Genomic DNA, 61,367 nt, shown 5'->3' on the forward strand with positions numbered 1-61,367 from the left:
TAGTTTCATCATAGTCTGAAGTAAAGTGGGATGCAGTGAGAGTTCATTAACGGGAGAGAGTCACTTTTGTGTGGCTGTAGGCTGTGCTGGGACAACGTAGTGCTGGAGCTGGAGTAGTTCATAACTTTGATTTGACTGTGTAGTTTCTTTTAAACATATGCTGTTTTGTAGAGGTTTTTATATGCAGAATTTAAATTTCGTAGTTTCACAGAAACATCTCCAGCTTTTGGCTTTTTAGAAGAGTTAAATGTAGCTTTTGCATTGGCAAATTCTTCTGCAACTTTCTCAAGTTTTCTCATGTTTTGTTTGACTTGCATAGACTTCCTTGGGAGTGATTGCTTGTTTCTTAGGTAATGCTCACAGATTCCTGGAGAAAAGATGGAAATGCCGGTCGTAAGCCTCCTGAAGCTCTTCTTTCGAGTTAACCATTAGGGTCTCCTTTCTTCTCTGTATAGCTTTAGTTTTTGTGGCAGACAAAAGATAGCATTAGCCTCAAAGTAAAACCCCAGCCCTGTAACACCCCAGCCACAAGTACTGCTTTTCATAGGATTAGAAAAGGCAATGTTCAAGCTGTTTTAGGCCAAGTTGTTAGAGAACTCAGATATTGCTGCAGCTTCAAGACGTTTCTTAAAGTAAGAGCAACCATTGATAGCTATGATGGAGTCTAATTTGAGAATAATCTTGGTCCATTTCACATAATTTAAATAGGAAGTACTTCATTCTTCATTTGACAAAGCTGTGGAAAAAGAGAGGGTCTGACTTTTGTGCTCAATTTCTGTTAAATGAAAAAAGCCTTGCTTGAAAATGACCATCCATTACACGCAGTCTCAGAAATTTATTTAACATTTTTCTGTTAAGAGAGATTACCTGGGAGAGCTTACAATTTAAGTAAGTTACCTTAAACGTGTCTGTACTTATATTTTTAACATTACTTGGTTGGAGGTATTCCTTTATGACACTCCAAAAATAGGGTTTATTAAATTTCCTAAAAGTACTCCTTAATTATTCAACAGGTTCATGAACCACCCAGCTCCAGCAAACAGCCGCTACAAACCCACTTGCTATGAACATGCTGCTAACTGTTACACACACGCAGTAAGTATTTTTTTTTTCTTCTTCTTCTTTTTTAACCAGATGTTTTGGCAAATTCTTGTGGTTTTGGATGACTAAATGCTTACCTTTGCCCAATTGTATTCATATTTACAGCCTCTCTGGTTTTGTTATACAAGCTTCAGCTATTAAAAGCCCAGTAAATGTAACACTAATTAGATGGCTGGTGATCGCTAGTCCATGTTCTGAATCGCTAGAAGCGCCAGATGCTTCATAAGGTTCCTCTTTGCCAAAGTTACGTGTCTTTAACTAGATGGTTTTCCTTTGACCCAGTCAAAGGAGGACTACAGTAAAATGAACATGGGCCTATAATAGTTAGTCTTGCAAGGAAGACTTTTGCAGTATTGTGCTTACATAGTATTATGGGAATTGTATAATGGAAATATGAGAAATTTTTTTTCCATGTTAAAAGGGGAAGGTTTTATGTAAGACTGTGGGTGTTAGCTAGAAGAGCTATAATGGCTTAGTTCTCGTGCTTAATAATATATATGAATTGATTCTTTGAGAGAGCTGATATTTGGAGAGGGACACTAACAATGCTGATCATAAATGCTAAACAGCCCTGTTAAAAATCCTAGTTCTTTCCATAGTATGAGAACCCATGTATTTGAACATGTGATATATACACCAAATAATGAAAGCAGGCCTGTGGAGTTTTTTGTAATTGGGAAGTTTAATTTGCTGTCTTGCACTTTGAGAAAGGACTCTAAAAACAGTTTTTTAGACTGGCATTTGCCCTTTTATAAAGGCAGCTGGTGCTTCTCATTGATCTCTTGTTTAACTCCAAACATGTGAAGTATGTTTGACTTTGGCCTCATTCTTTTATTTATCTCCAGTGTGTCTGTTGAGCAAGCTGCAAATATGAATTCTCAAGGTACTGCATGGGACTCTAGTTCTAGAAAGAGATCTACTCTTCAAGAGCCTTCATGTGTATTTTATAAATAACCAACGTACAGCTCTGCGGTGCTGGCAAAACTGAATCACCTTGGTTTGCCTGTAAGAAAAGTAACTGAGGCTTATGTGTATTTTTAAGCCAGGGGTCTCATGTACAGCATTATATAAATATATGCTTATTTGTCCAGAGAAATGAAGCAACTTTCTGTTAGTTAGCACAAATACATAGTTTATCTCCTAATCCCTGTACAACTCCTGTTTACTCTGGCCAAAAGTTAGATTTCAAAACATCTGGCAGCAGTTTCTATACTCCTTAACTCTTCTAGCTTTCATCTAGTTGGAAAAAAAAAAAGGCACATCATAGGCCTGCCTGTTAGCTGTGGGTTATAGCCAAGATGTCATATCATTATTCTTTGGCACGCTACTGTTTATGGTGATGTTGTCTGTTTTGTCTATTTGCTTCTGACCATTCAAGCTATGTGCTGCAAATTACCGTGAGCTGTTAACAGCCTGGTGATATGTAATGTTAAGATATCCTTTGGAGGAAAATGTAGTGTAGTATAATAAAGGGATCATTACTCCTTAAAATTGTATGCAATAAATGATTTAAAATGTGAAGCCTTGAAATAGGAATCTAATCTGGGAAAGCACAGTGGATTACATGGAAAAAAGCTTTGTGGGGGGGCTTTTTCTCCTCCTTGTTACAGACTCTGTTTTACTATATGTTAAAAGGTTGACTGGATTGAGTCTTTGCTGCTAGATTACAGTATGAGTTTTCAATTAGACATTGATTTAATTTCAACAAAACAGTGTTTAGCAATCTGCTCTCCAGCTATTTTTCATAGCTCAAAAAGTAGTCGACTTGTATTTTATGAGCATGGCTCTACTCCTTGGATAGGTGTCTCTTCTGTTTTTTTGAATTAAAAATATGCAGCAGTCAGTTTAGGCAGCTGCTTCAAAAATACTAGTTAAGAAATTGGGATACAGAATCTCATATATAGCTTTGTCACATTACTTAGTATGTTATATGCAATTAGCTTTTAAGATAACTTCAAATTTCTAACTAGAAAGGCTATTTAAAATGTCTTGATTTTTAGCTTTAAAAGAAGCACTGAATCATCTTTAGACACTAGGAGACAGGAAGGGCAGCTAAGCAGATAAATGTAGAGACAGAAAAAACTGCTCTCTGTGTTTAGAGTAACAGGAAGGAAACAGCATGTGAGAGAAGCAGGAGTCATAACCATTTGAGTTGTAAGGTAAGCTGAATCGAAGTGGGGGGTTGGCTGCTTCATCTGAAGCTTCCTAATATGTGTAGGGCTTATCAACCAAAAGATATGCTCTGTTATGTTAAATTAAAACTTGCAATTTGCTTTATACTGCTCTAGATGTTTCTTCCTACTGCCTTAAAAGGAGGAACTATTCTTAAAATTAGTTATGGTCTGTATTTTCCAATGTTGATTCATGTAGTGCATGGAGAAAAGAGGAAAAAATGTAAATGTTCCCAGAGTGAGATTTGGACACTTACCAGGAGGTTCTTCCCTTTGGAGGATGGAAGGACGGGTCCTCAAAATTTCAGAAGTACTCTTACGGTGAAAATGGCTTCACTTTACCTGACCAATGTTAGCAGGTTCTCCATTCCTCTGTACAGTGCACAGCTTAAGTTGCTAGTAGACTTCCCACTCCATGATGCTTGTCTCCATTATCTGAGAAGAGAAAATTCACGAGTAGGGAGACCCTGAACTTGGCTTCAGGGCTATGCTTCTAGAGCTGGCAACCTGAGATGGGCACTCCATCATTCCCTCTAAATATCGCGTGTGATTCTGGCTGCTTTGTTGATCTTTCCACTGTCTTCCTGCTCCACAGGGGAAGTGTAGGGTTATCTTTATGCTGTTAGTATTTCCCCCTCAATGAATGGGAAGGGCAATACCATGTTTTGCTACAGTGGCTTGCACATCAAAGGTCATGTTACTGAGTAAATTTCCTGCATAACCTTGTGTGCAAACCAAATAACTTAATTTGGCCTGATTGTTATATACAAGAGCAAAACATTTAGTATATTTTTAAGCCTCTACGTGAGAGCTTGTCTAGAGAAATCTGGAAAGAATATAAGTAGAATACTGACTAAAGTACCACTATACTCAGCAACCCCAAATAATTAGAACAGAGATGTCAGAAGGCTACATCCTACATTGCTATAGGTTAGTAACCAGAGAATGCAATTTCACTGAATTATGTCTGGTCAGGTTTAGCGCTTACAGTTTCAGTGTCTTTCTTTGTGCCTTAGGGCTATTTTACAGCAGCAGCTATTTGTGATAGTGGTGGTTGTGATGGTCGGTTTCCCAAAATACATCACATGGAGGTTGTGCCTAAATCGCCTGCTAAATATACAAGCATATGGCCATAAAAATATGTATTTTAATCCTTTGTCTTCCTTTTTATTGCAAAGGGAAGTTGTAACTTCAGGCTCTCATTTTTTTCTGGCATCTCTCCAGAAAAATTAGTGAAATTGTTGCCTTATTCTCATGTTCTGTAAATCTCACTGCCAACTCCATTTCTTAATTAGCAAATATTAATGAAGGTGCTAAAATTAGTAAATTGGTGCATCATAGTTCTGGTTTTGCTCACAGCATATTAATATTGACAATATTCATTTGGAACGGTTGCACTTCATGATGAAATAAGCAAAGCTTTTTGTGACTTTTAGCTAATTTTATTACCAGGACTGTTGGCAACTTAGAAATGCTGTCATTCCTATAAAATGACACAGTGCTATCACACTCATTCTAGTAGTTCTAATTCTTTGACTACTTTATTGGTAAATACCTCTTCTTTTAAAGGACCCATTGCTTGCTTCTCCATTCTGAAGATTAAAATTCTGTTCTTGCACTCAGGATTTTTTTCCAAATGAACATGGGAAATCTGTCTTATTGACTAAAGTGTTGTCTTTCTTCCAGAAGATGGATGGTAGATATAATAAAGAGTGTGCACTGTATCATATGTTATCTGGTATAGCATTAATATCTGAAGAACTTTTATCCAGTTGGCTGGAACAGACTGTTTTTCTGGATTTTTGTTTTTAATCCAGCTATTTTGGTCAGAAGAGGAGTAATAAAACATCTCTTGTTTAGTCTAACTGCTCCCATGATGCGTATCAGGGCATGGAGGCAAAGTGTGCTTGTTTCCAAATAGAATACTAAGAAAAAACAATAAATCCTTCTCATATTAGTATTTGAGAGAAGTAGAATTTTTCTTTAGAGTCAGGACAAGGCAGAAAAGAGGGGAATTCAGCTCTTCTCTGAAGGTTTGAAGAAAGAGGTACTAAGACAATTGTTAATTTTAACCCTGTGACTTTATGTACAATAATTGCTGGAAAAAGTGATCGTCTGCAAGCTATGTGTTGGCCAATTTTAACSTGACACAATATAGCTTAACCGGTGAAATAATTATTTTAGTAGACTAGTAAAATTGAGATGTTTGTATAATAATGCAGGTTGTTCCATATAATATCTGACTTTAGTTTCTAAAGAAGTCGTCTTTCCTCTAAAATGGTCTCGATCAGAGCTCTAGGTGGGATCTCATAGCTTCTGAGAAGAGAAGCGCGTGCCCAGGCTGTTAGTAGGGAATTAATAGGGGTTTGCTATTGTATCTAGTTACTTGTGTCCGTGACACCTGTGAGTACCAAATCTCCCTGACACTTCTAGTTCTCTGTCAAATTTAGTTTAAAAACTGCGAATTGCACCAAAACTTGTGAAGGAAGCTGACAAATGTGAATACAGCATGATGCACAGCTTAAAGAAATCAGGCTAAAATATATTTCTAGAGTTTAGTATTTTCCTGTCTCCTGTGAAGACTGAATGAAACAGCTGCCACATCTGCTTGGTTCCCTGCTGTCTCAAGGGCTTCAGGCACCCTTTAGACTGTGTGCCCTATGTGGAAAACAGGAGCAACTGATCTCCTGAGGAGTGAAACGCTTTAACCTTTCTGGGATGTGGGGGCTGTCCAGGATAGGTATATGGAAATTTATGATTTGTGATAAATGAGGCCTGCCTGGAAGACTATTTCTGGCCTTAAAATGCATGAGTTCAACTTTCATAGTCTGGTTACAAAGCTCAGTTTTCTCCTCTGGTCTGGATGCTGCAGCTTTAGGGACACCATGCTTCTCATTTGTATTGTTCTACAACTTCTGTGTTAACTGTACTCTGCTTTGCAAAAAGGAAGAAGATGCAATAGCAGTGAAGCTACAGTTGATGTACTTAAAAATCCAGAAGAAAAAGCAGTGATTTTTTTTTTTAACAGTTTCTTTGGATTAACCAGCTGCTTTTCAGACTCATTCAGCAGACTCTGCATCTTTTAAGCTGTAACTGAGCAGATCCTCAATTTCTTCCCATCTCCAAACAGATAAAGGACAAGGATAGTGCAGCTTAGGCTAGAGCTTTGCACTCTCAGCTATCAAACGTGTAATGCAAAGCAGAATTAAACTTCTTTAAACATTACTGGTTCCTAGCTTTATTGTTAATAAGCGTGAGAGACTTAAGTTGTTCGTAGTTTAAACTATGAAGTTTATTTACAGTTCAAGTGAACTAATTAACATCTTAAAACATACAGGAGGGACTGGAAGGAAACTTGTATTGCAGAGTCCTATAACTTAGGAGTCTGACAAAGATATCTACATTTTCATAGTCAAAGGAAATGGGTAGGAATGTCTGAGCCAGCAGTTTCTTTTCTTTAAATACTTGTTGGATGTGGGTTTTTTCTGTCCCCTCCCCCCAACCCCAAGTTTCTGTTTCTGAAGAGACAGAGGGAGATGATGTAATTTATCCTGGGAAGGAGTGGTGTTTTAAATGCATTTCCAAGTAATTATATGAAACCTGCAGCCCCCTTCTTAGACACTTCACGTGAGCGTGCTAAGGAAGGTGTGAACAAAAGCTGCTTTGAGAGGCAGGTGGTGAGGAAAACAGACTGGGACACGTTACCTTAAAAGAACATCATCTTTGTGTATTAAGAATCTGTTCAAACTAGAAGTTTACAGCTAATTTATGATATCTAAAACTCAAATTCTGCAAAGCCTTTGCTAAATTCTTTTATCTTCTCCTTACCTGAATGCTTCTAAATGCTTTATTTTCTTCATTTGAGTTTGAAATTTCTTTTGTTCTGTTCCTTGCTCAGCCTTTATGCAAAAGAGATGGTTTAGATACAAGTCTAGAGTAAGATCAAAACCTTTTAAAAACATGAAGCAGAATGTGAAAATGAATAAATTAGTAAGACTTATTAAATCCTTTCGTTTGCGTGATGTGTTATGGCTAGGGAAGCTACTGACTTGTCCGAAGCCCTGTTGGGGGAGAAACTTATCACAAGCAGGTATAATCTAGATGTCTAAGATACTGTCAAAGTCTTGACACTTGTGTATCGACACACAGCTACACAAAAATTTTGCTCCAGTTAGGAGCGTGCCATCGGATGTCATATATATGGTTTTGTATGGCATACTGCCCTGCTGTTGCTGTACTGTGGGCGGTAGCTGTGTTGGCTGGGAGTGAAAACTTAACAATGGCCTTTTGTTTTCTTAGTTCCTCATTGTTCCTGCCATTGTGGGTAGTGCCCTTCTCCACCGGCTTTCTGATGATCGATGGGAAAAGATAACAGCATGGATGTATGGCATGGGACTCTGTGCACTCTTCATTGTTTCCACAGTATTTCACATAGTTTCTTGGAAAAAGAGTCACTTAAGGTATCACAACAGCTCTTGTTTATGATGTTTTGTTTTAAAGTTCTGTGATAATTTTCTGTTATGTTTCTCAAGTAGTTTAAAGAAGGTTGGACTGGTAGCTCGTACTGAATTGTTAAGAAAACATTGATTCTGTTGGAAGAAGTAGTGAGCCAAGCTTGAATACAAAGTTAGTGTCTGCTGTCTTCCAGGAAGAAAAAGAAGCTTTTCCATACGTCCTAGTGGCTCTTAAACAGATTCTCTACTTCTCATGCATTCTCATGACAGGTGTTTCAAATAGACTTTTGTTGGGCAGGAGGATGTGTCGGTGATTGTTTAGATGCACCAAAAAACAAACAAACAAAAGAATTGCTAAGGCATGGAAAGTGAAGGTAGTGTTGCACACATTTGTCTGCCTCTTTATGAAGAGGAGCGTCCAATGCTATCTGTTGTAAGAACACACATCACCTTAAGTAGTTATGTACCAAAACCTTTGTTTCAGTCTGAAACAATAGTTGCTTAACAGAACAGAGTAATGCAACAAAACCACAGAGTTCATCCTGGCACTAACTGTAGCTATTAACACATGTTGCAAGCTAATACAACTTTCATCTATACAAGAACTTCTGGATTAAGTGCATGGTGGATGTAATCCCAGTGTAGAAATGAGAACACTTGTCTGGGACTGTGGCATGCTGAAATACTTTGAGGAACACACAGACTTTGCCAAGACGCTTAATCTAATACACAGCTAGCAGCAGAAAGCTTTCTTGGGAGCTAGTCAGTAACAAAACTAAGATGTGTTCCCCCCCCCCCCCCCCCCCCCTCCAGCCCTATTATGACTCCTCTATAATTCAGGGTCATAAATTGGATTTAACCAGTAGTCACTGAATGGTGACAATTTCTGGATTAAGCAGAGTTGTGACAGCTTTCTGCCTCCTTGCTAGACAGCAGGATGTATGATGGAGTGGAGAAGGGGAGAGGAATGGGAGAGTGCTCATCTCCTACGTCTCTTGATTATGACCCTGTGAAGCTGAAGTCAGCTGGACATCTTCCAAGTGGTTCTGAGGGGTTGTGGAAATGACATTATTTTCCCTAAAAATTCCAAAGCATGTCAGGAAACAGATGCTGTTAAGAAATCTTTCCAAACTCAGTCTTGGTGACTTGTTCTCTCTCTTTCTAGGACCATGGAGCATTGTTTTCATATGTGTGACAGAATGATGATCTATGTCTTTATTGCCGCATCATATGCACCATGGTAAGAAATCCGTCTACCTATAGAGAGAAAGAAAATTGATCAGTTTAGATTAGAAAACTAATTAGTACAGTAGGATTTGTTTCATTTGCTGATATCAACTAGGAAGAATTCCTTGTATGTACTTTCTCATAAAAATCTTTGCAATGCTTCCAAACTTGAGCTTATTAAGTCATTTGTCATGGTCTTCCAGAAGTAAAGCTGGAAGTTACTACTTAGGCTATAGCAGAAATGTTTTTCTCAAAGCTGTCAACGCTTTTCCATCTGAAATATTTGATGCAGTAAGCCATATCTGTTTCTTGTCTATATTAACTATATCAGTTAATGATTAAGCCTGCATTGTTGTGTTTTGAGTCTTGTTCCCCCTCTTTCTTCTATTCTGGCTGTGAATTATGGAGATTACCCTTTAAATGAAGATACTGGTTTGTCATGCAGCTGTTGAGTATGAAAACTGTGTGGATGTCATCTTATATCTGACACTATCAAATATGAAAATACCATTTTTGTTAACCCCTTGCATGTAAATGTTACAAAACTTGAATTTCAGATGTCTGTTAATGCAGGTCTGCTCATGCCTAAGTTACAGCTTTCAATATTTATTTTTATCAAAAAGCCCCACTACTCCTGTGTCAGTATGTTCCATTCATTCATCACTTCTGTCTATTGAAATCTTTGTACTTCCAGGTTAAATCTACGTGAGCTTGGACCTCTGGCATCTCATATGCGTTGGTTTATCTGGCTAATGGCTGCTGGAGGAACCATTTATGTATTTCTCTACCATGAAAAGTAAGAACTGTTGTTTGCAGTTAACTATAAACTGAAATGGAAAGCTGGGAGCTCTTTTGGTTTTTGAATACTGCTTCACTAAAGAATCTAGCCATTCACACACTGATTTGAGAGCAGATCTAAATTACTGAGCGTACTTCCATTACTTATTTTCAGTGGGCAAGACCAACTGTTCTTTGTCTTGGAAATGAGCTACTGAGCTTCATGTCAAATAAGAAAGTATAAGTTGTCTTGATTGTTTTATTCTCACTACTGCTTACTGACTTAGATGCATTGATTTTCATTATTTAGAAAAAAAGATATTGTCTGCAACTAGTGTGTAGTGTGCTGAGATGAACACTAGCTTTATTTTGGTAATAAAACATTGGCTATCTGTCTATGTAGAAAGCTTTTTGGATAGTTTTAGTGGACACATACTAACATTAAAACACAAATGTTTTCTTTACTGTTGAAGGAAATGTTCATCCTCTTGTACATATACCTCCTTAAATGATTCAATTTGTTCCTTTTTAGGTATAAGATTGTTGAACTCTTTTTCTACTTAGCAATGGGATTTTCTCCTGCTCTGGTAGTGACATCCATGGTAAGGAATGCAACTAACATTATAAATATACAAGCTTTCCTTTTATAACTGGTTTTAAGTTCCAGTGCAGCTGTAGTTCTTCTGAACAGATCTTAATTTCAGTCCAACATGATTATAAATGCTCTCTGCAGAAGAACCAAATATTCAGTTATATTTTAAGTTTGTAGTTTAAATTCAATGAAATGCTACCTTTTTTGTTGAAATTGGGCCACAGAGTCTCAATAAAAGAAATTAGTTCCAGGCTTCATGAATACCCCCAAGTCTGAAAGAATGTTGGACACAACAATTTGTTTACTTCCTTTTTCTTAAAAATGAGGAAGATGTGAAGTACCTTAATCCATCAAAGCAATGTTTTTAGGTTTTACTATTTATGAAATTATTTAATGCCTGCTTACTACCTACAAGTTATGAAAGAAGGGTTTTATTTTGGAAAGTGGAATGGACATCTGTCAAAATATGTTGTCCTTCTTTCTTGGTATACTTAAGAGCTTGAAAATCTAATCAGTTTATTCTGTCTTCTGGTCTAAGAACAGAAAGTAAATTTATTCTTTCCCCTTTCAAAATGACTTATGTGAAACAAGCCTAGAAGATCTTTCATCTCTTACTACAGGCATTTTTTTTTCCTTTAAAATCAGTGAAGCAGGGCAAAGTTGAAATATGGAGTAGTTGAACTGTATCAAACTTATGTAGCTGATGAATTGTATCTGAGGTATTTCATTTCTCAGCAAATTGAGATATAGATATATTTTTTTAATTCCTTGGTGCATCTGAAGACAAGTAAAAATCTCCGTGTCTTGTGCACCTCAACTATGACTATTGTTTACCAAAAGTCACACATTTTAAATAACTTTGAATAACACTCTCTGCTGTAAATGTAAATCTGAATCATAAGGCATAACTTTACAAATCTGTCCGCTACAAAGGCCAAGATTTCCTTGAGTCTGCAATCTGTTCAGAGAGCTGTGAACCTGGGGTGTATAGATAATGCCAGTTACAGTACTTCAGTCATTTTCCACATGAATTCAGTGCTATACCAAAATGTTGCTTGATAATTCATTCAGTAGAGTTAGTCACATTCAACTCATGCTTATATGCAATAATGTGGTTTTCTTTTTCTCCATATTTGCCTGCTCTACTAACAAGCAAGAAGCAAAATGTCAAGCTTACCTTAACTTGAGTTATCCTACTGTTACTTCTATAGTGCTAACAACTGAAACACATATTTAGGTTACACTTTGGAATATATACTAAGTATACTGTTTTTGTCACTTGTCCATCTGAGTGGGTTAAACATACTATACTATCTAAGATGTTCTGAGTTGTGTCATCCAGTTCTTCTGGAAGAAAAATGCACTTTGTACTTTGTGCGTAAAATACTCTTTCCCTCCCTTATTAATTGACAGAGTAACACCGATGGACTTCAGGAGGTCGCCTGGGGAGGCTTGATATACTGTCTGGGTGTGGTGTTCTTCAAGAGTGATGGAATCATTCCCTTTGCCCATGCCATCTGGCACATATTTGTGGCCACAGCAGCTGCAGTTCATTACTATGCCATTTGGAAGTACCTTTACAGAAGTCCTGCAGACATTATTCGCCACTTATGATATTTGGGGGGGGAGGAAAAAATCTGCACTTGGCCTCTGTAGCAGTATTATTTGACTTAAGGAATTTGGGGAAATTGGAAAGTTGCACAGGAAAAAATGCACTGACTTTGATAGTTCTCTGAACATAATTACTGTGAACTGATGTTGTATGTGTCCTGGAATTGCCCTTCATATGGCAAGTGCTGTAAATAACCAAGATACTGTACGGCAGTACTAAGAGTCCATTCCATGTTAGTAGAACTGGCTACCTGATGTTTACAAATAAATTTTGTATTCTAGTTTAATTTTACAATTTTTAACTACACGAATTTTTTCTAAATTAGTGATTCAAATGGTGAAGTCAGTGCAATAACAAAAATGTAACTCAGTTGATTTGAAATTGGTTTCTATCACCTTTCCACTAGTCATTCACTAAACATGAATCACAGATGGATAATCTACTTTTACCACCCATTATCTTGGTATAATGCGACTTTTATAGAAACTTGTGTTTTTTGTAAACTTTAAAAATACATTTATTGAACTGAAAACACAACTGTCATCTATGCAGTTCCTCATATTGCAAAATCTTGCAAGAAATGGTTACATTCCGCATACTGTACTGACAAGCAAACATTGTACCTCTCCAAAGGTTGTACTACAGGTATAGTTGTAATAACCACTTTTACAAATTAAAATCTAAATGTGATTCTGACAGGTTTTAACATGAAAACATCTGTAATACTACTGCTCATCTATAGTACTACTTACATGGCACCTTAATTTGGCTATATCGATGATGGAAAGAAGTGCTTTAAAGAACTAGGTAACGCTAGTTTGTCTCTTCAAGATTCCCAGTTCTACTCTGTGCTGCCCAGTCAGGCAGCAGTTTGGATGATAGCACACTCATCAAGGCTTGGCAGTATTAATGAAGGTGGCCAGCTAATATCCCACTATCCACGTTAGAGAGTTGGTAATTTCCCAAAAATACGTATACGCATACCGGTGCTGTAATATTATGGCTTGGATTTTCAAAGGGATTTAAATGGGCCAACAGAACCAGTTTCCACCCACTTTCATTGAGGTCTTTTGATGGATGGTTTGTTCGGAAAGCAGGTACAGAGCAATCACTGACCACTTAAAATTCATGGTTAGTGGTTCTTCGCAAGCGTGACCTTCTAGGGAGGAAAGCGTGGAGAACTTGACACAGTGTCACTTGTCATTCTGGGACTTCGCACAGAGTAAAACTGGTTGTTAATTGTATTGCTGTCTTTCTGTACAGGAAAATAAAATGTGGTAGCAAGTCATGGTTGTAGAACATGTGCATTAAATGACCAGATGTGGAAGCCTCATTGTAATACTGTTTGTCCAATAATTGTATCCTGTCCCACTATATTATGAATGTCTTATATTAAGATTGACTTTATCCTTTTTCTAATTTACTCACTTTTTCATGTCAGTGTTTAAAAACAAAACGTGTTGCCTTTTTCAGATTTTGTTCTGGATATTGCCTGTCTTCAAACAATAGGTAGTAAGATAGGGATGTTTTTCAAGGTACTGTTTAATACTTCACCTAGATTTGCTGGTGGGTTGCATATTTTAGAATATATACATTTGTATATGAAATTTGCAAGAGGGGCAAACTTTAAAATCAAGGCACTGAAAAAGAGTTGCTGTACGGTGTTAGCAGGTGATTGGAAAAACAACACCGCTACAGCAGACTAGTTAACTGCCCGGAAAGAGTACAAATGAAACAGCTGGGCAGGTAATTCCTAGTACAACAGTCTCAAACATCTGGATGCCTCAGTTTTTTAACATTGTGTCTATTTTAATATTTTCACTTTTTGTGAGTTCATATACTTGGTTTAAATGCAGTACTGTTAAAACCACTAAAATACACATGAAAGTTTTCTGCAGTCAAAAGTGAAACTATTGCTTGAATATGTTTGTTTTAATTTTAAGTTAATTTTTCATGGCATTGCTTTTTGGAGTGTTTGAAATGGGTTTTTAAAAATATTTGAATTCGCCAAAAATATTTTGAATTACTGTATTCTAGTCAATATGATATTGAATGTACTAGACTAAACAATAAACATTTTGTGCAGTTTGGAAACTCGTGTGTTCCTGTAATCTTTCCGCAGTACTTAGTATTAAAAGTGTTGCAAATTTACGGCAAATATGCAGAAATATAAGGGCCTAGCAATGTTGCCGCTCCTAATGACGCTTATGCTTGCTCAAGTGACTCTTTAAACTAAAAATATTAGGAAAGCATTATGGTCCAAAATGGTATCATTTGTGGCAAGAGGTTTATCTATATAGAAGTTTTGGGCAATATAGAGACCTCAATTTTTGCCTATTTGTTGTTCTAGGTCAAATAACAAGTTTACTAACTTTATTACTGTAATCTGGCTTCAGAATGATTCAGTGAATGGTGACGGTCCGGTGGAGAGAGGGAGGAAGAAGAATCCAAAGATCCCTGCGTTTGTGAAACTGCAGAGAGGAGGAATCGATCTCAAAAGTTCCTGTGATGAGTTTTATGTTAGGGTGTTAATGCAGGTGTGTTGATCTTAAAAATCAAGAACTGACATGTTGCTTGTATAAGACACTTCATGATTTTGCAAAATGGTGATGTTAAAGCATTTCTGAAGGTTTTTTGTTTTGCTTTTTCTGGTGAAGCTGGCATTGCTTTATTTTGGTGTGTACTTGGGATTTTTATTTCCCCTCCCCCCCACCCCATAAAACACAAAAATACCTAATCTTACAGGTTGTACTTAATAGGAGTATATACATGCTTTTTATAGGAGCATATTTTTAGCTGAACTAAAAATGCATTTCTCTCTGGAAACTTGTTTTTAGTGTAGAGACAAATGCTATGTTGGTTCCTCCCCCCCCCCAAAAGCTAATTGCATCTCTCTAGGCCGGTTCTTGCCGAGAGTAACAACAGTGCTTTCTGCAGGAACAGAGATGAGATTTCTGTGTCCCTAAAGCGAGTGTTTTTATAAAGTACTTGCTTCTATTTTCTGTGCTCCTAGGTTTTAAAAGGGCAACAAGTGCAGTGATTCTAAATGAAGCAGTAAAGACATGCATCTGGCTTTGCAGACGGGCCCTTCCAGAAGATGTGTGGGATGTAACAGGTACTCTGAATGCTTTCAAACTTATCTCTGTTAGGTCATATTTCTTTTAACACAGTATTATGTGCACCTCTGAAATAATTAGCTTCTCAACCACAAAACTCACTGAAGAAGCTGATTGAGGCTTCCGGGATGGCTTGCCAAATGGTGAATCCCGACTAACGTGCATGGCGGATGTGGTGCTTTTGGTATCCTGAAACTGCTGTCTGTCTCACCAAGCCCGGATGGTGCTGTTGACTAGCTTTCTTAGCTGAGGAAAAATGCAAACTAGTGGGCTGTATCCATATATCGGCTGGAAGAAAGTTACAGAGCAGGAAGAGGTGAGTGATTTCCGATCAGCATGGGCAGGACCTGGCCGGCTCTGCCCCCAAGGAGAGCAGGTCGGTGGAGACCACTCGATGGCCTGCGGTGCCACCTGGGAGACGCTGCCTTTTCTCAGCAAAAGGTGCCGTTTTGGTGCGCCGGCTCTGGCTGGGGAGGGGAAAGCAGCGCGGCACACGGGCCGGGGGCTGCCGGCAGCTTCCAGGTGCTGCTCTGCCTGATGCGCTTGCAGGAGCTGTCTCTCGTGGTTCTCAGGTCTAAAGCCTTACAGCGATGCAATCTACTCTTGTTTTCACATGAGCTCTGAGAAAGTGAATTAAACCTGAGTTTTGTGGAGGTTCATTAGAAAAGACTTACTGTAGACGCTACACTGCTTTTCATAGTGTATTGGTTTCTCTTCAATGACACCAAAGAACAGACAAGAAAGTATTCCTTTTTCTTTCCGTTAACAAAAGCAGTCATAAAAGCATACTTCTTTTTCAACTGGCTTCCCCCAAATCATTCTTAATTACAATTTATCACAGTAATCAAAAGTATTATTACTTTTCAAGAACTGCGAGACAGTAAAATCCTTTAAAAGCAGACTTGAGTATCTAAAAATAGTTTTCACAACCTTCATTGTACCTATTGAATTAGGTTTTAGAGTGAGATACTCCAAAAACTCTTGGAAATAGTTGTTAATCATGGTTTTTCCAAAACTTTAAAAAGTTAAGCAAATTCCAAGTTGTTCGATGTTAGCAAAGAGACAAGAGGGTTCCCTTTAATGTGTTTTTACACAATTTTGTTCTAATTGTGTTCCTTTTTCACCTGGTTTGAAATGCTAAGCCTGTTTCCAGCAGGCAATGGCCTTGCTACGTATCACAGCCCTTCTCCACTGGCTGGAGCAACGCGCTGCTTCGTTCCAGGGCTATGATGGTGGCAGATCTGAAACTGCATTCGTGGTTTGTTGCATTATTTTCACAGACAGTAACTGAACTCTTCCATGCCGTTACTCGAACGGTGTAAGCCAGACAGGTGTAATAACGTTTCTAGTGCTTCTTGCTGGCATGTGTGTGTGGGAAAACKAATGTCTCAAAACAGAAGATATTAGTGTTTTTCATAGAGATCTTTCTCTCAGACTTCTCAAGGACGCGTCCCTGGCGTGGAGGCCCCTGCCTCTTGTTTGAAGCACTCTGGGAGTCACCTACACAATTCTTTATTTAGGGCTGGTGTATTTAGGCGCGTGATTTCTCTGGAGGCTAAGGCTGTCGTGTTCACATCATGTGCTTGACTGAGGCTTTTCTCCATGCTCGGCTATTAAAAGACTACAGGATGTTAGTCTCTGCTACTTAATTGCGTTCCCCAGCGAGCAATGCCATAAGATTAGAGCTAAAAATAGCTAATGAAAGAAAGTCCAGGCTGACAAGGCAGGCGCTTGCCCGCCCTGTGGCGCGGGCGCTTTCAGCCCGTGTCCCGCTCCTGTAGGGTTAAGCAGGTTGCTTAGCTTGGGGCATGGACGGCCCTTCTTCCATAGCTGGAGGCTGTTCACTCTCATGCTTTTAGTATTTAAAAATTTTTGCTTTGTGTTTTCATCTTTTGGCTGACTAAATTTACTAAACGTGCTCTGAAACACCATCTTTCTGAAAAGGAAAGCTACGTAAGGCATCCAAAATGTTCTCTGCCAGCTTCTGGGGAGCCTTGGGACACTTCTACCCAGGGATTAGCGCGGTGCGGGGAGGACTGTTGACTCCCAGTGGTGGCACAAGCAGGAGCGCAGCCGTTCAGCACAGGTAAGCTCAAGGAGAAGGGCCTTAAAGTACCTGTACCGCTTGCAATCTGAATCAGTGTAGTGTTTCAGTCTTACAGACCCATCCTCTAAGGAAAGCAGTGGTTTCTCTAAAAGAGCGTTTGCTGGCTTCCTCCTCAGGTGAGGTGTTGGCTGTCAGAGCTGACATCTCGTTACAAAACCGCGCGTCCTCCTGGACAGGCTGTTCTCATGCCAATTAGCCTCTTTCTTTTGTACGCCGTGAGCCTGACTGCAAACACTAAGGGTGGCGGACACTTGTTCCCTTGGTAGAACCAGGACGCTTGTTACTAAGGATAAAATGAGGAAATTGAAATCCTCTTGCAAAAGACCAGCAGCGAAACCAACACCGGGTTTACAACACAGGTTACATCATGGCCTCTAATGAGGTTAGTGTGCTCTCGGAGGGACGTGTTCAAGTGTCTTTGGTGCTTAGCAGCATGAGCCCTGCTGGCAGCGGATGTGTGCTCCCAGATCCTTTCGGTGCCTTGGAAAACCTCCCTTGGTTTGCACATACATGCAAAGCCGTTAGCAGGGACCTCCTGAGCTGGTGGCTTTAGTTTCAGCAGAAGCGTTCGTGCTTCCTAGTGCCTGGTGTTCAGACTCGGGAGCGCCGCGGAGGTTTGGGTGGGCAGGCAGTGACCTGCGAGGAGGTTACGGATGCCGACCTCCTTGCAGCGTCCTTGATGTTGGCTGCATTACCATGGTCCACCCGTGGTCCACCAAGCCTTGCCTCTGACAGGAGGCTCCAACCAGACCACAGGAGGTTTGGCTGGAGAGCTTAAGCTGTCATTCAATATGTTGAAACACGGAAAGCAAACCCACGGCACCTAGTGAGCTTAGGAAATCCGTGGTATGCTTGGCTTCAAACTCGGCATTGCTAGCACAGTGCCAGCTGTAATAGCTGGACATCGTTGCTTTGGGAGCTCAACCACTCTCAGACTAAAACCTGCACATTTGGAAAGCTAATACACATCTCCGTATATAAATGTGTTTGGCTGAAAGAAAATGGGCTTTGTCTTGGAGCTGATGGTGGTGCTGAGCAGCTCAATCAGCCTCTGTTAAATCACTGAAAATAAAGCTCGAAGGGACTCAGATAACTTCAGCCCATCCTCTGCCTGCAGGCAGGGCCGTCTCTGCTTGTCCTGCCGGCTGTGCTTGTCCAGCCTGTTCTAAAAAGCCTCCAGCCACGGAGATTTCACAATTCTCCCGGGCGGTTTATTTCAGTGTTTCGCTCTCCACCCTCTTAGGCTTTTTTCTGCTATCTAAACTAAATTTTCTTTGCTGTAACTTAAGCCCTTTACTCCTTGTCCTGTCTGCAGTGGGCACAAAGAACATCCTCCTTTTCTCCTTATCGTTGAATTGTATGTGTTTGAAGACCATCACTTCTTCCCTTGCTGTTTTTTCCCCTCTATCTAAGCAAACTCAGTTCCTTCAATCTTTCTTTGCAGGTCGTCTTTTCTAGACCTCACGTTACGTCTCCAACAGCCTTCCTCTTTCTGCTGCTCTTAAGAGAAACCACCAACCGGGGGTGCAAGGGGGGAAGCGTGCTGGGCTGGCCCTGGCCGTTACCAGCGGGTAGCGCTGGCCTCGCGGGTAACACGATGTCCCCGCTCCTTGGGGACACTGCTACTTGTGGGGGATTACGCTCCATTCACGTTGCGTGGGAAGAGAAAGCCCCTGTGGATCCAGACGGTCCGTAAGCAACGAGGAAGCCTGAACCCCGCTGTGGTCCTCAGACCTTGAGGTTTTGGCTTTTTTATTGCCAGGGGATAACCCCCAAAATCAGATGTTCGCATCTCACCAGTATGGTAACTATCTAATGCTGATTTTAGCTACTTAGATAAGTTATGTTTTAACTTTGTCCCCCCCCCCCAACAGGTGCACAGGGCAGCGGTCCTGGCCGTGCCGAGTTTGTCGAGGCACGTGCGCACACCGAAGCCGTAGCTGGGCGGTTGCAGTGCCGGAGTGCACGAGAGGCTGCGGCTGAGCCGAACTGCGGGTGCTCAGACGTGGGGCTCCCAGGGACATGGCTGGAGATGCAGAAGTCAGCAGATACTTGACCGCAAATTGTATCAGTCACTGGGAGGCTGAATCTTCATCAGTCGATCTTCTGATCTGGCAGACTGCGTTTTTCCTACGGGTATTTGTACTGTAAGTTTTGGGTTATTTCACCTGTCCTGTCGATGATCCCCACCTCGGCGAGGCCCCTGCGCCGTGCCGCCCCCTCCCCGCTGCGCCGCACAGCTATTGCATCCTACCACGTCCGCGGCAAAAAGCACTCAAGATCCCCCGACAGGAGGCTGCCGCAGGGGCTTGGCCGCTGGCTTCGATTTGTTTTCTCAAGGTGCCGTCTGTCACTCGTGGCGTCCCTTCGGCCAAGCTGCTGAAGTCCTGGCTGCCCGTGCCCGCTCCAGCAGCGCCCGGGCTCCTTCGCGCCGCCGATCTCCGCTTATCTCCGCCAGCGTTCGTGCGGTTTGGAAGCGGTTCAGGGCAAGTTATCTGACGTGCTTATTTGCTTTTTTTATTTCCAGTGACACTAGTTTGCCTTTTCCTTTGGCTTGGGCCCTTGAGCTCACGCCCCGAGCTGGGCTGACGCTTCAGGGCTTGAACTCTAGTCCAGCTGTGAACGGGGAGGCCCCTTCCTAAGGCACGTCCCTCCTCCCCCCTCCCCTAAAGGGGAAATGTGTGGGGGATGTGTGCATATATATATATATATATATATATATATATATAATATATATATATGGGGGGTGTGCATATATATGTGTGTGTGCACGTGTGTGTGTGTGTGTGTGTATATATATATATATATGCACACACACACATATTAAAAAGCGCGGGGACTGGCACTCAAAGCGTGTTGTTATCACTTTCTCGCGTGTTATTATCAATCACTTTCTCACGCGTTACGTCGCCGTCTGTCTGGGCTCTGCGGCCAGCTGGGCTGACGGCTGACGGGGACGCGGGGGCTGCCGAAGTCCCTCGTTCGGCCTCCATGCGACCAGCAAAGCCGCAAGGCAAGACGCAGCTAAGAAACGCTCTCTGTTGGTGCTCCTTTTCCCGGGGACGATGTTTCCGGCTGCGGCAGGGAAGTGGGGCGCAGGGGCCGCTCGGGGAGCCGTTACCTGCCGCCGCTTCCCCGAGTTTAGTTTGGGGAGGGAAAAGGCCGGCGGCGGCTCAGCCMCGCGGGAGCCGGGAGCAGCTCGCGCGTGACACCTTGTGTCGGCCGCGGCGGGACACAGCGGCTGCCGGAGCGGCCGCAGCACCGGCACAGGATTTAAGTCATCGACATTCATTTATTCCTGGTTACTCTGTGAATAAACCCTCGCGGCTCCGCAACCTGCCGCCTGCGTCCTGCACACACAGTCCCACATTTCTTACACACGTGTCTTGCGCATGTGAGCTATGATGATATGTAAAAAATGTGGATCCGCAGGGGAAAGCCCCAGGTCATGCTCAGGAAGGCAGAGCCTAGTTACGGCTTTCAAGCACCACTTTGAAAATGTTGTTTATCGGCCTGGCTCCCTGCAGCAAACAGGGCTGGCGCTCGAGCTGGTTGGTTGCTTCTTGCCCTAATAATTTTTCTAAGCAGCTGGAAAATCTTAATGCAGAGCTAAAAAAAGTCTCAAAGGTTACTGCATTCCTGCAACTTTCATGAAAGGAAGGAAAGAAAGGAAAGAAAAGGCAGGAAAGGCCTCATTAACAAATGCCGCAGCAAGGAAGAGCTGCACAAGGCGCTCGCGAGCCAGCAGGGCCGGCCGGCCGGCTGCACCCCGAGACAGAGGATTACCGTGGGCAGAGCTGTGTGGCCCCTGGCTGCGCTCGGTTAGTCTCCTTCAGGCATCGAAAGTGATGTTGAGGTGTGGTTGTGCTCGAGCCTAAGCAGCTGCATGCAGAAATGTGGTGCACCAGCAGAGCCATCTGTCCGTCCATCCCTGGCCGCACACTGAGCTGGGGAGCGAAGACAAGATACAAACGCGCCAGGACCCACGACCGCAATTGTTTCACGCTTCATCAGGGCAGAGATTTACTGCTCCGGGTTTTTTACGGCGGCAGCGGCCCCGTGCCAGCGCGTTCATCCTCGTAACAGCGAGGCTGGAGCTTGTGTCCCGCAGTCGGTTTGGGAGCCCTGCAAAACGTGGGCAGCGGCGGCCGGACGCAGCGGCGCCGCTTCCCCGGCCGCGGGATTGGGGTGGCGTCAAGGGGCGCTGGGGGCCGCTGGCCGGGCGCAGGGGGCGATGGAGGGGCCGCGGGTGCCCCGGCTCGGTTCGGCATGGCGCGGCGCAGCACGGCGCGCGGGCGGGCACCTGGCGTACACGGCGTGCGGCAGGTCTGCGCAACGGGCAGCCTCTGCACAGCTGCATGAAAGCTGTTCTGTATCGAGTGGCTCTCTAAGTGTATAAGGTGCATATGTGTGTGTATGGATTATATGTGTATATTGTATGCTTATATTTTATAGCTGTATAATATAGTTTATGTAGATATAAAAATGATCTCTATGTGAATATATACAAATTGTGTGTATAGATACATGCATAAATATATATGCACACACACATATGCACATACACACATATATGTACACACACACTATACATAGGTACAAGTACATAATCCATTGTATGAATATAAAATATAATAAGCATATAATATACACTGTATGTTCTTAAAATACTGCTAAATATGTAATATTTTAATATATAATTCTTTAGGTTTATATATATATGRACACTGTATATGTTAATGAATGTCTTTGTCATATATAAATTATTATATAAAATATAAAAGATTAAATGCATGTATTAATATAATTTATATACCAGATAATATATAACAACAATTGTACAGTACAATAAAAATTGCTGAATATACATCACATTTAAGAACATATAACAAATACTCTGTCAGTGTACTGTGTATTTATAATGACTTTACCTTTTGTTGCATAAAATACGTATACATTATATAATTTTTAATCTATATAAGTATGCCTTAAATTTCACACATGCACACACACACGCGCGCACACACACACACACACACACACACACACACACGTATGTACCTATAGATTTATATGCATAATATATACATATATATAGAATATGTTTAAACACACATATAAAGTATGTATTTGTATATATGGGTATGTTGTATGCTTATTTTATATCTGTATAATATAGGTTATGTAAATATATAAAATGTGTATGTGTATATAAACTGTGTGCACATATGTATGTACACACTGATATACATCTATGCACACTGTACATATAGATGCATATACATTGTATTATATAAATATAAAATCTAATAAGCATGTAGTATGCACTATATCTTCTTAAAATACTGCTAAATATACTATATTAGCATATAGTTATTTTCATATATATTTGGACACTAGTTTAATGAATATATCTTTTTGTATGTTAAAATATTTTGCCACATATAAATTATTGTAAATAAAATACAAAATTAAAAACACATATAAAAAGATAATAGTGCTATATTGTCTATTACAAGAAACACCTCTAAATATACAGCACATTTAAGAACATATAACAAACAAACACTGCACGCGTGCCCTGTCTGTTTATAATGACTATATCTTACAGGGCATAAGCTAGCTAGAGGTGCACACAGCTACATTAACATATATATTTTTATGTGTGGAGAGAGCATGCAATAAATGTCACCACCAGCCCTCCTCACCTCCCTCCCTCCCCTCCCCGGCCCGGAGCAGCGGCGGAGGCGCCTGCGCCCCTAATGCGGGGGGGGGGGGAGGGTGCGCATGTGTGTGTGTGTGTGTGTGGGGGGGGTGTCCGTCCACATTACACACCAAATATATTTTGTGCCTGATGATAAGCTATAGCTGTAGCTGTATAGACACCCTCCCGGCCTTTTTATATCTCAGTATAATCTCTATATTAGCTACATATAGATTATTAAAAAAAAATTCATGAGAATAATGCTACAAAACATGCCCTAGGCAAATATTAGCCACCAATATGCGCGCGCGCGCACACACACACACACACACACACACACACACACTTTATTTTAATGAAAGCATCTTTTGCTATAAAACTGTATACAAAATATGCACACTATGTACTACTATGCATGTAATAGCTAAATTTTTTTTTTTTTAATGTGTATATGGGGGGAGAGAGAAAGAGAGAGAGTGTGTTCTGTGTATTATGCAAAGTATAAAAAATAATGAAAAAGTAATAAATTGGTGTCTATTAGAATGGAAATACTGCTGCATATACACCATTTTTGTGTCTAGAGTAAATGCTATTTGTGCACACAGTATACTCACTTATAATGTATAGCTTTACAGTGTAGAAAATGTATAGGTATAAGTGTGTGTGTGTGCACACTGCACTTAGTCATATTTTTATATATACAATTATAATATATACATATCACACATTATAATTACAATATTTTATATAAAAATGAGTAAAAAAATTTTTATTAAAATAAACTAGAACTGGCGATAGCCCAACAGTAACACACACACACACACACACACACACACACACACACACACACACACCCCTGCCCGAACCCAGATGCACCAAGCAAGCACACTGGTGAGAGAAGAAAAATTTAAAAGTTTATTAAACATTAAGAATAACAGACAAAAATAAGATTTGGGCTGACCAGCATACAGGATGCAATCCATTTCATGTCATACATCATTGAATTTGATCCTAGTTGTTAAACTTGTATTTAAACAGATGCTGCCTTGTGGTGTTGCCAGAAATACAATGGTTGATCACTTGTAAGTTTTAATACACATTTTTTTTCTTCACATAAAAAAAAACAATAAAATAAAAATAAACTGCACATCTCTAGTGTAAATCACATGCAAAAATAGTTTTAAAGCAATAATAATTGGGGCTATTACAAACCCACAGAGGCAAGAGATTCAACTCCTTTTTTGGGGGCTGGGGGTGTCCTGGGCTCTACTTACTTAAACAACTCAGCCACCTTGCAGCTGCTGCAGAGCTATGTAACCTTTGTGCACACACATATAGGCACAACTGAGTAAAAGTAAGTTAAGCTTAATGCCTAGCTCAGGCGCCGTCCTTTCATTTTGAATTTCTTGCTTTTGTGGATTCAAGTCAGAACTTTAATCCCGTGGTGCCAGGTTTAGCAACTCTTGCACCACACCACAAAAAAAAAAAAGAACTAAATCCCACCCCACCCGCCGCACACCTTTCCAAGCAGATTCCCAAGATGCTAGGATTCACAAATGTCTCAAATTCAATTTATTTTTTTGTTTTAGAGGGCTTTTCTTTTAAAAAAAGCATTCTAAGTTTCAGCAAAAAAAAAAAAAAAAAAAAAGCATTTTACCAATGCTTATTGTTTAATCGAGGTCAGCAAATTATTTAGAGACACTATTAATTATGCTGCAAATATATATATTTCTATTTTTATAAAATTATAATTTGATAGACCTACGAGCTCCTTTACGAGCAACAAAGCCATCAGAGGCCTGATGATCCCAGCTAAACCGTCCTTACGAACTGAAAACAAGACAAATATATATATATTTTTTCCACTGTTATTCTGGGGAGACACCCTGGTTGGGGAAAAAAAGCAAAATCTGATTTTTTCCAAGTTTTATGCCAAATGTATTTCACATCTTTTTTTTTTTTTTTTTTTTTTTAAAGAAGGGTGAGCTAGGGTACCTAGCGCTCACAGGGAAGGAGGTGAGCGTCTAAGTCCTGCGCTGTGAGTTAACATCTCCCTGCCCAAAAGAAACACAATAATCCTCTGTCATTTCTTCCGAGCTGCCGTTTATGTTTTAATGAATGTTTCGTGGTCACACCGTGACCCACCACTGGTTCTAGCGGTGATTTACGTCCCAGCTGATGATGGCACCCCCCCAGTTTCTGCCTTTAAGTGTCTCCCCAGAATAAGCACAGCGATGGCCGTGATAATGCTGCGGCAATTTGCCATGTTGCTGCTGAACGTGTATCCATGGTGGCGGCCTGAGCCCGCCACCGGCAAGACCTATGCCGAAGGAAAAAGAAAAAAGGGGCCTTTCGTAGTGGATATAGCGGATATATACTGACTGGTGTCAAACACTTTCAGCCTCCTTCCGCTACCCTTGCATCCAGTGGCTTATACCGACCTTTAGGAAGTAACTCGGTACACTTCTTTAAACTTTGCAATGCCCTGAATAAATGGTCCACAGGCAAGTACTGCACATTCCGGGACACTGACAAGTCGGGTCCGTTTGAGGACAAATACTGGAAAAATGCCACTGATGCAAGGATATGTTTAATGCTGAACAAAATGTTGAGTCCTCTGTAACGATCTCCTGAAGCACGAATAAGATTTAATGGAATGAACAACCTTTTTATTTGAAAGTAATGTCAAAACACTTAGAAAACTGTGAGCAAGATGTAGCACCGTATTTTCCGCACACGTTAATAAACGTATGCAGTACATACAACTGTATAAACGACCAGAGCTATTTATAAAAAAAAAAAAAAACCAGCTGGAAACAAATTCTAGCAGCAGCAGCAGATTAGAAATGAATGTGAGGTTTTTTTGTACTATATATTATTCTTCTGCCTTTACAAAATATTGTATTGTCCAATCAACAGTTGATTAAAATGTGTTGTGCTTTGTCCCTATTAAACAGATTCTTTAAGTGTTTCTCATGGAAAATAATAAAGTCTCTCTTTTCTAGTAATATGGAACCCCCTGGAAAGCCATATTACTTCCATAAAAATTTAATTTAAAGCACAAACATACCGATGTGCCAGTGGTAGGCTTCAAATATTAAAGATTTAAAAAAAAAAACAAAAAACCCTAAGCAGTTCCTTTCTGTACAATATTGGAGAATATATATCTTTGCTATATATTTTAAACATGGAATAGCTTTTTCTTTTTGCTATATATAATATATGTCTTTCAAAATACATTGTCAGTATTTGTACTTGAAAAATACTGTACAAAACAAACATACTATAATTATTCTGTATAAACTTTATACATTTTATAATATCTATTCTTTTGGTCTATAGTAAACACTTAGATTGATTGGATTAACCACAGTATATGACAACACCATCCCCTTCTGAAATACACCAGTGTCTCTTACATTCATTTTTCAGAAGTCCACTTTATATTAGAACATACGTGTTCAAAAGCAAATAGAGAGATTAAAACATAATAAAGTTCAGAACCATCAGTTCATGTCACACTCAAAACGACAATCACTAGGAAAGATGGGCTTCGCAAACCAGTGACTTCTTCTAACTGAACAAAAGTGATTTTTAAACGGCAAGATATAATCCACAGAAAATATATTACAAAATGTGGGAAAAAAACAACTGAATTTAGGTATTTATTTAATTTTTAATCACAAAATGGAACTTGAAGAAATGCAAAACTAACTGAAAACAAAAAAAAAAGCTCCTCTGATTTCAACATCAGATCTGATTTGATACTATTAATTTTGTTCTTGTTTCAACTAATTATCCTGCTTCTTATACATGCGCTCCCTGTAGCAGGGATACAATTAGCATGCTCACATTAATGTGTCTTTTACGTCTTAATTTTTTGTTAAAAACATTAAAACTCCTGTTGGGTAGGGAAACCATCCTACGTCCACTAGGAACACCCGGGCAGCATGCGCGCTAGCGTACAATAGGATTATTGCTTCAGGTACAGACAGTGCAAAATACACACTCTGTGGTCTATCAAGAGTACTCCTAGCTATCTGGGGGCTGTGGAAAGAAAAGGAACCTTAATAGCTATAGATAAGCCATTATGGGATCTATAATGAGTACAGCTAACTCAGTCTAACAGCACTTTAAATCTGAGACAATTATCACCAAAACTTAAAATACAACAAAAGCAATCTATAAATTAATATTTCTGCAGTGTAGTACTAAATTATTATTTGTGCACTTTATTAGCATGTTAACTTTTCTGATTAGACATACTTAAACAACAGCTTGTTACTCTCGAAAAACTGAGATCTACTTTTTTTTCTTTTTTCTTTTTTTTTTCTCCTTTTTTTTATAATTTATACTGGGATCTTTCCAAGTAAATCAGGAGGATGGAACTGGTTACAATAACATAAAAACCCTAATCCGAAGCAGCACTGAAAAAAACATAATTAAAAGCTTACTATGGCAGTTCTCAACAGTCCAGGTAAAAATGTGGCACCCTTTGAAGAGGGTTTCATAAAAATGGGAAGTGCTGAGATGCGTGCGCACGCCAAGACACACACACGCACGCACATACACACGCACACACAAGCGCACACACACACACATATAGACGTGTGAACACACGTGTGCACACATACGCAGATACACACATACGCAAACAAAAAAAAAATAAAGTAAGTCAGTTTTGTTTCTGCTTCTGGTAAAGTGCTGAAGACAGAAAGGTTGGTTTGGGTGTGGTGCTATCAAACAGGAAACACATTGTCCATCTATTCAAATGCCAACCTGCGACAAAAAAAAAAGAAAAAAAAGAAAAAAGAAAAAACCCACTTCCCCCCCTCGAATTTACAGGGGGCCGTGTCGAGCTTCGTACTTTGCAAGGACGTTCTTGCATTTGCCCAGCTCTTTCCGCAAGTCGGCCACCTCTTGGCGGAGAGCCGAGTTCTCCTTCTCGAGAAACGAGGCGCGGATGGCGATCTGGTTCTCCTTCAGGCGGCGGGCATCCCTCGATCGCTTAGCAGCCATGTTGTTCTTTCTGCGCCTTGCCCAGTATTTGTCATCCTGCTCATTAAACACAGAAAGAACCAAACAAAGTATTAGATTTCAGTAAACTGAGCAGCCACGGGGCTCTACCCTTAGCCCCGGTCTCTGGATTGGTGGTGACTTCCCACCGCGTGTTTTGCTGGCCATGGCCTATTTTGCTTGCATGGCCCACTGAACCCTGACAATGCCAGCTAGTGCTGGGACAAAAGTTATAGATTTACATGGCATAATCCATCCAGTGAGCGCGGAGGCCTGCCCAGATTTCTGTCAAAATGTTTACCCTAACCCCATCATCCTACTGACTGAAGTCCTCCAAGGAAAGACGAAGCCGTATTCCAGTGGTACAGTTCAGCTCACATCCCCCCTGACCTAGTTAGCACACCCACCTTCGCACGCGATGACTCACTCTCTGCTGGTCGCTGGAGTAGTACTAATGCGCTATACTGTTTCTTTACATCTTGTTTATGTCCCTGCACATCTTCCTTGCCAGCCTGGTTCATTCCGTTTGTGGGTATCATCCATTTCCTCTATTTTTCATCTCTGTCTCACTATCCAAAGCTCTTTTGCTACAGAGCCCAAAAGGACTCTTGCTTTGCGCTCTAGAACAGCAAGTCATTGGAAGAGGATTTCTTGGCACTACTTTACAGCTGATTCGGGAATAGCAAAACAAGGATGACTGCTTCAGTACCATCCACAAAGAGATTAGTACAAAAGGTTTTCGTCGGTGGCCACGAAGAAAAAAGTATTTGCCAGAAAAAAGGTCCATATCACCTCTGAAGTTTCATAACACATTCCCAAAGTGTTATCCCTACAGACTTGCCTCTGGGAGTTCACCTTAGTTGTATTTGTGCATCAAAGGCTGTAAGTCACTATATACTTTCACCTGATTTTTCCAGCTTCCAAATAAAGTGGCCTTCAGCAAAACGGCAGCTTCAGTGCTCCTTTGATCTAAGCTAAACTGAATTAAGTTCTAACACCTAGGAGCAACTGAGTGAGCAGAAACTGTGCAGAATCCCTTAAAAAAAGTGAAATTCAGTCCTCTGCAGAACAAGACTGATGCAGTCATCCAACCCCACCCAGACTGCCTGGTCAAGCCATATAGGTCAAAATTCCCCTCCCAGAGTCACCCAGTCTATTTCTCTTTCCTTACTTTTGCTTATGCTCTGAGCGTGGCGCTCTTGTTTCAGCAAGAGCATGCTGTAGCACAGCACCATTTCCAGTGCGAGATCAGGGAGACGTCTGTTCCTAGGTTGCACCGAACAGACAAATGCTCCACCACTCATCTGTCTTTCAGCACAAAGCATGCCAGGCCCAACACTGCTGCTCTGCACCTTCTGCCACTGCTTGCACAATGCAAAAGAAGAGTAAAACAATTGCTGGAGGTATTATATGCCTGTTTTGCATTAGTTTAGCTTAACGAGGTGTGCAGCAATGATGATTTGGATCTGGTGCATCTCTAAACTGCCTTTCACCTGTGCTTAGATGGGACCCCAAAAAAATCCGCTTAAAAACAAGCATGCAGCAAAACACTATGACCCAAATCTTGCTTATAATTTCCCATCTCATTCCACTCCATAAAAATCAGCTTTACGCAATTTATTAGTGTGCCACCTAGGCTTCATCCATCTTTATTTTAACAAATTGCTATGGCAAATCCCTTAATCCAGGCCTGAAAGAGGTAAGGCTGGCATTTCAGAATCACATGCAACCCAGAGACGATTGACTGGTCTAATCTGCTTACCCTCCCCCAGAACTCAACAGCCACTCCACATGCCAGGAGAGAAGCAGCACTTGGGTCAAGCACTTTGAAAAGAGTCAAGGGCAACTGATGTGATGATTATCTCAGAGAGACAAGGGACCCTGAACTTCTAGTTCAGTCTTACACTGAAAACTTACAGACTCCACTGTTGCCTACAAGACACTGACGTTTGCCACCTGTGATATGAAATAGTCCAAGGACATCTTTGGCAAAAGTCTGCTTTGACGTATAAGGATACCTAGGAGATAGATAGCACAAAACGACAAGTGGCGCTAACTGGAGTGGGCACACTCCACCTTTCCTTACACCTGTGTAGCCGTTTCTGTACTGAACACCTTTCTTTAGAGAGACCTCTTAGTATACTGCAGTATCAGTGGAGCATCACCGGTAGTAAAATTTGCCTGGGATAGTAATGACGTGGTGCAGATGAATCTTCTTGAATGAAGGCTGAGGATATTACAGACAAAGGAAAAGCAGCAGATCACCTGAATACTACTGGAACTGTGATTTCTGTGCTTTTAATTTGGATGACATTATCCTTAAGGATAAAAATAGCAAATAGCATCAACGTCTTTTCCTAATGCTATCAATCTATCTGGTATCCCACTCTCTTTGGGTACAGAGCCAAAGATTCCCACCGATTCCAATAGACTTTCAGTCTGTGCCTTGGGGGGCAGCAGCAACAGCAGAATGAAATTCTGCACTGATAACCTCTGATAAAAAAATCTGCTTGGAAATCACATACTAGGAATAGAATTTTGCAAATAATGATAATTTTCATGGTTATCTGACATACTAAATCAGCTGATCAATTTGTTCTGCTCCCTTCTAAGAATTTTTGCTGTTCACATCTCAGCAGCAGTGAAAAGCATAGAGGAGGGTGCTCTTGCCTTTTAGATATAGTATTATTGCAACATATTTTAAATATTGCCTTAAAATACACTTCTTGGCAGTGTGTTTTCAACGCTTCCTTCGTAAATGTCTGTTTACTGACATACAATCCTCTCTGCAGATACTCTACCAGACAGAACTGCCCAACTTTCATTAGAGACTGCAACCCTATTTCCAGTCTCGCAGGCCTTTTTCGAATGCTTGTTTTAAAAAGTGAATTTAATTTGCATGTATTAGTCTTAGGACCTTGATATCATTCCACCTCTGTGACCAATGAAAAATCAGGCCTCCACGGTGCCTTAGTATCACTGCTGATGTCTTGGCTTTCTCACAGCAGGTTTCCAAATGCTGCTACCGTCAAGGAAATTAATACTGTGACTAGTTATCTACACACGCGGTTCCTAAACAATAGTACGCTGGGTCCATTAACACAGCCTTAGAAAGATCAAATCATGGACCTAAACCACTGAATAATTAGAATCATTTTATTCTATTTTCCTACAATTAGTTTAGACTCTTTCACCTAGATTAGTAATGTTTAATGCAGTGTTTCCCTTGGCTATTAAAAACAGAGCTAAAGAAACTTCCAGATGAGATACAGTACACTTCATTCTTTCCTTATCAGGGACCTGCCTGGACTACATCCTCTAAGAAAGAGATGGATTCTTCCTAGAAGAATTTACAGTCTATGCCGATGAGACAGACAGGGTTGGAGGAAAAGGAAAGATGATCAGACTGTTTCATAACTGGGAAATATAGGACAAAGTAAGCTTGTGACCTGGGTCATGCAGGAAGTTTCTGGCATACAAGGGAAATGAATATTGATCTCATGAATTTCAGCTGTTGCCTATCACAAAAAGGACACCTGCCCCCCAGTCTTACTTGAAGCTGTTCTAGTTTAATTCTACATCAAAGTCATATTTAGTTTGGTAGATTTACATGAGAAAACAGATTCAGGCTCCAAACCTATATTTCAGAAAATAACTGTGACAGAGTCAGTGTATGAATAACCTGGTCACCAGTTCCAATTTACCTTCAGGTCATCTGGAATGAAGACTTTGCGAGCTTTCTTAATCATCGGTTGTGGTTTCAGCTCTTCCTCAGAGAATTTGCGCTTACGAGGGTCAAACATCTCCTGGCCAGGAATACTGGAAAGAGCAAGATCTGCAGGGTCAGGTTCATAGCCAACGGGAACTTGGATAGTCTCAGGATCAATGGGACTTGGTGTGTTTCGGTTTGTTGGCAAGATCTGACCTACAAAAATAAAAGATGAATTACAGCTATGTTAGAAGACAAAAGATGATAAATAACACCACTGAATATGGATTTTAGAGGCTCTCTAAATACTTTACAAGTGTTAATTCACTAAGCTTCCATGTAACTTTGGTAGCTACTTTTATTAAGTATTAGAACGTGCATTTTGTAGGGTGCATATGCAGGTCCAGACGTGCTCATGCCATTACATTCAGAATGGGCTCCTAATTCTGACTGCTAATTTTAGATGCTCATCTTAGGATCACTGAATCCAGTGCTGAGTTCCACTAGAGCACAGGCTGAGGACACATCACTCCTACCTGTGGCACTTTGTTAAGATCACATCATCAGGAACAAATCATAAGCACTGTCATTTAGCTCTGATTTATCCATTACACTGTAATCCTTCCCAGATTTCTCATAAACAGATTTCTTCATGTACATCTTCAAGGGTACTTTTAATATAGGATCAAACAATGTATGTTTGCAATAGGACAGTATTTGATGAAAATGTACTGTCAAGCTTCGCTGAAATGCTTTACTAAGGAGGATGTTAAATGTTTTCTATGAAATCCTACTGGTTGTGTTCTAAAAGGCATTGAAAGAAACCAGCAGCATGAAAGGCTACAGTGACTTAAAGATACTCTGCAAAAATGAAAGAACACATATATATGCCACATTGCTCTTCTATGGTATATAAAAGCTACTTAAAGGAGCCTATCACCAGAAAATAACTATTTTCTCCACACTTATCTTTTTTAGTTTTAGATGCATCTTTCAAGATCCCACTTTTATATCATCAGTTCAGGCACCATTCCTACTAAAAATCAAATTTAAAATCTCAGCCAAGGATTCCAAAAACAGGATCCTAAAGTCAGCTGCCTAAACATGGATTATCCCTAGGGATAGAATTTTCAAAAGTTTTCACATGCCTTAGAAGTATCACAGACTTCAGAAGAAGGACTTGTGATTGAAGTAGATATTCTTTTATAATTTTGGCTATTAGCTAATTCACTATGACTTAGGGATATGCTGGCTTTCATAATAACTTCACAAACATCCTGTGACTGCATAATATTTCCTTATTTGTGTCTGTATCTGTAATATTTATGGTGTAAAATGGCAATCTTTAAATGCTATTTCTAATTCCAAATCAAGGTCAGTGTTAACAATGTAGTTTTTATTTTAATCTAACAGATAGCAGCAACAATATTGGAACCACGTAGAAAATGCACTGGGGAATTGTGCTGCACAAACCAGGGCTTACTAACAGAAAGCTCGTCTTTTGTAACACCTATTTTAAAATAGCGCTGATAAAAATCAGCTTCCAGGAAAGGCTGGTAAGGGCCTGGGAGAAGAAAAAGGAGGATCAAAGTTATTTAATTAAAAGATATATACATCTATATGAGAGAGACAGAGAGAGGGGAAAGATTTCGGTTTACCCTCATTGTACCAACAGCAGCGCGCTTCCTCTTCTGCCTCAGGATGTGGCACGCTGCTGCCAAGACCTTGGTGCTGAAAACTAGACATTTCCTGTTGTGCTTCATTAATAAAATCAGAAATAACAGCCTGCTCGATTCACAGCTGATGGGGCTCTCCCGAGGGCTGGCCATGAGAGGGCGCGCCCAGCCCGGCGCAGCGCGGCGCGCCCGGCTAGCTCGCCTTCGCCTGCGCCGGATGGACGGACGGACGGCTTGTCCTTCTCCTTGCAGCAATGAAAACTCGAGTCAGATGTGCACCAGCAAAATGAATAAAAAGGAAAAGGCTAAGGGAAAGAATACAGAGCGCTAGACTTTCATTTTTTACGTGTAAAGTTTTCACAAGAAAGCTTTTCAGCTATCCCTGGAGATAACTTTGATTAAATCGTTTGTTTAAAACATTTTTATGTCTTTAAAGGTGTGTGGGGGGAAAAAATAAAAACAAACCCCAGACTGTTAACTGCTTTAAAGGCAGCCCAAGAGGCTCAATAAACCAAGGCATTTTTGTAGCCTTGCTTTAAATGGATGGCTAATCTCATTCCAAATATATGGGCTGGCAGAAACAGGCTTATTTAAAGGATTAAATGCAGGAAAGCTTCCTTTGATGTTAGCACGCTTGTATCAGAGCAGCCAGGCATCTTCTAAGGCAGACAAACACATAGACATACGCATGCCCAAATCTTGCAAATTCGGTAATACAGATAAAAGTGAAACAAAACCCTAGCTCTGAAAACTTTTAGAATATTTCTGGTGAGCCTGCAGGTTGTTTCTGAAAGTCAAGCGGATTGTGAAACCGGCTCCTGGCTTTCTAATTGCCCTAAACAAAAAAAAGCCTGTATTTAAATATTGCTGAACTTCTAGATACATAGTATCAGTTCACACATTACCATTTATCTTTAATGCACACTATTACACAATTATATGAGCTCTGTAAACATTGGCCTCAAGTAATTTTACAGCATCTCTTTAATGAAGGAAAAGGCAAAAATGCTCCTTTTAATCACGGGAAATTGAAGTATTACATCTTGCCCAATGCAACAGCAAAAAAACCCAGGAACTTTAGAGTAATGAATTTACTCCCAGGGTCCTGCAGTCACAGCTAAAGATCCCAGGACTTTCAGTTCTTCCTCATTTCTGCAACAATTCTCTCCAAGACAAAGCAGGCCTTCTGTGCGCTTAACATGAACATAATTTTAAGACAATAAAGCAAAGAGAGATGCATCTCCTAGGTGACCTGTTAGAAGAACCCATGCCAGTCAAGATCCTGTCTTCTTTTCTCCATGCAGAAATCTCACTTTCCCTGGTCTAGAAGCTCTCATTGCCATGGGCCTGGTCCTGCAGCAACCATCAGATGGCCCAAGTGCCAATGCAAAGCTCGTTCAAGGGCTAATGCTCTTCTCTCATGCAAAGTCTGAAAAAAATATGCACACTGCTAAACATAATCATCTAGGAATCTAAAAATTATTGTGCCGTAAGATTTTTGTACACTCACAGCACATGGACACCCCTAACTAGCTGTCTATCTGACCCGACTCTCCACTCAGTTATACTAGTGTAAATGATCAGGAACTACACTGAGAACAACAGAGTTAATATGGGTATTTAAAACCCTAGGCAGAAAAAACAGTATTTCCTTGTCCAGTGTTTTACATTAGGCAACTGCTGGCACTCTATATCTTTTTATTTATTCTATCAAGTTTTGCCAGTAATGCAAGCCAGGAACCTGTCTTCATTAGTTTACTGGCTAATGGCCGTAACATCTATGTGGTGCTGGAACTGGTTGTAACCTAACACGACAGCGTGGGCTGCGCTGGAGCTGGCGCAGCTCTTACTGCAGAAGTACAGTATGTGGCCTCACGTTACACTGCTCTCCAGCCTCCTCTCCCCCCTGTGTGCATGGCACTTTAGCTGTGCATCCTTCTGCCAAATTTGTTCAGGGTGTTATTTTTATGCACTAAATTCCTCGCAATCAGAGGTAGGTCAAATAAGAACAGCAATCTGAATGTCATGTGCCTCGCAGCCGACTAATCCTCACATCAGCAAGCTTCACAGCTGTCACAACATCCAGAGAAAGAGCTGGTCAACAGAGACTGTGAGGTACAAGCAATCAGCCAAGGAGGAAGCCTACGGTGCCAGTCGCCAAGGCCAGGTGAACACAAAGCCTCTCGCTGCCCGGCATCAGGGGCCAGATTCCTTTGTTGCCGTCTCGGTATTATTTAAACACTCTGTACTCACAAGAGCGGCCAAATTTTCACAGAAGTGAAGTGGCTGGACTGTTTAATGTGCTTAACTTTGTTTTCAATGGGGGCTGATGATTGCCAAGTGCTTTGGAAAGAACTTGGCCCCTCTATTTAAGTTGCTTAAATGAGAGCTCTTGAGCATTGAGCGTTTTTGGAAATCCAGCTGCAGAACTCTACAGTGGTGGTGGAAGCAAGCTGGGAACAATGGTTAATGGAAACTTCCCCTCATACCACCCTAGTGATGCGTCTCAACCGTGGCCTGGAGAGACCACAACTATGTCAACACTGGCCTTTTGTCTGGAGACTTTCCCATTTGTAGAGCTCCACTGAAGCAACACTGAATATGCCAGGATAGACAGAGCTCCAGGTGTCTCCTGGCAAAGAAATCAGCAGGTTTCGACAACTCCAACAGTTACGGCAGCCCCAACATCTTGCCTTCATGAATGTTCTTTGTGTTGTTCTGGCAGAACCTAGCAGTAGCGGAAAATTTTCCAGAAAGAAGGACTTGAAAGCAATTTGGCTGTTCTAATCCTTTCAGTCCTTCTCCTCCCAGCAGAGACTGCCAGTGAGGAAGTCAAATGTAATGGCTATATTTTCAGTGTGGTTCCTTATTCACAGAGAAATGGACTGAGGCCATCCACTCGTGTCATCTAAGTCACCGAACAGCTGGTAAAAAATAGCAACTTTCAACTGCTAGCAATATTAATTAAAACTCACAAGTACAGCAGTATTTTTACACACCTACATCAGTGAAACACAGATCAGGTATTGGGGGGTCTCAGTCATGGTATCCTGGCTTTTAATTTCCCCCTCTTTAACTATCCTACCCACCAGCTACACCCAGGAGAGTTAGGAAGGAAATAACCTCTTCAACCGCACCACTTGACAGGCTTTTTATTTGTATTGCAAGAGATCCCCAATGAATTATGTAGAACTCAATTTTGAGTCATTCAACTCCCATAAAAACATGCCTGATTTTCAGAAAATCTCCCTTCTCTCAGCCCTTCCACACTTTTCATCAGTTCAACAGCTGGCTGGAAAACAGTGACTGAGAAAAAGAAAAGAATGGGAGGTGGAAATGTTCTAATCAAAATACTTTTTTTTTTTTACTGTTCTATTTTTTATACATATGTTGGAGGGAAAGAAAAGAGTTTAGTAGAAGCCTAGAGATAAAATATGTGTTTGCCTATAATTTTTCTTATTGCAAATTACAGGCATTTTGGGCATGTCAGTTATACTATATAGTATGTCAGCTGAATTGACGCATGATCCTCACCCAGAGTTGCTCTAGAGAACCCTACAGCTCTGTCGATATGTTTTCCAAACCTTCTTTCCTTTTGGCAGTTGCCCAGCTATTTGGGACAGTTCTCTTACTCCAAATCACAGACTGTCCCAGACTAATCTGTGATCTATTTTTGCATTAACTCTTTCAGCCTTGAGGCAAAGTATCTCAAATGCACAGTACAAGGCAGCGTGCAGAAATCAAGACAAACAAAAATCCCCAAAGGTAGAGAAGTAAAAGCAACATCTGGGAGCCAGGATTTATCTAAGTACACTATCTTGTCAGGTCGCAATTCCTGAGTTACAATATAAACTACACTTTATCTTCATATCTAATTTTCCTACTACTAGGATGTCAGTGTCTTCTTGAAATCAAAATATTTACATGGATATTGAGACTATCATCTACACTAGAATTAAAGCGAATGCCAACGCACGCTGTATGATCTTCCAGCCCTCACATGGCAGGACAAAGCCAACAACCACTCTCTGCCTGGGGTGAAGATGCTCCTTCACTCTGGGGTGTATTTATGTAAGCAATTATTAGAGGGGCTTTAATTTTCCTCTGAAGCAACAGGAGATTAGTGTATTTTGACCATATTCCAATACAGCAAGGACATTCCTATATTGCTTATCTTACACAAACTGGATTCTGCCCTTTGCAGAATACACTGTGACTGAACATTTTCTGTGGAAAGATGCATCTCGATAATCCAATACAACCAGAACAGATTCATCGCTCCTAACACACACCAAAAGACTGGCACATAGAAATGTTTTTAAAACATGTACTTTTGAAAGATATCAGCATTGTTTATGAATCTTGTGCATTTAATTATAAAAGAATTGCCATTTCCCCTCTCAGCATTGTGTGCCTCCCGCTCTGGGCCTCTACGGTATTATTACAGGCAGGACTGGTAGTCTTATTAAGATTGTCTGACACTTCCCATTAGAGGATGCTGTTTTCAGTTCCTTAGACCTTTGCCAAATATCAACCATTCTGTTTGGATTTGTAGGCGCCAATTCATGTTTCTGCCAAAATGGTTCCACAGTTTCCCGAAAAAGGCTCAGCAAAAATACTTTCTTTGAACCTGTTAAAAATTTCTGGCAAGCTTTTCACTGAAATGTGCTAGTGGCCTCTGCATTGGAAAAGAGGGCAGCTCCAGGATCAGATGCGCATTTCCCTTTTACTTGCCTTCTTAAAATCTCTCTACTGTGTGCGTGCTAGGGCTGGATCAGAAAGAGGCAATTTGAGTAAGAGAATAGCACTAAAAACTGAAAAGGGTGAAGGAGGTGGGGAAGGCAAGGATGAGGGAGACTGGGAGCCAAAGAGGAGAGGGGGAAGAGCCACGGAGAAGGAGGCCACCTCAGCAAAGATTAGGATGAAAACATTAAGTAAAAGAGACCATTCTTGAAGGGAACAGGGCAGGAGTCTGTACCCGATGGTACACGTATAGCTCCAGATTCCTGAATCCCACAGATCCTCTGCTATCAGCAAAATAGTGAAGCGTGCTGGCAAAGTGCCCTGTCCTCCTTCAGCTTAGAGCAAGAGTAAATTGTCATTCTCTGCCTGTAACTCAGTCCAAGTGGTAGGGCTCTAGGGGGATGCTGTCAGGTCCGTTCCTGCTCATTTCCAATGTGCCTGTCATAGGGGTGGCACACGAGAAAATCCAGGTTGTCTTTTGCTTTTAAAAACAAATTGAGGAAATTACACAAGAGTTGTTTTAAGAAAACACAGTTATGGTTGCAATGATTTTTAAAATTTTGATCACATACTGTTTTTTCCACAGATGCTTTCCTCATTCAGGATTCACTCATTTTCCCCAATTTTGATTTATCCAAATGGACCCCATACATTATTTGCCACAAATGATTCTAACCTCGTCTAGAGACAGACTTGGTAACTTTTTGCGAGTTCCCTCAAGCACTCATGACTACTGCATCTGAGTGCTTCATGGAAATAGTTTTTCCCCGCAAGACTCCCATGAAAGAAGGGACAGCATTATTTCCTCTTTGCAGGTGAAGAACAGAAGTACAGAGATTTTAAACCAAAAGTATCCAGCCTCTCAGGTTACTCAACATTACATGGCACTACCTGTATTCGGACTCTGAGGGCCACCCCAGGTATCAAATTGGACTCCTCATAAATGGGAAGCAAGTAAACAGCGTGAAAAGTTCACATAATTAACTAACTTGCTCAGAATTATACCAAAACTTCATGGCAAAGAAAGTAATAAAATCTAGTCTCTCTCTGGACAAAATCTTTTAGTCTTTACTGCCAGATTCTCCCCTCTCCTCCTGCAGTTCCTTGCATCCTCTGGCATCTGCAGTAGATGAGGTCAAGATCCTGCAGACAACTGCTTCATTCCTGAAACAGCCCTGATTCACCCCAGAGCAGGTCTGTCCTCTGCATTCAAAAAGGGAAAAGGGAAAAATAGGAGATCATGTAATTAAAGACTGTATCGCAAAGCAGACAAAGCGGGGGGCATGCTCTCTGAAATTGCACATGTGGCCTTAGTTCTAGCATTTGCAGGCTTTTGAGGGCTTGACTTCGCAACTTCTGGATTTGGTTAGCATAATGTGTGTTTAATATGCTATGCCCACTGTGCCAGTAACATTCTGCCCTTCAAAAGCAAAAAAATAGATAAATGTGAGGAACCAATTTAACTTAGTGACAAGCTGTTGGGAGCAAAGACCAGGTAAAATTTATGTTTACCGGACTGTGTGAGAAGGCTTCACCCTCTGAAAATCTTACCCTGTCTTTAATCTGTGTGAAGGCAGAGCTTAGTTCAATGGGGCCCATTTCTGGCATAGGCTTGCAGCTGCTCCTGTAGTAGCTAATAAAAGACTTTCTGGAAGCAACCAGGAAATCAAACTTTTCTCCTCTCCCAAACCAGTCCCTGATAACCAAACTGCAAGATGCCTGGATGTAGCTGTTCCGGTTCTGAACCCTTCCCCTTGCATAAGCATTACACACAGAAAGCTAGGGGTTTACGCTGTTCCAGGGACACGGCACAAGGATTACCCTCGTCTTTCAAATTCCTGAAAAGTATGAAGTCCCCAGGCCTCTTAAATGCCTTTCTGATTTTTCTGTAGGGTGTTGCTTTACTTACAAAGACAGGCCAAGATGACATTTAGTGGGGACAGGGCCTGAAGAGAAGTTATAGGGAAAAATGTTCATACAGGTATTTCATTTTGATTTACACTTGGTTTAGAAACATGTTTCACTTGAGGATGCTGGATATTCACTGGTGAACTGGAGCTTCATGATATCCTTTGGCATATCTGTCTATGGTTCCTTAATTGGCAATTCACATATAGTAAGGTTCCTCAAAAAGTACAATTCTTCTTTCCTTTCTTAAAGGAAAGGTCCCAAAGAAGCATTTTGAAGCATCAGAAATTGATGAAGCATCAGAAACCTGTTCTAAAGGAGTCAGAAAGGTTCATTTTTTCTTTCCTGTGACAGTTACATACCCAGCCTTAATAAACCAACCCTCAAACAGTAGACTTCAGCTGAGCCCCTGCTTTAGATAACAACCTCATATGGCATCCACAAACATCCCCTCACATGGAATACCACTTTCAAAACAAAGGCAGCGCCTGTCCTCAAGTCGCATTCATGTCGCTGCCAATGTGCTCTGCAAGACTCCAGACCAAGTTCCTCTCACATTGTTCTATTTATTTGGCTAACGAACATCCAGGACAGCACGCTCTCAGGCGGTAAACAGGTCTTGCAAAGCCATTGTGTAATCCTGAGGGCATATGCTACCCATGACTCATGTATCTATTACCCAGTTCTGGTACCCAAGCCCATCTCGCTGGGCGTGTTATCAAAACACAGCGCAGCGAGATTTCAAATGGCATGGAAAAGCCACGTGAAGCAGGTACATGTCCTCTAAATCCCAATCAATGGCCAATGGCAGTTCTGAGAGAGAGACGGCAGACACCACCGGCTGCTCTCTGAATATGCTCCTGAAGAAAAAGGGGTCACTGGGCAGAGTTACAGAATCTCGCAAACCTAGCCTTCTCTGTCCATCTGTGCTGTACACACCACACAGTTGAACTACCTGTTGCACTAGCTTTTGTTTTACACCTTTTTCACTAAAACAAAGTACACTTGTTAGGTGACAAAACTAAACTGGTGCTTTACAGAGACTGATTTGTATAAAATGATCACATTTTAAGAAGTAGAGATGCCAGAATGAGGACACGCTGTTCCCACAACCTTCCACGTGAGACTTAGTACATTTTTTTTCTCTCTGATTTAAGTTAGGACTCTTGTACATGTTTAGAAAAAGAAAAAAAAAAAACAAAACAGCAAAACCCCCAAACTTGTACTTGGCTTGTTATAGCCCAATAACTACAGAGGCCAAATTTGCTACTACATACTAGTTTTATGCTCAGCAAGCAAAGAAAAAGCAAGCACAAATGTGTGGGGCTGTATCTTTTTCTTTCTCTATCGATATATTTATCTTCATCTAAAACTATACAAATGCATCAATCACAGCGTAGTCTGAAAAATGGGTCAGAGAAGGAAAGGAACACATAACTGAGGCTTAGGGAAAATTCCATGAGAACAGGCTGTTCCATACAGAAATTACTAGTGGGCCCATAACTACTTATTTACTGCTGCTGCATAATACAGGTTTTCATGGTATGTCAGACAGACAAAAATAGGTAGCTTCGAAAAGCAAGTCTGATTAAAAGAAATGATGACACTGAACACCGAGCAAGACAGTGTCTCATAAATTCACTTCTAAACGTAAAAGAGTCATTTAGCACCAGAAAATGGTGAAGAACTACCATGCCGAGGAGTTTCAGAAACCAAACTAACACCTGAAAAGATTTTTGCACCTAAGAATTGCAGTCACATTTTAACAGAAAGATGAATAGTAAAGCAAGCAAAAATTCTCAGGGAAAAAATGTCCAATGAAAGCAATACACACCAAAATCTTTATATTTTTATCTTTAAAAAAAAAGTAGCAATGAAAAAGATGGAGATGGAATATTTCTTGAAGAAATCCTGAAATCCTAATAGTTATTTTCCTTATTATGACCTCCTCTGAAGCCTATCCATAGCCCTGAACTGAGACCCTGAGCACACTAAGTATGCATGGTCTGAATATAACAGATATGCACAACCTGTGAAGATTCTGAAAAATGTCAAAAGTGAAATAAAAATGTCCCAAGACACGAAAGTCAAACCTCCTTCCGTGTACTGGGCAATGCATTTATTGTGAGGCCTTCCGGAGGCATCGCTGCAGAAAAAAATCAGTGAAGCAGAACCTGACTGCCGTTTGAGATTGCCATTTCTTTCAAAGCCTCTTCCCCCAATTCGCAAGTAATAGAGATTTTACACTTATTATCACACACAACTTGGCCCTCCATTGCCCATCAGAGATTAAAAAAAAAATTAAATAGTTTGAGGTTAATCTTGAGGCCAAAGCAAACTGGGATTTGCCTTATCAATTCACTCCTTATGGGAGCTTTTAAACATATGTGTCTGCATCTTATAAATATACATAAACATACAAGACTGTTCACTGAAAATTATCATTAAGAAAAGTGTAAGCCAATGGCAGCCTTATTTACAGTTAACGGTATTTTTAATATAGTACTTTTCTCCCAGTAACCATAGCTACAAATTTCAAAATTAGTTGCCAATCCAGATGTACCAAATAACTTTCAAACAATGTCTTGGCACTGAAACATTTCTTTAACAGAGACCCATCTACCCCCTTCGAATACAGTAAATTTCATGCAATTCTCTGCCCACCAGCGAACAAAGCCCTTTGAGGGCTGTGCTGTACTCTGCACTTCCCCACCGCCACAACAAGCTCAACACCATTCTCATTCAAAACAATACGTTTTCCTACTTTCGTCAGCAACRTATCACTGCTGTGCAACACTATCATTTAGGGTTCATTTGGGATGGTCAAGAGTGACCATGTACTTATCTTAGACAATTTCCATATCTACATTACTTATAATTTATAGTGAATATAATAGAGCTTTATTATAAGCCGATTCCCACAAACAAGTTGACTGGACTGGGTTCTTTTTTTTATGACAGTGGTTAACTTTTCTACATGGAATACCTGAGAGACAGCATAGGTATTATGGTATTTTGCTGGCCAAGGCCTTTGAGAGGACTTTCAGGGGCACCCCCAATCTTCATGTTCTTCTCCTCTTGTTCATCTGGTCACCTGTACACAAAGATACCGCAGGCCTTTACAAAACTCCCACAATGTGCCTCTAACACTGCGAAATACGGGGTCAGGTCTGCAAGAGTGGGCCATGCTGAAAGAAGAGGTATCTCTGTCCCCAAATGAGAGGGGAAACATTTAAGAGTTGGAAAGCATTGCAAGCTGAGGGCAGCAACAATTCATAGGCTTGGAAAATTATGTGGGTTTTACCTTTTACACTCCTGTTAACTCTGATTTTCATGAAGTAGGTGGTGTTGCTACAGCAACTGTCATATCACATCACTTCTGCTGTCTCTGTCACAGAGATCATCTTATTTTATCTTAAACTCAGATATGCAGCTTTTCTTCTTCTATTTTAAAGCCCTCTGTATTTTGGATATAAAAAATTACAGCAAATAGAGCTGCCCCACATAAATGATACTTTAACAAATGTAGCAAAGTTTATAGAACATTTTTATTCATGCTCACTTTACAAATGCAGAAGGAATAAAGAAAACAGCACTGAACAGATTTATGGTGCTCCAGAGGCTCAAAAATAAATTAAGAGCTGGTCTCATGATAAAGATGCTTAGTGCCACCTTTAATGCATTCTTTGTACACTCTCTGTTCTGGTGCACTTTACCAGAAGTAACTAGTCCATTCACCGGTGAAAACATCTCGCTTCCTCATGCCTGGGCCTATTTATGTGTGTACATTCCACACAATTCACACCCAACTGAGATGACGCTACCCATCCACCGTACACAATACGCTGCTCAACCCTCATATCTCACCTGCTTTCCCTTCAGCCTAAAAGAAGCATCTACTGAAGCAGAAGTCTTAACACATTTTTACCTGTTTCAGAACGTTTGTCCTAGCAGGAAGGAATGAGGCTGCTGCTCCTGGCTTTGCAGCTCCCTTGCTGAGTGACCTGACAACTTCACTCTACCTCTGTTTGCTTCCATTTTGCTGCCTGGATAAGGTTTTCAAGCACTTAATGCATAAATAAGACTCAGTAAAACCCTGATGACTGAGCAAAAGGCTCTGCACAATTCTTGTTATTAACATGCATTCCAACTTGCGTGCTCACAGATCTTCCTTCAAAAATATGAAAACCAGTATGTAACAGTAGCAAATATTCCATTACTCCCTCAGGCTACCCAGGAAACTAGAGAAAGACTTACCTACAGCCAAAGGTTATTTCACAGACAACCCAGCTGCTGGCAGAGCTGCCAGACTGCCGATTCAAGGTCTGCCACATCCACAGCCTAAACCACTAAGTGTTTGTATCTGCTGCTTTAAGAAGCATTTCCAGGAACTTTCTAAAATAATCAACCCAGTCACCAACTTGCACTTCATTTTTATGAAGACAGGTCCTGTCAGCTGGGAATCTGCCTGCGTGGATCTAATCAGACGGCAAAACCTGTATCTTGTGTGCCTGGTTAAAGGCTACATATGCAATTAAGATACCAAACGGCCTTCCAGTTTTTTCAATGATTTGCAGACTTGCATCTCAGTGTCCCAATACACAGGCACCTGGACTGTATATTATTTGACAGTTATTCTTTAGCTCTATTTCCTTGAGAAATGAGGTTTGTGCGATCGTGCCCTGCACACGTCTGTCTATCTTCCTTCTAACCACCTCTAAAACTGCTGGCAAATTTCATACAAATATAGCAGAGAGGTATTAGTCTCAAATATACGTTACTCGCTTTCACAAGCTTTGTGAAAACAATGCAAATGAAAGAAACCATTACTTCCGTGACTGAAGGAAGGCCTCATATGTCTCATTATACATCAGAGTATCCACAGAGATTTTGCTGCTCATGGAACCAAGTCTTCGGGCAGGTAGTAGGAAGGAAAAGGACAGTGTTAACCAAATTATTACTGTAATTTGGAGCATCTTTTCACCTCACCCCACCCACCCATTCACTATTTCCAGTAACCATGAGCAAAATCATTTGTTTACCAACAACTGCACTGTCGCTTGACAATATTTCTGAATTCCACACAGACACAGCTGGTATCGACAGCCATCAAAATAGTCATGCACATGTCCTGTCTTAAAAATCAATGCAGAAGACAGTCAGATGTGGACAACCAAGCCACCTGGCATCATCTGAGCATATATTTATTCTTATAATATGCAGAGAAAATCAGAGCACTATTAGAAAGAGCTTTTTTTACATTATCCTGCAACACTTACTATGCATGAAAGCAACTAGAGTCTTCCATCCAAGACATAGTAGAAGTGTTTTGGAATCAGCAGTGTGCTCTAGCAGCAATGAAATATTGGGGGGGGGGGTCCTTTTATTTATTTATTTTTATTTTTTGCACAGATTTCCTTAAAATGCAAGACAAAAAATTAGGTGATGAACTATAAGGAGGACTCGGCTAAAAATTCGAGTGCTCCACATTTATGCTGGAAACAGCATGCCTCTGCCTACTTGAGGGATATACACTAACACACAACTCTGTATTTGCAGGTTTAGATCCCTTCTAACTTTCTTTCCTCCTTCTCTCATTGCTGTTATTTCAGTGTCAAGAGCATGCACAGTAACAAGCTTGGGGATGAATGGGTTAACTTTGCACAGAAAAAAGGATCTGCAGGAGAAACACCTTTCCTCTTTCTGCTTAACTAGATAATTGGTTAACAGGAACCTGCTTGATGAGTTTTAGCAGGTCCTAGAGATCAGGCAAGGCTGTTTCTGAGAGTGGCTAAAGCTGCTGACTGTATAAATATCTTTAGTCGATCAACAGGGTACCCCTCACTAGGGTTGATTTTTTACAGCTAAGACTTGCAGAAGGTAATGAAGGTGTTTGTATACCAAGGGAAGGTGTTTGGATACCAAGGACTCATCCAAACCCAGTAAGAACAAGGCACTGGACTATTTTAGGCAGAATATTTTATAGACATTACAGACATAAAACTGTCTTATGGATAGAATAAACAGACAATTTCAAAATGGTTAGGTGAATGAAAAAAAGACTATATAATTCTCACTGCAACGGAAAGAGCACAACGGCAAGTTTCTAATGAATAAACAACAGCTACTGTCCTAGTAATTTAAGGGGCTAAGAAAATTCTAGTCCTAAAGGTTCATGTGACAAACCAAAGGGTTTCACTGGATCTGTACAGTACTCTGGGCCTTTTACTCAATGCTATCTATCTATAATGCAAACGTTTTCCTCAAGTAATTAGTGATTTTGAGGTCAGCTGTCTAAAGGAAAAGTTTAAGAGGGTTGATTTTCACACAGGGATTATATTGTATTATATAAGATGAGTACATATGCGCATGAGTAAAAAAAAAAGAAAAAGGAGATAAAACCTAGTAAAATTTGCTTTAAGTTCAAAACTCCACCTAGCCATAACTGTATAATAACCAAAGTAGTATCTACAGCAACTAGTGCAAAATGTTGCAAAAGATCCACTTATGACTCTGCATAGCCACCTTCATATATATTTATTCATCTTGATGTTTCGATAACTAAAAGCTGTAACTGACAAACGGACATTCGTACCAGCCACGGTTTAACATCAAGGACCAAGCTCTCCCTGCCGGAAGCTCTGCCAGTCGACACCAGCCATGGATCTCACCACAGGGCCCTTTCTCCCATGTCGCTCTCCCTTCTGAGGATGCAGGAGAGATTAAGAGATGGTGTCTCTAAACATATATTCTAAAGAACAATGCAGAGATTTGGGGAAAACTATTTCAGCTTTTGCCAACATTCATCTGCTCAGACTCAGCTCAAAGCAGCTTGATAAAGCAAGCACGAGAACAGACTTCCAGGCTGAGCGCTGTATATATAAAACGAACAAYGATGAAGTTTCAGGAGAGGTGTCCCCTCATAAAATAACAGGAACTGCCCCCAAACACTTCTGCTTGCAATTATGTTTTGTAGCCCTCCCCCAAGTATTTTTTGGGTTTGTACTATTTCTTTCATACAAGGACGCCATCAGAGATGYTGGGGTTTCAAACCCAAAGCCAACTTTCCAAAACACACTGCATTTTGAAAGGCCCATTTTTGTTTCTCAGAGAAATAAATGAGTTTGCATCATAAAGCCTTTATCCCCCCCCAAACCCAAAGCCTCCCATACTGTTAAAAATCAAATCCAGCTTTATTTTCCTGCATGAGTCAGGCTGCATGCAAACAGCTTCAGAGGAAGGCAAGCTCGGGGTGGAGAACAGAACTGAAGTAAGAATTCCAGAGAAGGATACTTGTTCTTCTAACAGCACACTCCTATTTTCCCAAGACATTTGCTAATATTTTCATTTAAGACTAGAGAAAAAAAACAAACCCCTTCCCCCCAAAAAAGTTTTAAAGATTATAAAGACACACAAGGACAGACTTTATTATTTTAACAGTTATTGCTATTTTCAGAACTCCAGCAAAGCTACTTCCTTCCATAATTGGACTTCAATCAAACCCTAGTGAAGCTTTTGATCTTAGAAAGAGTAACAAAATAGCTCTGTTATCAGTACGTAGGGTGCAAAGAGTAGGACATCCAAAATTTTTCAATAAAAGAAATTTAATTGCTTTGACTTATATTTATCAAAGGTCATGGCTGTAAGTTCTGAGTGCACATACATAATGCTGCACACCGAGAAGTCTTGTGTAGGCTGGCCAAAGTATGTGGTGGGATTATCCTATCTATGTGCATTAAAAAAAAGAGAGAGAGAGAGAGAGAGAGAAAGAAAAAAAGCAGCAAAACAATGCTAGATTACTATCCAAATATACCCCAGTGGATGTCCTGCCAAACAGCAAATATGTGGCTGTAAGCTCCAAACTGAAATAAAAGCTTGGCTAGAAGCCCAGAGCTTCACTGTATTTTGCTCAGCTAGCCATAGTCTGGCAGAACAGAGTGAACACATTCTCAGCCACGTGATAAAGAAGCCAGTCGGGCCAAGCTGATTTCCTTGTGTTGGTTAAATGTGATCTTCAGAGTGTACACACCAGCAGCTTTGGGAAAACGTGAGAAAGTGGGAAACAACAAGCCACCGTCTATAAACTGAAGGGCAGCAGAAAAATTACTTAAGAGGTTTGCTAGTGCTGACAGTGCTGTAAATTAACTAGAAGTTAACTGGTTTTGGGTGCTGAGCACAGTGCATTCATCTGGATTTGGAGAGGAGTTAAAACACCATCAATTCCTTCAAGGATGCAGACCTTGAAAGGACGTGATTCTGAAAAGGCAGTGTAAATTGTTAATGCTAGAGGGTTATAAGCACTTCCCCCAAGTGGCTCAAAAATACAAAATGAATTTGAATGAACCATATTCAGGAGAATTAGAGGTACTTAGGCTTCTCAGGATATGGCCCAGCACAGGAAGAGTATGAATCTGATGGAGCAACACATCCCACATGGCTGAGATTTTGCTGACACTACTTAAACAGCTACCAAATAGTACACAGAACACAGAGGGACATTCACCAAGTGAGGCAAAATTTGGCCAAAGGATCCAGTCTGAAAAACACACAGGTCTAATGCGATAAAAGCTGCCCCAATGGTAAGTTACTATATTCTGATAGTAGTGATAATAAGGTTTTTAAATAATTGACTTTGGAAGAGATAAACAGCATCCCTGGCCAGTATCAGAGCTGCATGTGACTCGAGAGCATGTTACATGCGAAAGCAGAAACAAAAGCCTCCAAAAACAAGCCCTCAGAAGTACATCCCTGCTACAGATAAGAGCAACTCAGATGAAACAGTCATGAGAGTATATAAGAAAAGTGAGATTTGTTTACTTTCTAACAGAAATAAATTGATAACAGACACGTGCAGAAGCTGGTGAAATCAGACACACACAAGTTGACAATAACACCTCCAGTTCTTCCCTTCTATTTGGCTAATGATTTCTTTTCACATGTTCAAAACAGCTTCCAGCAACTACCACAACTTCAACCTTGTGCTGAGAAAACTGAACAGATAAAAAGAGTTTGGAAAAGTGTTTCCTAAACATGGCAATGAGTAAAGTCCAAGAGAAAGATCAACCTTTCTGAGAGTGGCCAAATGGATGCGTGAATGTCGGATCTTAGGGTCTGGATGCTCTGTGCCGATTTTTTAAGCGCTGAGACACCAACAGCTAATGTGTTTCAAGTGGACACCCAAACTGCAGATGTCCAACATTTATAACTGAAGGCTTGCAGTTTAACCTTCTGAAAAGGTGGATATGCAGGTTAACTTTAAATATATTCCACTCTTTCTTAGTTCTCTCATTTAAGTATACAGAGGAGTGATGCAAGTGTTCAGAAGCTTGATCTCCTGCTCCCTTTCACTCAGTTCGTATTACTCTCAAAAACCAGATCAATCACCATAAAGGGCAAGATTTCAGAAAAATCTTCAGCTAATAAGCAAGCTCCATTTTTTTGCCTACGTGAATTAGAGTAAGGCATTACGACAACATGTGGCCAAGTAACACGACCCAATCTTGGTATCTGACTTAAATCATTATCAGTTATTTATGTTTTCCTCCAGGAAAAATAATCCTCACTGCGGACAAGGTAATTACTCTCCATTTTTATGGTACATGTATCAATTCAGAGGGCAGGCCCTTAGAAAGCCAGTGACAGAGACCATACCATGGTCAGTCCCTGGTGACTAACCTGCTAGGGTAGCTCTGGTCCCTGGAGAAGTCTGGAAATGGGAAAGTAGGAAATAAAAAAAAGGTGCCCTAAAGTATTCTTAGTTTCATTCCCCAAACTCTGCATTTTCTTCGCTAGTCTTGCAGAGCAGCTTTTACTCTGCGCACTATGGCCCTGATTCTGACTATCTATCTTTAGATACCTGGTTGCATTGCCTAAGTTGGAAGAGTCATTCATTACTCCACCCTCATTCTGCAGTAAACAAAGAGAGTAAGGCTCCTCCATGGGACTAGCCCAGCATATAAAACTGATACACCAAGTTAAATTATCTSATGGTATACGTAACACACAAAAAACATTGAGCAAATATATGCCACCATGGAAGTTTTCCTTTGATATCCATATGCACAGTGACGTACTTCAAAAAGCAGTAAGCTCAGTACTTGCAGTTATTTCAGATCTGGATCTGATTTTTAATTTTCCTAAGTTCATCTCCAGGCAATATCTTAGACACAGTCAAAAAAAAAAAAAAAAAAAAAGAGCAAAGACAAAAAATTGCAACATTTCTCAGAAAACTTTCTACATCTTAACATTGAGAAAGCAGGAAGACATTCTTGAGTGCCTTTTTATATAGCTGTCTCCCCTTTTTATGCACTTCATATAGCATATACCACTTCATGACGCCACTGCCAGAACAAAAGGATTTTCAGGCCACAGATAAGTGAACGCTACCTTACCAAAAAGGGTTGTGAAACGTCTTGATGTGGTGCTAGAAGCACAATGTAGAGGGGCTCTGACAATTTTCTGAATGCCCTAACAATCATGTGCATTCACGGGGGAGAGGGAATGGGACACTAAGGGGACAGGGGAGTCCACCCAGTAGTGCTGTATTATACTGCAAGTGTGTTGTGTCATTACAGCTTTATCCCGACACACCCATATTTACAGCACACAATGTACTGTACAATTCACAATGCCAAGAAACTCAACATATCTAATCTGGCAGAAAAACAAAGTCATATCAGGTTAATCCAATTCTTAAATTGCACAACTTTGAAAAGCCAATAGGAAAACAAATCTTCCCTTTGCTTGTGCTCCCCCTATTCCTCCTCCCAACACACATGCCCTGCCACGACCTACTTTTCCTCTTTGATCCCTGAACATTTTTAGCCCACTCTCATTTTCCCATGTTTCTCATTCACTTCTAACCCCCCTCCTCCCCAGACCCCGGTGGCAGAGTGGAAATTTACACTGATTAGAACGAGCCGTAAAAGGGAGCTTTGTGCAGAGCACCCCGGCCGAAACGCACGCCGACGAATGAATGGCAACACACATACACAAGGTCACTTGGACGTCTGCCCACATGTGATACTGCAATAATTATGATAAGATAACTGGCCTCAAATTTAAACTTGGCTGACTGCAAGGTAGGTTCCAACAGAGCAATGGAGCTGTGGTGCTTCTGCTGCACAAAAGGCACAAGATATTGCAAGGTTGCACAAAAGTCCAGAGTTTTTCAGGTAAAATAATTTTGCTGAACTTCGGAGGGGATCAAGATCATGCCATTATCTTGGTTCACTGCTTCCARAATTTTGTCTGCAAACCTCATAGCCGATTTTCTAACTGTTCTTTTTAAATGAAAGCTTAGAGTCTCATATAATCACAAGACTCCAGGAGCTGAGGATTTTAAAGGAAGAGTAACAGTAAAATAGTTTTGTGACATCCCCCCCAGTATACACAGAGTAAACCAATTAAGCCTTGTTTCTTGCAGATTTGTTTCTCAAAGTGGATTGACATCTCATGGTGTCTAAAAGGGTGTCAGCTCTCACAGAAGCATTTCACACAGATCAGGCATTTTAAAGGTCTTATGTAAATTCTCTGAGGTATAAAACTCACATTTGCATTACAGCTCTTCCTGCTCAGTAACATCTTCCTACTTTACCCACCCGTCGTTTTCCATGAAACTCTAGGAATGTAATTGCTCTTTTAGAGTCTTAACCTTTTTGCCACATTCGGTTGAAATCAGCCAATACACTCAAAAATCCTGAAGCAGTAACACACGAGAGGCCCCACATACCTAGAACAAATGGTAAGGTTTTTTTTCATAGCAAACTACGCAAGAAAAAAATATCCCAACCCTCATCTATCCCAGTAAGCAACAGAACTGCAAGGGTTACATACATAAAATGGCCAAATGCCCCGTGCTGTAATGAGAGGCCGCAGCTGCAGGGATTACAGACGTCAGTAACATCTGTATTTCCACTATGCCGCACAAAGAAAGAGGGAACAGTGGTATGTCTGATTGCTGCAGGGTCCTTCAAATTAAGTCAGTTTAACCCTCTCTGTTTGGATGAGGAACAGGATTTGTTTTCAAGTGCGTATTTCTTGCTTACTAAGCATTAGAAACTAAGCACGCAGTTGTTTTTAAACAGACTTCTCAAAGGAGTAGGACTCATTTGCAAATCTCGAAATGGTGAGCTTGTAAAAATGACTGAACTGTTCCAAGTCACCCCCTTTATTTYAACGAAGCCCCTCTTGGTCTGAGTCTGTGTTTTATAGTCTGCAGCCTTGGGTAACATACTCTGCCACATGAAGGCTTAGTGCATTATTTCGATAATTCCATTGTACTAAAATATTGATTTGCTCCATCAAATGGAGTTCTGCAGGAATATTTTGCATTTAGAAGTTTCACACTGTTGCTTCTATTTTTCAAAATGCAAGCTACGGCTTCTTTCCTTGCCTCCTTGGAAACTCAAGTTATATGCAGTTACCAGCGGGACAGCCTTTAATTTCTGGTTTGAGTGCTTTCATCTGTATCACGGTTACTGAGTTCCCAGGTTACCTCAAATAAAACAATTTTCAAACCTCAAATAAAGCAATTTTCAAGTATAAGAACTAAATAAGTGGTGAGCCTTGTAAATGCTTTACARAAATTTAGGTCCAATCCTTGCCATGCGAAGTAATGGATTTTGCTGTGGACTGAGAGCCGTGTTCATTCATTTGTTTATTAAATACAGGAGTACCAACCAGTTCTGTAATGAATTACTTAATCTTTGACCTATTGTCCACAACCGTGTTCCAGAACAGAGAATTTATAGCAAGCTGAGACCCCTAAGGCTAATTGGAAAAGTCGTCATTTTTACCATTCTCCATCCTCAACAAATCTCTACCTAACAATATATTTTTGCCTCTCCGTATATATACACCTGTATTTCTAAGGACGACATTTTGTTGCAGATGAGTTACTGCCGTAGTTCATGCTGACATCCGTTTGTAACAAACGCATACTACTAAGGAACACATTGATTTATGGGTACCTGTCAAGTTTTGTTTTAGTAATAATCTAGATTTGGGCTCCAGTTAACAAGGTCCTGAGTTTTCTAGGATCCTAATGCAATATATATTTAATTCTCCTACATATGGTCTACACAAAAATGGGAGTATATGAGCAAAGACCTTCAAGATCAGCATGCTTGTTTTCATTAAACGGCAAATCATACGAAGAAGAGAACATTACCAGCAACATGAAGACCTAAAGCTGAGAAGAGAACCGTGAAGCAAGAAAGAGGTCCACATCAGAGAGGCAAGATTTGGTTCAGAGAATGGGACAGGGAAGCATAACTGTACAACAGCTTCAAGTGTGTCAGAAAACGTGAAGAGGTTGAACAATAACTTGTATTAATTTAAAACTTGACGAATATTGCCTCAGTTATGCAAAGCTGAAGTGCTAAAAAGAGTCCTAGCAGAAAAAAAAAAAACTAGCAAAATGTTGCGACACATGCTGCCTTACCTGCCTGTTAGCTCTCCCCACATTAGCTCTGAAGCTCTCAGGACCAAATTCAGCTTTGTGATAAACAGACAGCTTCTTTAATGTTATTTTTACATTAAAATGGCCACAGATGCTACAAAATCTGTTTGTGGTGCATTCATTTTGACACAGTGGTGCATTTTAGATTCATTTTCTATACTCACTCCTCATGTGTAACTTACTCCATTAAATGCTACTGGACTTGAGGCCTTTTTTTCCCTTAAATAAACATTTTTTTCCCCAGCTCTTCCATAGTCCACAGCACTTCATACATTAAAAAACAAACAAACAAACAAACCCAAACCACAGTTTTCTTTGAACTTAACCTATTTGAAATACTCTTTTCTAATCATCACATTTTTTGTGGAATTCAGGAACAAAAATATTGAAATATTATTTATTGATTACAAAAGTGAAATTTCAGAAAAAAAAAAAAAGATGATCACATTAGTAATATACTAGTAATATACATAAATACATAAATATATAAAATACAGCTCCATGCTAATGCACTGCCAGCCAACCAAGCTGCTGTTTACATAATGCTCTAAAGAACACTTTACTGATCACGAGGGTCCTTTCATCCTGTGAGAAGAAAACTCCACCAACACGCCGAGACTGGTTATCCCCCTCGGCTGGAAAAAAAAAAAAAAAAGCCAGAAAGATGAACGACAAGAGAACAAATAGTGATATTTTGCTACTCCACCTAGGAGCTGATGAAAGAGGGCAGTCAATAAGCTGTGCGCCTGCTGAGCAATACTGAAATCAATAAGACTACACGAGGAGTAAAGCACTCATCGCAGATTAATTGGGCAGGATCCGGCCACTGCTAGCTCCCACAGTTGCCAATCTACTGTCATATAAATATGTAGAGATTGCAACATTTAAACGTGTTTCCTAGGAGCTGCATCTAAGCAGATAATATCAATGTCTTCTTCACATACAGCTCCTGAGGACGTCTCCCCTCCTAACTATAACATATTGTTTTATGAAAGACTTCAGGGTATACTGTACTCGTGTCTTAAAAATCAAATCACTGCACTAGACAATCATTCAATCAAATGCTCTTCAATACACTTTGAGATGGGAAGCAAGGCTCTTAAAAAGACACTGTACTTTTTCTAGGTAAATGCAACAAGTTTGACTTGCTCTCAGACATCCTCAAAATGGTGAAAAAAGTCCTGCCTGGTCCCTCTGTGTACCCTCTTCCTGACACTGAACAGCCCTTACTAGCGTAAGTAGCACTACTTGTGTGGAAAGCTCTATTCCACGCAAGAACAAGAGAGTCAGGCCAGGTATATTTTAGAATTATAGCAAAAGCCCAGGACAAGACTTGGTGTTTACTTTTTATACGCCTAAGTAACTTCATGTTATTTCATGTAGTCAAGCAATTATTTAACCAATAATCAAAATTTAACAGTGAATATTAAAATTGGATCTCTTAAAGGTGACTTAGTGTTCTTGCTTCTAGCATTAACAAGGCTCGTGCATTCAGCACTTTTTCTCCCTCTTATCATGCGACAGGCTATTTTTATATTTGCCAGCGTATATTCTGCATCTTTCTTTGATCCAGAATGCAGTCTTGTGAAGCTTGTCTGCATACGGCACTTCCCTTGCTCTGGCAATCCACAGAGCTAAACTTTTCCATTTCGCTGTGATTTGGGCATCGGCAGGTAATGGCAGGAGCACACAGCCATGTGTGCGTGCATGCCTGCCTGCTGCTGCTCCAGCAAAAGCCGTGCTGAGCAGGCTGCACAGGGGACTGCCACGTGCCTAAAGCACATGGTCATGCAGGCAACAGCCATTCAGAGCCTCACGTGAGAGTCAATGTGAAGAGCAGCTCTCAGTACCAGCCTGCTTGACGGTTTAGCAGGTCATTCCCATGTTATCATGTGCGAGAGCAAAGTTCAGGAAATTCCCAGCTCCTCCTAGTGCTGGAGGTAGCGTCCTTTGACTTTAAGAGAGGGGGCTCATGATGTGGCTCAAGCAACACCTAATAACTGCTTATGAACAATGATTAAAGCTTAGGAAGAGATTCCACATAGAGCTGGCTGCTGGGAATGCTGCCCTTTGCACTCCAGAGGCTATGCGCGAAGAGGAGGTCACGTTAAGAAACACAAGGGAAGGAAGGCTACAATAAAGGGAGTGTTGCACACACACCCTTTTGTGGGCTACCTCCTTCATCAAGTCATCCTCAGTATGCAGCCGAGAGGCTGGGTGGAGCAAGAGCAAGAGATTTCCTATTTGGTTGGTGCACCTATCACAAAACAAGAGTTAGAAGAAAATGCTGGAAACTACCCAGTCATGCGTAGTGCCCATCATTACAATTCAGTATCTATACAAGAAGTAAAAGGTAATGGATCTTGTACTCTACACAAAATATTCCTCCTGAATGAATAAAATATGGCATTTAATAAAACCTTTATGTTCTTGGGGGGGGGGAGGGGGAAGAAAATCAGTGTAAGTATACTTCTGATGATAGTGGTTTTCCAGCTTTTTTTGGTGAGAATATCCCTAATTTTTTCAACTGAAAGTGCAGACCATTTGATACCTACTGCACATATGTGGATTATAAAGCTTGGGTTTTTTAATCACCTTTGGCAGATCCCTTGCAAGTACTCTAAGATACCCAGCTGTCCAGGCATCACAGACTTAAAGCCACTGTCATGGGAACACAAAGATAAAGGGAGTTTTTCAAAGCCACCCGATGGCCTTATCCTCCCCAAGTAGCAGGGCAGCAACAACAATATGGGACATCACTGTCAGCAGCATCCTCTGAAATGCAACCCTAGATCCGAGGCTTTGGTGGCAGATGGAGAGAATTCAGATCTACAACACAAAACCCAGAAGCCTAACTAGGGTCTTCACCAGACTTGCCTGAGGCATCGAGCTCTAATTCACTCCGTACAAACTCTTTACACTAGCTGCCCTATTCACCCAAAGAAGGACTACACAGGGGGAAAAGGCCAGGTAAAAAGCAAACACCAACTAGTTAACTGTAAAATATGAACCTCCCTTTACATAAAAACAGGTTAGAATACTTGCTATTTCCTTAAAGAACCCCAGAGTTAAATGGAGATTTATGTTCCAAAGAACCAGCAAAAGACAACACAAGATATGCAGCGGATGGAGAACCAAAAAAGTGTGTTTGCAGTAACAGGTTATTTTAAAAGCTAGCCTTATAGAAACTGTTTTTCTGAGGGAGACTACAGATTTCAACAAACTAATCAGCATCCAGTGGGGACAGGGGGAAGGTTTCAAATGCATCTACTTTTACAGTGAATGGCAGTCTGCATTGCTAAAATAAATCATCAAAATACTATTTAACAAACCAAAGCTGAATTGTGGGGGAAAAAAATGCATCAGATTCTAATCTTGCAAAACCATGCATCCCTCCTCATCAAAATAAAACCAGCATTCACTGCTTTCCCAAACACAGAACTCTATAGGGAAGTAGGTACTTCCTTGATTCTTTGATACAACCTAGAGAACAGATGAGAGAAACTGGTGTCAGTCAGACGATCCAAGCTGGAAATACAGAATTAAGTTAAAAGGATTTGCTTTTTTATTTATTTATTGTTGACTAAGGAAAACAAATCGGTGAGGATTCTGTAATGCCATCTTTAAGTCAGGGTCCGTTCAGCTTTGCTGAGCTTGACTACATTTCTCAGTGAATGCCAATGTGAATCTCTGGATCTTTTCCCGAGGTTGTATAAAATATACATCTGAGTGACACCGTTCGCTTCTAGAGGCGCGTAAGGCTTGTATCTCAAAACATACATATAAAATTAAATCTTATCATGTCACTCCTGTACAGCCTGCATGTCCGAGATATACCATGTACGTTCATGAGCCACATCTGGCGTTCCACACGCACCCTTCCCTGTACACAGTAGCTGCACATGCAGGTATACACGTTTTGGCCAACTGTATGTGATATACTGATGCCAAATGCTGTGAAGCCATTTAAAGTAGTGATCAGAGATGTGAAAAGCTCAGGATATGACTCTTTCCAAAGTCAGGGTCCACACTCCCAGACAGGCTTCAGTTACAACGTTAAGTAATACAAAATTCACAAAATTCACCACCATCACCACATTTTTAAAATAATTGCTATCACCTAAAAATTTTGATTTTCCTAGCAATAATAAGATCACATGAAATTACTACTTTTATTGAATTTTTTTTATACTATTTGTTCTTGGCTTTATTACAATACAAATTGCAACAGCAATGCATACTGAAACAGTAGCTCACACCAATTAAAAAACTTCCTGACATGATAGTTAAAAAAAAAAAAAGTTAAGTCTTGTAGGATATACTAACAAAAAGGCTCCATTATAATGATTTTAATATTTATCTCCAGGCTAACTTCCATATTTCAAAGCAGCACGTTTGCCTTGGCCCTTTTATGACAACCTTAAACAGTCATTTTTTATTTTATTAAAATTTGATTTTTAAAATACATATTGTATTATTTTAAAGCTTGCTCAAATTAAAAAAAAATCCTCAAAATAGACTGTGAATACAAGATTTTTATAAGAGAAGGCACCAAAGGAAAAAGATATATTTTTCCCCAAATATATATATTATTTTAAGAAATGAAATGAATCCCCCTTTAAAAAAAATTAACCAAAAATTTACATTATTCTTAAAACCAGGATGGCACAGAAAGTAAAAACTGCAAATTAAGATGATTTATCCCACCCCGAGAGGGCTGACTTCTTTTATAAGAGTACAAAAGTATACAGAGTTTCTAGTGAGAAAAGTTCATAACCCTGAGCTACAAACAACGCAGGAAAAAAAATCAAAAAAACCCCACAGTGAGTTGCAGAAAAGTCATGCGGACAGCTGATTACAAATAAATTCTGACAGGTGATCATTAAAAGCCTGGCGCATAATCAGGCTCCTCCGAAAAAAGAAAGAGGACAGATTATCTGCTTTTGATTTTACGCGTGCATATACGACAGAAAATGGGGAGGCATATACGCACTATTTTTAAGAACTGGCTCAGGAAAAGCAAAGTTTCATTTTATATTTCTCTTGACAACTCCAAATATATTTTAATTTTGGAAACTGATACAAGTTACTGGTTAAATATGAAATGCCTTGGAACCAAAATATATAACAATGAAAAATCCACTTTAAGTGAAGGCGAGTAAATAAAACCCACAGACTTCTGACACACTTTGACTTCAGGGGCACAGCTCTGACTTGGGACCAAAGAGTCTGCTGACAGGTGTGTGGTGTTTTGGAGGGGGTGTTTTGTTTCTTTTCAATGAGAAAGAAATGCTGTAGACTTTAAGACTTTTCCATTTCATCCTGCTCCACAACTTTTGTCCTTCTATTTATTTATTTTGCCTCCTTATCAGATGATTCTGACAATGACTTCGCACGCTGAGCATGGCAAATGATCAAGCAGAAGGGAGAGGAGTGGTTTCCTGCTCCCAAGAGCACACTTCGGTCTAGCAGACCTTGTATGAGCAGAAGAGCACAATAAATAAGTCACCCATGGGCTTAAAAAACACCCAATTCCACGTTTTCCAAACTTCAGTGTTGACATTATTCCCCAGACCATGATCTCAGCCATGTTGGTGTGAAGCCAGAGCAGTTATCCAGGATTTGTACTAGTGTCTCTAAAGGGATGAATTAAAGTGCTAATAAACTAAGAGAAGACTTCCACTGATGTCGAACAGGTTTGAACTGGGCACTATGATCAAAACTCAGCTCCATGACTTCTTTTTTGCCTGCAGCTTAAGACAAGTATGGATCTAACACAGCAACTGGGGTCAGCGGAGTTGCACTCAGTTTATGCTAACTTAACCACAATTATAATGCAGCTCCAAAATTTAGCTCCTGTCCCCCATACTGTGGGAAATTTTATTTTGCTTGATGCAGGACAAGAACATGGCCAAAACTACAAACAGGAAGCACCGTCTTTAAGTTTACCTTCAAGATAATTGCCCAGGCTATGGTTCCTGCCTTCTCACATCAAATATTGGCCGAACAAAAGAACATTCTCTTTCGTGGTCCTTGTCCCTGTTCATTTAACACCGTGGCATCTACACATTACTATTCTGTTTGTGTTTTTCATTTGCTAATAGCCAAGTTACCAATGAAGAAAAGATGACAGGCAAGTTTCCCTGGAATTCCCACAGCTTCCTGACATAATTTAAACAAAAATCCCTGCAGAGCAACTTGCAATAATGAGAGCTATTATTTTTATTTTTTGGCATGCCAATGTCTCGAATCATATTCGCCCTCTCTAAGCTGCCTGTCAACCATACAGTAGAAACTGATTTACACTGGCAGGGGTGGAAGGGATGGGGGGCAGGCTCATGCTCAAATCCATAGGGGAGGTCTTACGGCTGATTTACCTGGTCTGACCGGGCTCTGCATGCAGTTCTGCGACACCATGCCTGGGTGGACTGAAGTAGAAGCCCTGCTGCTGAGGTCCATGACAGAAGGTGATGCTGAGGTAGCTTGCTGGAGACCTGACTGGTGTGGGCTATGCTCATGCTGGTTTGGGCTGGGTGGAATGCCATTTTCTGAGAGGAATTCTTCCAGGTCCATGTATTCCAACTGGAAAGTGTCTCCATCGTATGGCAGTGTCTTGTCCCATAATGTTGGGCCCAAGAAAGCTGACTGAGGGACTGTGGTACTGGTGCTGTCATCATCTAACTTCTTCTCTTTGTCTTTTTCTTTACCGAATGCTTAAACAAAACACATAACAAAGATGTAAGAGCTGAGTAATTAAATTACTAGCTACTATTACTACTTCAGTTATTCCTCTTGCACTCTCTTGGATGCAAGAGGTGAATACTCCCTTTGTATAAATAACTCCTTCGATTCATTCTGTTTGGCAGAGAACTGGAAGGCCATGCCAGCTGAGCACCTTTCCTTGATCCAGCCATGTTTTTAAGATTTTCCTCTATTTTTAGTTAACAATTCCACTGCATGCGTGGCTTTAAATGCCAGCTTCAATAAGTACTCACAGGCTTCTTAAGAGTATGCAATCAAGCTAATAAAGCAAGCTGGAAGATGTTGCTGGATACTGTATTTTGTTGAAGAGGGAAAATTTTGATCTAAAGCCCCTAAGCCTATAAGTAAAACAGTATAATAAAGATCCTAATCTTAGTAGTCCTTACACAATCAAAGTAGCCCCCAAATTCAATAGCTGTACTGCTTGCTTTAAGATGGTAAGGGAGCCTCATAGGAAGCAATAAATAATACAAGGTATCATTTACAGAAATAATAATGATGTTAAAACTTCTTAATGCTTTGAAGTTACAAACTTACAACAATGGTAAAGTCTGACAGAATATATATTTTAACATACAGAAGTGGAAAAAAAAATCCAGAGGTACAGAAAAAGCAAAGCAAAAAAACCCCCAAAACTGAAATGTTTCCTATTTGCTTCTATAAAAAACATCCAGTAACTTCAATGCACACTTTGAAGGCAGCACCTGATTTCTCAACAAGATATGCTACAATTTAAACTGATCAAGCTTTCTGCCAGCTACCGTGCCTTCACAGCGTTTCCTTTTTAATTACATCTGCCCCTGCTGCAATCCTGCATGCAGCATCGAGACGAAACTCGGGACGCCGAGCGCACTACAAGTCTTGAATCCGCAGCACGGGGGGGTTTGTTTACGACACAGATCCGAACGACTGGAAATACCAAGTACAATTAAGCCTGCTCTACCTTAGCTTCCTACAAAAAGAGTTGCAACTTTTTAAGTGTTAAAACGCCTGCCGGTTGCGCGGGGCCAGATGCTCACGCACGCCGGGGTTCACAAGGAGGAAGGGACCGAGCCGGCCCGTTAATTTTATTTTTCCAGGCGGCCGGAGCCATCCGCGCCGCGGCGGAGGAAAAACCCATCGCCTTCCGCTAGGCTAGACGCGCTGCTCTTATCATTCACCGCCTAATATCCTTACGGAAATCATCCAATTACTTAATCACCTTGCGGGGGGGGGAGCGGGGAGAAAAGG

The 61,367-nt window shown here is 40.6% G+C and overlaps 2 protein-coding genes across 3 annotated transcripts in view; one reads left to right on the forward strand and one right to left on the reverse strand.

Moving 5' to 3' along the window:
• Nucleotides 1-14,028, forward strand: part of MMD (monocyte to macrophage differentiation associated) — a 19,332-nt gene extending 5,304 nt beyond the window's left edge. Inside the window, exons 2-7 of the mRNA XM_026067543.1 lie at nucleotides 1,014-1,095; nucleotides 7,572-7,732; nucleotides 8,892-8,966; nucleotides 9,648-9,749; nucleotides 10,263-10,332; nucleotides 11,736-14,028. Coding sequence (XP_025923328.1) covers nucleotides 1,018-1,095; nucleotides 7,572-7,732; nucleotides 8,892-8,966; nucleotides 9,648-9,749; nucleotides 10,263-10,332; nucleotides 11,736-11,936 — 687 coding nt within the window. The 5' untranslated portion in view covers nucleotides 1,014-1,017 and the 3' untranslated portion in view covers nucleotides 11,937-14,028. The remainder of the gene's footprint in view (nucleotides 1-1,013; nucleotides 1,096-7,571; nucleotides 7,733-8,891; nucleotides 8,967-9,647; nucleotides 9,750-10,262; nucleotides 10,333-11,735) is intronic.
• Nucleotides 14,029-24,821: 10,793 nt separating this feature from the next.
• Nucleotides 24,822-60,080, reverse strand: HLF (HLF, PAR bZIP transcription factor). Of its 2 annotated transcripts, none has more exons than XM_026067630.1 (3): nucleotides 59,753-60,080; nucleotides 31,582-31,802; nucleotides 24,822-27,916 (listed from the first exon to the last, which is right to left on the reverse strand). In XM_026067630.1, the coding sequence occupies exons 1-3, from the start codon at nucleotides 59,946-59,948 to the stop codon at nucleotides 27,701-27,703; spliced, it is 633 nt and encodes a 210-aa protein (XP_025923415.1). In that variant the 5' UTR covers nucleotides 59,949-60,080; the 3' UTR covers nucleotides 24,822-27,700. The 2 variants fall into 2 exon arrangements, with proteins under 2 accessions (XP_025923415.1, XP_025923414.1); XM_026067629.1 differs by having other exon boundaries at nucleotides 24,822-27,919; nucleotides 59,753-60,036.
• Between the last annotated feature and the right edge of the window lie 1,287 nt (nucleotides 60,081-61,367).

Source organism: Apteryx rowi, unplaced genomic scaffold (genome assembly GCF_003343035.1).
Source record: "Apteryx rowi isolate R43461 unplaced genomic scaffold, aptRow1 scaffold_26, whole genome shotgun sequence".
NCBI classification, from domain to species: Eukaryota; Metazoa; Chordata; class Aves; order Apterygiformes; family Apterygidae; genus Apteryx; species Apteryx rowi.

What these genes read in the sequence shown, in the direction of transcription:
- HLF (XM_026067629.1), bottom strand. Translation starts at nt 59,948, where the DNA reads ATGGACCTGGAAGAATTCCTCTCAGAAAATGGCATTCCACCCAGCCCA. An exon ending in GCAGAGCCCGGTCAGACCAG is followed by an intron (nt 31,803 to 59,752) that starts GTAAATCAGCCG and finishes TTATTTTTGTAG; the next exon opens with GTCAGATCTTGCCAACAAAC. An exon ending in TCATTCCAGATGACCTGAAG is followed by an intron (nt 27,920 to 31,581) that starts GTAAATTGGAAC and finishes GTGTTTAATGAG; the next exon opens with CAGGATGACAAATACTGGGC.